This window comes from Papio anubis, chromosome 2, assembly GCF_008728515.1.
Source record: "Papio anubis isolate 15944 chromosome 2, Panubis1.0, whole genome shotgun sequence".
NCBI lineage: Eukaryota > Metazoa > Chordata > Mammalia > Primates > Cercopithecidae > Papio > Papio anubis.
In genome coordinates, this window is record NC_044977.1 from 192532492 (window position 1) to 192600825 (window position 68334).

General features: G+C 43.8%; 2 protein-coding genes across 2 annotated transcripts; both read left to right on the forward strand.

Moving 5' to 3' along the window:
* Positions 1 to 13510: 13510 nt before the first annotated feature.
* On the forward strand, positions 13511 to 20135 carry SMCO1 (single-pass membrane protein with coiled-coil domains 1). The gene is made up of 3 exons (XM_003895331.5): positions 13511 to 13876; positions 17658 to 17807; positions 18679 to 20135. Exons 1-3 carry the CDS (start codon positions 13827 to 13829, stop codon positions 19121 to 19123), a joined length of 645 nt encoding a protein of 214 aa, XP_003895380.2. The 5' UTR covers positions 13511 to 13826; the 3' UTR covers positions 19124 to 20135.
* Positions 20136 to 25135: 5000 nt separating this feature from the next.
* Positions 25136 to 58520, forward strand: RNF168 (ring finger protein 168). The gene is made up of 6 exons (XM_003895335.5): positions 25136 to 25462; positions 41223 to 41299; positions 42017 to 42196; positions 46001 to 46122; positions 54608 to 54689; positions 57441 to 58520. Exons 1-6 carry the CDS (start codon positions 25162 to 25164, stop codon positions 58377 to 58379), a joined length of 1701 nt encoding a protein of 566 aa, XP_003895384.2. The 5' UTR covers positions 25136 to 25161; the 3' UTR covers positions 58380 to 58520.
* The last annotated feature ends 9814 nt before the right edge of the window (positions 58521 to 68334 follow it).

Consider the following 68334-nt stretch of genomic DNA (forward strand, 5'->3'; position numbering starts at 1 on the left):
TGAGGCGGAGTCTCGCTCCAGCCGCCCAGGCTGGAGTGCAGTGGCGGATCTGCGGCTCACTGCAAGCTCCGCCTCGAGGTTCATAGCCATTCTCCTGCCTCAGCCTCCCGGAGTAGCTGGGACTACGGCCCGCCACCGCCCGGCGCTAGTTTTTCAATATCTTTTAGTAGAGGCGGGTTTCATCGTGTTAGCCAGGATGGTCTCGATCTCTGACCTGTGATCCGCCCGTCTGCGGCCTCCCAAAAGTGGGATTACAGGCTTGAGCCACGCGCCCGGCCTTTTTTTTTTTTTTTTTGAGATGGAGTCTCACTGTGTCACCTAGGCTGGAGTGCAGTGGCATGATCTTGGCTCACTGCAACCTCTGCCTCCTGGGTTCAAGCGATTCTCCTGCCTTAGCCTCCTGAGTAGCTGGGATTACAGGTGCCTGCCAACACACCTGGCTAATTCTTTGAATTTTAGTAGAGACTGGGATTTACACCGTGACCCAGCCGGGATGGTATCGATCTCCTGACCTCGTGATCTGCCCACCTCATCCTCCCAAAGTGCTGGGATTATAGGCATGAGCCACTGCACCCAGCCTATAATATACTCTTAGCTTTTTGTCATCTGTTTACATGTATAATAATGTCCCCTTCTTCAATCCTGTTATTGGTTATCTGTGATTTCTCTTAATTATTAATCTTGTCAAGAGTTTTTCAGTATCAATAACCTCTTCAAAGAACCATCTAAAAATTATTTATTTATTTACTTATTTAGAGAGATGGTCTCACCCAGTTGCCAAGGCTGAAGTGCAGTGGCACAATCATAGCTCGCTGCAGCCTCAAACTCCTGGGTTCAGGTGATCCTCCTACTTCAGCCTCTTGGGTAGCTGGGACTACAGGTGCACACTGCCTCATCTGGCTAATTTTTAATTTTTTGTAGAGATGGGATCTCCCTATGTTGCCCAGACTGGTCTCAAACTCTTGGCCTCAGGTGATCCTCCAACCTTAACCTCCCAAAGCTATGGGATTACAGGCTTGACCCACCAAGCCCCGCCTAAATTTATTTTTTAATGACAAAAATATATATTTATGGTACATAACATGATGTTTTGAAATATGTTTACATTGTGGAGTCTCAAGCTTGCTAACATATACGTTATCTCACCAAAAAAATCTGCTTTTTAAAAAAATTCAACCCTCAAGTGGAACCAGAAAAGACGTTTTATTTCTTCAGATATGTGGTCTTGGCATGTTGCCCATGCCAAGCTCAAGTGATCCTCCTGCCTCAGCCTCCCAAGTAGTTGATACCACAGGCACACGCTACCATGCCCAGCTTCTTACCTTTTTTTTTTTTTTTTTTTTTTGATGAACTGTTGCGGGAAATCAGGGACCCTGAATGGAAGGACCGACTGAAGCCACGGCAGAAGAACATAAATTGTGAAGATTTCATGGACATTTATTAGTTCCCCAAATGAATACTTTTATAATTTCTTATGCCTGTCTTTACTGCAATCTCTGAACATAAATTGTGAAGATTTTATAGACATTTATCACTTCCCCAATCAACACTGTTACAATTTCCTATGCCTGTTTTTACTTTAATATCTTAATCCCGTCATCTTCGTAAGCTGAGGATGTATGTTGCCTCAGGACCCTGTGATGATTGTGTTAACTGCACAAATTGTTTGTAAAACATGTATGTTTCAACAATATGAAATCTGGGCACCCTGAAAAAGAACAGAATAACAGCGATTTTCAGGGAACAAGGGAGATAACCATAAGGTCTGACTGCCTGCGGGGCTGGGCAGAACAGAGTCATATTTTTCTTATTGCAGAAAACAAGTAGGTGAAATATCAGTGAATTATTTTCCCAGTAAGGAATAACACTGGGAAGGGAATGCATTCCCAGGGGGAGCCATGGACGGCCGCTCTGGGGGTGTCTGCCTTATGCGGTTGAAGGTAAGGGATGAAATAATGCCCGAGTCTCCTGTGGTGTCCCCAGGCTTGCTAGGATTAGGAAATTCCAGCCTGGTGAATTCTAGTCAGACTGGTTCTCTGCTCTTGAACCCTGTTTCCTGTTAAGATGTTTATCAATGACAATGCGTGCCCAGCGGGACATGAAACCTCATCAGTAATTCTAATTTCACCCTGGCCTTGTGACCTTGCTCTGCCCTTCTGCCCTTGTGATATTTTATTGCCATTTGAAGCATGTGATCTCTGTGACCCACTCCCGATTCGTACTCCCCTCCCCTTTTGAAATCCCTAATAAAAACTTGCTGGTTTTAGCCGGGCACGGTGGCTCAAGCCTGTAATCCCAGCACTTTGGGAGGCGAGGATGGGAAGTGAGATCCGAGGTCAGGAGATCGAGACCATCCTGGCTAGCTGCAGGTGAAACCCGTCTCTACAAAAATGTAAAAACTAGCCGGTGAGGTGGTGAGCCTGTAGTCCCAGCTACTGGGAGGCTGAGGCAAGAATATAAGCGTGAACCGGGCGGGCTTGCAGTGAGCTGAGATCCGGCCACTGCACTCCAGCCTGGGCAACAGAGCGAGACTCCGTCTCAAAACAAAACAAAACAAAAAAACCTGCTGGTTTTGCAGCTCAGGTGGGTATTATGGAAACTGCCGACATGTGATGTCACCCCTGGAGGCCCAGCTGTAAAATTTCTCTCTCTTGTACTCTGTTTATTTCTCAGACCAGCCAACACTTAGGGAAAATAGAAAAGAACCTATGTTGAAATATTGGGAGCTGGTTCCCCCAATAATGAACACACTTAAGAACTATTCTCTTAGCAAATTTCAAGTATACAATACAATACAATTAACTATAATCACTGTGCTGTGTATTAGATCTCCAGAACTTATTCATGTTATATTGAAAGTTTGTACCCTTTGGCCAACATCTCCCATCTCCCTGGCCCCCTAACCAGCCCTGGCAACTAACATTCTACTCTGTCTCTGCTTCTGTAAGTTTCACTTTTTTCAATTCCTCATATAAGTGAGATCATGCAGCACTTGTCTTTCTATGCCTGACTTATTTCTCATAACATAATGTCCTCCAGGATCTTCCATCTTGTTGCAAATGACAGAATTTCCTTCTTTTTAAAGGCTGAATAGCACTCCACTGTGTAGATATACCACATTGCTTATTTACTTATTTTTTAATGTCATCCATGATGAGCATGTAGCACATTTTTTTGGCATATTGTTTTTCAAATTAATTTTTTTTTAATTTTGTAGAGATGAGGTCTCACTATGTTGCCTCGCTTGGTTTCAAACTCCTGGACACAAGTGATCCTCCTGCCTCAGCCTTCCAAAATGCTAGGATCATAGGCATGAGCCACCATGCCTAGCATACCACATTTTAAAACTTCATTTGCTGGTGGCTCCTTCAGTTGATTCCTTATCTTGGCTATTATGAATAATGCTGCGATGAGTGTGGGAGTGCAGGTGTCCCTTCGACACACTGAGTTCATTTCCTCCAGATATGCACCTAGTATATATCATTGCTGGATCATATGGCAGTCCTGTTTTTAATTTTTTCAGAAACCTCCATACTGTTTTTCATAATGGCCATCCTAATTTACATTCCCATCAATAGTCCACAGGGGTCAAAGAACCAATATTTGCCTTTGATAATTCTATTATTTCTTTCTATTTCATTAATTCCTGCTCTCATCTTTATTATTTCCTTCATTCTAATATCTTTAGGTTTAATTTGCTCTTTTTCTAACACCGTGAGATGAACACTTATCTCACTGATATGTTCAGCTTTTATTTTGCATGTATGCATTTGAAACTAAAATTTCTTCTAAGTACAGTTTTAGCTACTTCCTTATTGTTTTATATGTCACATTTTCATTGTTTTTCAATGAAACATTTAAAATTTTCATTGTATTTTCTTTTCTTTTTTGAGACATGAATAATTTAGAAACATGGTAAAACACTTAAACTTTTTTCATGATGTTGGCAACAAGAGAATAAAATGAAGCCTGTAATCCCAGCACTTTGGGAGGCTGAGGCAGGCAGATTACCTGAGGTCAGGAGTTCAAGAATAGGATGAAATTCCCATTATTAATTCTATTCAACATTCTGTTGAAGGTGTAGACATTACAAGACAAGAAAAAGAAATGAAAGACATAAGAATTGGAAAGGAAGAACTAAAACTCTCATTCGCAGACAACATGATCGTGTTTGCAAACATGAAAAGCATCTACAGGGCGGATGTGGTGGCTCATGCCTGTAATTCCAGCACTTTGGGAGGAAAAGGTGGGTGAATCACCTGAGGTCAGGAGTTCGAGACCAGCCTGGCCAACATGGTGAAACCCCGTCTCTACTAAAAATACAAAAATTAGTTGGGTGTGGTGGCGGGCGCCTGTAGTACCAGCTACTCAGGAGGCTGAGGCAGGAGAATCGCTTGAATCCAGGAGGTGGAGGTTGCAGTGAGCTGAGATCCGGCCACTGCACTCCAGCCTGGGTGACAGAGCTAGACTCCATCAAAAAAAAAAAAAAAAAAGAAAAGAAAAAAGAAAAAGAAAAAGAAAGAAAAGAAAAGCATCTATAGATGAACTACTAAAGTGAAAAATACATTTAGTAAGGTTGCTGAATAAAAAGGTAAATGTAGAAAAAATGGTGGTATTTCTTTATAACAGCAATAAGAAAAAATTAAATACTACATACAACAGCATCAAGAAACATCAAATACCTAGTAATAAATCTAATGGAAAATATGCAAAAACTCTACAGAGGAAATTACAAAACATGACCAAGAAAAATTAAAGAGACCCTAAATAGAGATATATATCATATTCATGAATTAGAAGGCTAAATATTATGAAGATGTCAATGTAATTCTACTCAATATCCCAGCTTGTAGTGTTCTAAAAATTAGCAAGCTTATTGAAAATTTTATATGAAAATGCAAATGGCTCAGAATACCGCAGATAATCTTGAAGAGCTTAGCTGGAGGACTCACACTGTATATTATTAAGACTTTTTAATGAAGCCAAAATAATTAAGATTGAGTGTGGTTTGGGCACAAGAATTAATAAGCAGACCAATGGAACAGAGTAGAGGATAGAAATAGATGCTTACATGTATGGAAACTTGATTAATGACAAAAGTCCACTGCAGAGCAGTGAGGAAAGTCTTTATAATAAATGGGATTAGGCCGGGTGCGGTGGCTCAAGCCTGTAATCCCAGCACTTTGGGAGGCCGAGACGGGCGGATCACAGGGTCAGGAGATCGAGATCATCCTGGCCAACACGGTGAAACCCTGTCTCTACTAAAAATACAAAAAACTAGCCGGGCGAGGTGGCGGCGCCTGTAGTCCCAGCTACTTGGGAGGCTGAGGCAGGAGAATGGCGGGAACCCGGGAGGCAGAGCTTGCAGTGAGCTGAGATCCGGCCACTGCACTCCAGCCTGGGCGACAGAGCGAGACTCCGTCTCAAAAAAATATAATAATAAATAAATAAATAAATGGGATTGAATCAGTTGTATATCCATATGGAGAAGAAAAGAATCTTGACCCTTTCTTCACATTAATCCAAAAATCTAAATTTTAGGCGTATTACAGATATAAATGTAATAGGTAAAGTAGTGAAGCTTCTAAAAGGAAAAAAATATTTTCATGAAGTTGGGGTAGGAAAAATTTCATATATAGGACATCAAAATGAAAACATGATAAATTGGACTACATTAAAATTAAGAACATTAGTTCATGAAAACACACCATCAAGATGATGAAAAGAAAACCACAGAGTGGGCTGGGCGCAGTGGCTAAAGTGTGTAATCCCAGCACTTTGGGAGGCCAAGGTGGGCGAATCACAAGGTCAAGAGATTGAGACCATCCTGGCCAACATGATGAAACCCCATCTCTACTAGAAATACAAAAATTAGCTGGGCTTGGTGGTGTGTGCCTATAGTCCCAGCTACTCAAGAGGCTGAGGTAGGAGAATTGCTTGAACCTGGGAGGCGGAGGTTGCAGTGAACCAAGATTGCACCACTGCACTCCAGCCTGGGGCAGAGTGAAAAAACACCAAAAAAAAAAAAAAAAAAAAAGAAAAGAAAAGAAAGCCACAGAGTGGATGAAAATATGTGCAGTAAGTATAACTGACAAAGGACTCTAATTCGGAACAATAACTCAATCAACTGATCAATAAATTAGTAAAATAGGCAGTCCAATAGAAAAATAAGCAGAAGATAGGAACAGGCCAGGGGATATCCAAAAGAACAATAAACATATGAAAATGTGATTGACTTCATTGGAAACCAGAGAGTGAAAATTAAAACACAGTCACCAGAATGGCTATTTTAAACACTGACAATACCAGTGTTGCTGAAACTGGGAAGCAACTGGAACTCTCATACGCTGCACATGGAAATGAAAACAGTACAATCATCTTGCAAAACTAATTGGCAATATGTATAAACCTGACTATAAGTACATCCTATGGCTCAGCAATTTTATTTCTAAAGATACCCAACAGGTCCTGGCTAACACAGTGAAACCCCGTCTCTACTAAAAATACAAAAAATTAGCCGGGCATGGTGGCAGGCACCTGTAATCCCAGCTACTCGGGAGGCTGAGGCAGGAGAATGGCGTGAACCCAGGAGGCGGAGCTTGCAGTGAGTGGAGATCGTGCCACTGCACTCCAGCCTGGGTGACAAAGCGAGACTCCGTCTCAAAAAAAAAAAAAGTCGGATTAGAGTCTTTCCTGAGACGCTCCTTACAGTCGTGCTGTGGGAAGAGGGGAGGCCTACATTAGAGAGGCGAAGAGAGAGTCTGGCTCCAGTATCCAGAAGGAGATCTACCTTCCTTCCTTCAATTTCCAGAATCACCTGGAGCTCCTGTGCTGTAATGGCAGTTTGAGCTATTGGAGCCGGGTGTTGAGCCGTGGGACTCATCAGTCTTGCTGGACCATCAGTGAGACTGGTTCTGAATGCAGTGACCTCCATCTCTGGGAGCAGTTCGATCTCCAGTGGTTTCCATCACAGACGACAGGGTTGAGCTGGCTTCTTGTTGTTTGGGCATTCCTTCTTAAAATGCCCCAACTTGCCACATCAATAACAGCTAGTGGATGCACCTTAGCGATCCTGGACTTTGCAAGCTTGCAATGCTGCCACTAGGGCCTCTGTCCTTGTCTTGTGCTTCCTCTCTTTTTCTTGGGTCTCCTCCTGATCCCTATTATCAAAGACCAAAGTGGCTATTCTCAGGAGGTTTTCACGAGTGCTGTTTGGTCCTATAGATTGCTTCTGTAGTTTCCTTCAAATATCTGCAGATGCTTGTGTGATAAACTTGTCCTTCGGGATGAGCTGTCCCTGAGCTAAATCAGGGGATAAAGAGGTGTGTTTTGTTAGTGTCTCTCTCAGCCTTTCCATAAAGGCTGTGGGATTCTCATCTGGTTTTTGGTCTATCATGGATAGTTTAGAGTAATTAAGAAGTTTGGCTCTGGTTTTTTGTAGGTCTCTAATATGCACAGTCAAAGTGCTTCCTTTTCCATTCATCTACTGAGTTATTGTGGTTCCCATGAGGGTTGTCTACCGGAAGTGCTTCTCTTCCTAGTGGGAATGGAGTTTCCATTTTTTTCTTCACCTTCCCTATTTCCTTTTTATCTCTTTGGTCTGCTGTAGGAGACATGTTGCTCATCTCTGTAGGGTCCAACCCTACGGAGCTTAGTGAGTGTTCTCCCTGTGTGCGGAGATGAGAGATTGTAAGAAATAAAGACACAAGACAAAGAGATAAAGAGAAAACAGCTGGGCCGGGGGGACCACTACCACCAAGACGTGGAGACCAGTAGTGGCCCCAAATAGCTGAGCACGCTGATATTTACTGTATACAAGACAAGGGGGCAGGGTAAGGAGGGTGAGTTGTCCAAGTGATTGATAAGGTCAAGCAAGTCATGTGATCATGGGACAGGGGGCCCTTCCCTTTTAGGTAGCTGAAGCAGAGAGGGAAGGCAGCATACATCAGCATTTTCTTCTATGCACCTATAAGAAAGATCAAAGGTTTTACGTCTTTCACTATTTCTTCTACTGCTATCTACTACTAACTTCAAAGGGGAACCAGGAGTACGGGAGGAACATGAAAGTGGACAAGGAGTGTGACCACTGAAGCACAGCACCACAGGGAGGGGTCAAGGCCTCCGGATGACTGGTGGGCAGGCCTGAATAATATCCAGCCTCCCACAAGAAGGTGGTGGAGCAGAGTGTTCCCTGACTTCTCCAAGGAAAGGGAGACTCCCTTTCGCAGTCTGCTAAGTAACGGGTGTCTTCCCAGGCATTGGTGTTACCGCTTGACCAAGGAGCCCTCAAATGGCCCTTATGCGGATGTGACAGAGGGCTCACCTCTTGCCTTCTAGGTCACTTCTCACAATGTCCTTTTAGCACCTGACCCTATACCCGCCGGTTATTCCTTGGTTATATTAGTAATGCAACAAAGAGTAATATTAAAAGCTAATGATTAATAATGTTTATACTAATGATTGATAATGTCCATGATCATCTCTATATCTAATTTGTATTATAAGTATTCTTATTCTAACTATTTTCTTTATTATACTGAAACAGTTTGTGCCTTCAGTCTCTTGCCTCAGCACATAGGTAATCCTTCACCTATACATCTCCATATTTTTCTGCTGCCTGAAGAACTGCCTGCTTTTCAGCTGCAGTGAGAATCTGACTTAGGAGCAACACGTGAGGTCAAACATCTGATTTAAATTTTGGAAAGTTTCTATATACCTATGGGGGTCATCAGAAAATCAGCCTCTCTCCCTTTATTTGCTTAAGATCCTGTAATGAGAAGGGAACATGAACCTTCATAGCACCATTTCCATCAGGCATTTCCTACAGAGCTAAGAGTGAAGTGGGTAAAGTGGGTGATACTGAAGATGGTGGAGCTGGAGGAGCGGATGGCATGATTGGAGGGAGTTCTGGATGAGGGAGATTAGAAGAGTTGGGACATTCAGTAGCTGTCTCAGATTGCTCCTCTAGAATCTGCTTTAGCTCTGGGGAATTATTCCCTATGGGTTTGCCTGCCATGGCTGCTAAAAGAACTGGGTCCATTGTACAAAGCTTGTAAAGATCTGGGTTGTCTTGCAGGGCAAGGAAAGCCTATACATAGGGGACCTCAGACCATTTGCCCTTCTGTCTACAGAAAAGATATAATTGTTGGATAATATTAAAAGCAAGGCCCCCTCCAGTTGGTTTGTCTGTCCCCAGGATGGTAAGAAGACCATGCCTTTGTGCAATAGAATATGAGATGCTTTTTCTTCAAAGTCTCAGGGTTGAAGGAGCCCTAGCTCTTTAGAATGCACTCCAGAGGAGTGCAGGTTATAGATGGTCTGTTTCCTATCTAGAAAAAGAAGTGAGAAAAAGTCATCCTTTTAGTCTCCTTCCTTTCAGTGTGTGACCCAGCATGGAGAAGGAAGACAGTGGGAGCGTCCCCCTGACTGTTTTCCCTCCTTGGTTCCTGGGTCCCGACACCTTGTTAAATGTGCCGCCCACGGTTGGAGGCGTGACCTTCCAAGCCATGGAACCAGAGAAACTAGAATATGGGATTAGTCATGCATACCCACTCTGTCCTAGTTCTCTGTGTGTTGTTCCCCTTTTGTTTCCTAGACGTGTGTGATCTGTGTGCCTCCCTGGAAAATGGATCTTGGGAAAAAAACATGTAAAAGGCAAGGCTCCTTTAACAGAGAGAATGTGCTAGACTGGCTGCTATTATGGCCCGTGCTAAAGCATTTACCCTTAGAAAATGGTTTGGGTTAACTTCTGGACTTAAAAATCCCCTTACTAATTAAGTACTGTTTTAATTGGAGCCAGAATAGGTGCCTTAAAGGGACTAAAGGACCTAATGGTGATTTTCCTGCTGATGGGACAGTATCAGGACTAAAATTTGGCTGCAGAGGACATTTTACTCCTAATTGTTGGGATAGAATTTTCCCATTCACAGAAGCAGCATAAAGAAAGCTGCAAAATGGAAAAATTGGGAAGCTACAGTGGACCAACAATGTGTCCTATGGACGGGATTTCTATTCCCACAAGGTGGCCCTATTGGCTTAGAAATACCATGCGCTCGCGAGAGGAGCAATAGTGAGTGACCTCACTGTGGGGGAAAGAGGAGGCCCTCTGTTCCTAGAAGATGGCAAGATCCTGAGCTACATCCATGGTTACTACAGCGTTTCCTGATCTTCCCTAACAGGATTACTTCCCTGGGCTGCAAAAATTCCATCACATTTGACATACAGAGAAAATAAGAGACATAGTGACCACAGACAGAAAAAGAAGGGAAATTTTCCAACAGGCTAGCTGGGGATCCTTTACCAACACGTGGGCAGGCTATTGGAGGTTGAGTCCAGTCCAGAAGCATTTGAATAATACAAGGGCGTGCACTGGCCAGAAATTCTCAATTGCTTCAGAACTTTTCCTGGCCTCATGGGATGGTTAGGTTTCCTCATGAAAGGAAGCTGGTTGGAAGCATGACCAACATGCCCAATGACTCATGGGTATTGTGGGGGAGTCTCCATGTTCTCCCCAGTAAGCCTGACATCCAAGTCTCTAAGAATGGCAGCCACACTAAACGTGTCTTTAACTGGCTGATAGATGCTTGTTATTGATTTGATTTGATTTTTAAATGGAGACCAAGAGCCTCAGAATGAAAGGACAGATTTTGAGTCCACTCCTCTACTCACCGCTCCATTGAATGTTGTACCTTGGGATTCCGGATGAGCCCCCAAAAATGATATGGCTCCATTATCTAGGGAAACACCCAGGGTATTTTGTCTTGTGCCAGGCTCCTTTGTCTCCAGCACTTTGGGAGGCTGAGGCAGGTGGATCACTTGAGGTCAGGAGTTAGAGACCAGCCTGATCAACATGGCAAAACCCCATCTCTACTAAAAATACAAAAACTAGCTGAGTGTGGTGATATGGCTGCATTGTCTGGAGAAACACCCAGGGTCCTTTGTCACATGCCAAAAAAATTAGCAACAAAGACACACATAGAGTGGATTAAGGAGTGGAAAGTTTAATAGGCAAGAAGGAAGAGAACAGCTCCCCCAAACAGAGGGAGGAGGGCTCCAAATGGAATACCCTCCTTTAGCAGAAATAGTTGGTTATGTCAGGAGGGCTCGAGGAGGTGGTGTCTGATTTGCATAGAGCCCAGGGGATTGGTTTGACTAGGTGTGGCTATCTGAATGCCACACAGATGAACAGGCAGTTTTAGAGATGCATAGGGGAAGGGATGGGGGGGTGCTGTTAGATATGTATAGGTGAAGATATAGGGGGTGCTGTTAGAGATGCATAGAGGAAGGTATGGGGGAGGGTGCTGTAGAGCTTCCACACCCTCTCTGTGACACCACAGGAGCTCATCAAACCTCATTGTCCAAGAGTTTCTATGGAACTTAATCTCCAGCTCACTCATTCCAATTCCTAGAGGTTGGTGAGTGGCTCTGAAAGTTCCAACCTATAATCACTTGGTCTTTCTAGTGACCAGTCCCATCTGGAGGCTAATCTAGTTGCACCACCCTAAATCACCTCATTAGCATAAACTCACATGTGATCAAAAGGGGCTCATTATGAATAACAAAGGACACTGCTATCACTCAGGAAATTCCCAGGGTTTTAGGAGCTTTGTGACTGAAATGGGGACAAAGACCAAATATATTTCATATTATACTACAATATCACTGCTAGATTCATCTTTTCTTTTTTTTTTTTTTTTGAGAAGGAGTCTCACTTCGTCTCCCAGGCTGGAGTGCGGTGGCGCGATCTTGGCTCACTGCAAGCTCACGCCTCCGGGTTCCGCGCCATTCTCCTGCCTCAGCCTCCCAGTAGCTGGGACTACAGGCGCCACGCCACCACGCCCAGCTAATTTTTGTATTTTTTAGTAGAGGCGGGGTTTCACCCGTGAGCCAGGATGGTCTCGATCTCTGACCTATTAATCCACCGCTTCGGCCTCCCAAAGTGCTGGGATTACAGGCATTGACCACCCAGCCCGGGCTCATCTTTTCTTTTTTTTTTCTTTTTCTTTTGAGATGGAGTCTTGCCGTGTCACCCAGGCTGGAGTGCAGTGGCACAATCGCTGTCTCCACTCACTGCAACCCCTACCTCCTGGGTTCAAGTGATTCTCCTATCTCAGACTCCCAAGTAGCTGGGACTACAGGTGTGTGCCACCATGCCCAGCTAAATTTTGTATTTTTAGTAGAGATGGGGTTGTGCCATGTTGGCCAGGCTGTTCTTGAATTCCTGACCTCAAGTGATCTGCCCACCTTGGCCTCCCAAAGTGTTGGGATTACAGGTGTGAGCCACTGCGCCCGGCCCTGGATTAATCTTCTAGAACCAATGGCTCACATCTGTCCAAACTACTTACCAGGCTAGCTAGAAGCATCCCCTCTCTTGTAATCCTTATGTGCTGTCTCCCTGTGAGCATGCCCCTTGAGGACAAGGATTTCGCCTTACTTATCACTATATTACCAGTGCCTGGAATAATGCTGCTCATCCATTCATACGTTTTATCCATTCGGTTAATATCTGTGATGTTCAGTAAATATTGAATAAGTGAATAAAGTATTCAGTGAAAGAACAAATACGTGACATCGCTCTTACCAGTTTAAATGGTGTGGTTATTTTCTTTTTCTTATATGAATCTTTTGCTCAAAACATACCTACTCATTGTTTCCTGAACACATGATTTACCTTGCCACCTCTGTGATTTTGCTCACCAATGTCTCCAGTTTGTAACACCCTTAACGCTCTTCTCTGATAATCAAAGACCTTGACCTTTAAGGCCAAGGCAAGTACTAATTTCAGTGTGAGCATTTCCCCAACGACCCATGATTTCAGTGACTTAGTCTCCCATCTTCTATTATTTTTATGGTCTCTATGTACTTAGCACACATCCCATATACATTTTCTATTTAAGGATATATTCTATCTTCCCAATTAGATTTTAAATCTCATGAAAACAGGAGTCCTATTTTATTTCCGTATTTATATTCAATTCCTAATCTAATACTAGAAGCTCTCTCTCTCTGTGTCTCTCTCTCTTTCTCTCTCTCTCTCTCTCTAATGTATATATATATTCTCTTGCCCAGGCTGGAGTGCAGTGGCATGATCATAGCTCACTGCAGCTTCAAACTCCTGGGCTCAAGCAGTCCTGCCACTTCAGCCTCTGGAGTAGCTGGGACTACAGGTGTGCACCACCACTCCTGGCTAATTTTGTATTTTTTGTGGAGACAGTGTCGCTCTGTGGCCCAGGCTGGTCTTGAACTCCTGGGCTCAAGCAATCCTTCCACCTTGGCTTCCCAAAGGGCTGGGATTACAGGAGTGAGCCGCCATGCCCAGCCATAACAAGCATTTAGTAATTTCTAATGATAGTTAGGTTTTTTGCTTTGATACCATCATCATAAAAGATCTGGGGCACTCTTTAAACCTAATTTAGGTTGTAATTGAATAATGAAGCTGTTAAAATATGACAGTAACATTTCCATGTAACTTAATCCTGTATGTTACATTAATGTATCCGTATATATAGTACAGTCATGTACACAGAGTCATAATTATACATGGTTGTTGCTCTATGTTGATGTACTATGGTTCAGTTTTCAAACGCAAATGTGATAGTGCATTCCAGGACACCTGTGTTCACAGGATCAGTTCTTTGAAACTATATTTGGATGTGCAAGCTATTAAAAGCTTCTTGTACTGAGTGACCTTTCAGGCAGAATGTAGATTGAGTGCTCATGCTACTGCTGCCTGTTGCTGAGAGGAAGACAGCAGAAAATTCTGGATTCAAACACATTGGTTTTTTGTTTTGCTTTGTTTTTGTTTTCTTTCCTTTTGCCTTAAGAAGATGAACAATGAAACCACGACCCTGATATCCTTGAAGGAGGCAATGAAAAGGTTGCTGAGGGCTATAGGGAGGGAGCAAGCATGGGTCTGCTATTCTGGGAAGATGGGTAAGAGAAGAATGAAGAATAGAAATAAACAAAGAACTACAGACGTGCTCATTAGAATTCCGTCTCTATGGCTGGCGCGGTGGCTCACGCCTATAATCCCAGCACACTGGGAGGCTGAGGTGGGCAGATCACAAGGTCAAGAGATCAAGACCATACTGGCCAACATGGTGAAACTCTGCCTCTACTAAAAATACAAAAATTAGGCGGGCATGGTGGTGGGTGCCTGTAGTCCCAGCTACTTGGGAGGCTAAGGCAGGAGAATCACTTGAACCCAGGATGCAGAGGTTGCAGTGAGCTGAGATCGCGCCACTGCACTCCAGCCTGGCAACAGAGCGAGACTCCGTCCAAAAAAAGAATTCCATCTCTATGACAGGGGTTTAAGTCTTCCAGGCCCAAACCTATGTAAATTAACAATAAAGAAAAGTCTGCTCCCAGGTGCAGTAATGCCATTGAATGTATGCATGTGCTAAATTCTAGATTTACAAAAAAAGGTAAAAGGAGCTCACAACCTGTAGGAAAGAGAAAAGTTTGAAAAATATTTACAATTTAATGTGACTGACCTTTCAACGGTGATGTTCCTAAAGATCTGTGCAAATATGAACGGAGGATCAACCAATTTGCCTTTGACACTAGAGAAAGGAACTCTTCATATAGGGTCATTTAAGCTGGATCTTAAAGTGTAAGTAGGAGCTTATGAGGGAGAAAAATATGGGAAGGAATTCTAGGCTGAGGAAACAGTGGGTATATGCCATATGTAAGCCTGGAACCACACGATGTATCCAAGCAGATGACAAGAGATGTCTCATGTATTGGTGACTAGGATGGGTGAGGGGACTGGCGGAAGACAGAAGCAAAGGGTGAAGGCCCTTGACTTTCCTGCCGAAGAGATCCAATTTGGCTCTGAGTAGATCACTGGGCAAGCCAGGATAACGTCAACCATTTGTAATCAGCTGAGGTAGAATCGGAATTGTGTTTTAGAAGAATGTGTGTGGAGGATGGATGGGAAATGGAAAACAGGGGTCCAGTTAGGCTACTGTAATCTTGAGTCCTAGTGAAAGATGATGAGAAACTCATTTAGTGGAGATGGAGAGGCAGGAATGGGTTAGAGAGACATAAATTGGGGGAAGAAGAAAAGTTGAGAATTATTCTGAGATTTCTAGTTCAAGGAATTGGTTGGATGGTGAGGTCATTAACGGGACTAGGGAACTCTAGTCAAACAAAACAGAACAAAACAGCCTGCGCTCAGATTTGCATGCTGGTTTAGATTTTTGTGGAACGGCCTGGGACTGTCCTTTGGTGAGAGGATTCCAAAGAACTGCAACTGTACATTTTTATACTGATTGACAAGCTAGAATTCCTCTCTAAGATTCAAACTACAGATGACCTATAAGCAATATAGTCTTAAAGGTCTAGAAGTTAATACAAATAGTATATGCCAAATGACTTTTTTTTTTGACACAGGGTCTCGCTGTGTTGCCCAAGCTGAGTGCAGTAGCATCATCACAGCTCACTGCAGCCTTGGCCTCCTGGGCTCAAGCAATTCTCATACCTCAGCCCCCCCAGTAGCTGGGACCATAAGTGCATACACCACCACACTAGGCTAATTTTTTATTTTTTGTAGAGATGAGGACTCACTATGTTGCCCAAGCTGGTCTCAAACTCCTGGACTAAAGCGATCCTCCCACCTTGACCTCCCAAAGTGCTGGGATTACAGGTGTGAGCCACTGCACCCGGCTCAAATCACATGGTTTTGCCTTGTAGACAGAAATTGCAGGCATATTAGGTCACACAGGCTTCTATTCCTACAAAGTGAACATTTTATACTGAGTTTTATTTATGTGTAAAGCAGTTGACATTTCTTCACAGTAATTTCTGAAGATGGGGGAGGTGTTAGTAGGTTAAGCTTAGGAGAGTTGAGTTTGACATCTCCATCTTTGTGGAGATGCACAAAACATATTGAAAATACAGGTCTAGGCCGGGCATGGTGGCTCACGCCTGTAATCCCAGCACTTTGGGAGGCTGAGGTGGGTGGATCACCTGAGGTCAGGAGTTTGAGACCAGCCTGGCCAACATGGCAAAACCCCATCTCTACTAAAAATACAAAAATTAGCCAGGTGTGGTGGCACCTGTAGTCCCAGCTACTTGGGAGACTAAGGCAGGAGAATCGCTTGAATCCGGGAGACAGAGGTTGCAGCGAGCCAAGACTGTGCCACTGCACTCTAGCCTGGGTGATAGAGCGAGACTCCATCTCAAAAAAAAAAAAAAGAAAGAAAAGAAAATACAGGTTTAAAGCTTAGGAGAGATGTAGTACCTGAAGGAGAATTGGCCTTGAGAGAAATTCAGAACGAAGAATAAAAGATGATCAAGCATAGAATGCTGGGCAGTCACAAAGGTATTCGGGTCACTGGGGACACAGAGGCTCAGAGAAGTAGCGTGTGTGCTGACTCATCACTTCCCTCATAACGACAATCTAGGTGGCTCAGGCAAGTGAGGTGTGTCCTGCAGTCTCTGTGATTAATTAGACATAATGCTGGTGCCACAGCACCCTCTGATGGTCACGGCTGTTCAGAGCTACTCAAATCCTCATTTTGGGTTACAAAACTCAGCATTTCATTCACATCAAAGATGTCAATCATATGGGAAAACTTTTATTACAGTGTAAGACCTTTGCTGGGTATTGGGAGACAGGCATAAAGGTATCTAAGAAATAGTCTCTGATTCCTTCCCTCCAAGAACTTACAGTTTAGTTCATGAAAGGCTAACCCTAATAGTAAAGCAGGAGGTGGGGAGATAGGTTCACAGAGGCAGTGCTTGTAAGCGAGAAGTAGGCAGGCAAGGAGATCACCAGGCAGAAGGGGAATTTAACAAGGCAGTGGATTTGAGCTGATTCTGGAAGAAAGGGTAAGAGTTGGACAACCAGAATAGGGTAGAAAAAGTCACCTTATTATATACTGGTCTCAGCACTAGCTAACTTTATGACATTAGGTCTCAATCCTCTTGAGACTCAATTTCTTTAATAGCAAAATAGTAAAAATGACTGCTTTACTTTTTGTGGTTGCTGTGAACACCAAAGTAATGCTTACATAAAATAGTCTTTAATGCATAAGATATAGCCCGGGCATGGTGGCTCATGCCTGTAATCCCAGTACTTTGGGAGGCCAAGACAGGTGGATCACTGGAGCCCAGGTGTTCAAGACCAGCCAAACATAGCAATTCCTGGTCTCTACAAAAAAAATATTTTTTAACAATTAGCCAGGTATGGTGGCACACAACTATAGTCCTAGCTACTCGGGAGGCTGAGGTGGGAAGATCACTTGAGCCTGGGAGGTAGTGATTGTGCTATGGCACTCCAGTTTGGGTGACAGAGTGAGACTCTATATTAGAAAATAAATAAATACATACATAAACAAATATAGCATAAAGTATAATACAAAAACAAGACATGATAGGCAATTCAAGTAATTAGATAGTTCAAAGGTTTGCAATATGTGGGATGAAAGGACAAGGATGGTGGCTAGAGGGAACGGCAAATGGAACCATTTTTGTTGAAACTTTCAAATTCAAATAGCTACCCATTTTCCCTTCAGAGTTTAAAGTAAAAGTTAAAAAAAAAAGTTATCCAAATTTGGTAGGGGTTGTAAATAATGTACTAGAGCCTCAGCTTAAAGCAAAACCTTAGTTTTGTCCTGTAACCTAAACTAACCCTTGATTCTGTTATCCTATAGAGTAGACCACAAACTCCAAGTGTTAGAAGCACAGTTCAGAGAACTAGACTTCACCAAGGATAACCTGATGCAGAAATTCGAGCGTCATAGTAAGACTCTGGCAAACCAAGCAGCCCAAGATGAGATGTGGACAGCAGTTCGGGCACTCGAGTGAGTATCAGTTGAGAAATCAGTGGGATTCTGTGGCTTTGAGAGCTTCCAGTGGTCATTCCAAAATTGAATTATTTAGTATCTTTCCCACAATGGATTGTAAAGCAATTACATTTTCTTAGGTTATGTTTTTTAAAAAAGATTAATTTGCGCATCTCTTTATATGCCAGGAACTATGGTACATATTTCATCACAGGGTCTCTTGCTTGCCAAAGCCTTATTTGCATTAATTTCTTTTTCTTTTTCTGTCTTTTTTTTTTTTTTTTGAGATGGAGTCTTGCTCTGTCACCCAGGTTGGAGTACAGTGGGGCAATCTCAGCTCACTGGAACCTCCACCTCCCGGGTTCAAGCCATTCTCCTACCTCAGCCTCCTGATTAGCTACCATTACAAGCATGCATCACAACACTCAGCTAAGTTTTGTATTTTCAGTAGAGACAGGGTTTCACTATGTTGGCCAGGCTAGTCTCAAACTCTTGACCTCAGATGATCCACCCACCTCGGCCTCCCAAAGTGCTGGGATTATAGGAGTGAGCCACTGTGCCCAGCCTATCTGCATTAATTCTAAAGTAAGTATTGGCAGGGCATGATGGTTCATGCCTTTAATCCCAGCACTCTGGGAAGCCGAGGCAACAGGATCACTTGAGCTCAGGAGTTCGAGAACAGCCTGGGCAACGAAGTGAGACCCCATCTCTTTAAAACAAAAAAAAAAAGGTAAGTATTTGAATTTGAATTTAAATTCTAAAGTAAATATTTTCTAAATTACAACAGCTGGTTTTCCTAGTGGGTTCATATTGAGTTAATCCTAAAAGAATTCATTTTCTGTTTCTATATATTTTCGACTGCTTAAGAAGCTCTCCATATTTTTTGTAGGTTCACTTCAATGGAATTGAATATTTTATACAGCTACGTTATTGAAGTACTTATCTGCTTGCATACTCGTGTGCTTGAGAAGCTGCCAGACCTGGTGAGAGGTCTTCCAACCTTAGCCTCTGTACTCAGACGGAAAGTTAAGAACGAGCGCATTAGAGTTGTATGGGATTCCATTCTGGAGGAGTGTGGGCTGCAAGAAGGAGACATCACAGCACTTTGTACCTTCTTTATTGCACACGGTAACAAGGCAGAACACTATACTGATAAAGCGAGGCAGACGTACATCAGGGACATCACGTTCCTGATTACTAACATGGTAAAGAACCAGGCTCTGCAGGACAGTTTGCTGAGGGCTGTGCAGGTAATTGAGAAGGGGAAAGCAGTCAGGACCCCTGAAGAGCAAAAGTCGCCCCTCAAAGAGTCGATACCACCCGTCAAAAACTAACCTGCTACCCTATGACCCGGTGATTCCACCTCCAGTAATTCATCTTGGAAATGGCCAAAAGTATGCACAATGTATTACAGCCTTATTTTTATAGCAAAGAGTGAGGGGATGTGAAATAAATTATGACAAATGGATACAATAGATACTTTCTGTGTAGCCATACAAAAGAATGAAGAAGCTCTTTGTGTAATGATATGAAGTTATCACCAAATGTATTGTTCTTTTCAAATGTTTATTTCCAATATATATTGCTAAGTGGAAAAAAGGTACAAAATCAAATATATGTATATGCATATATATAATGCATATTAGTTTATATATCCATAAACTTCTGCAGAGATACACAAGAAAGTGATAACATTATTTGTCAGGAAAGAAAGTTAAGAGGCTAGGGGTCAAAGATAAGAGGAGGTCTTTTCACTGTTAATCCATTTTGTACATTTTCAATTTTGAACCATGTGAATGTGTATTACCTATTTAAAAAATAAATAAGGCTGGACATGGTGGCTCATGCCTCTAATCCAAGCATCTTAGGAGGTCAAGGTAGGAGGATCACTTGAGCTCAGGGGTTTGAAACCAGCTTGGGAAACATAGTGATAGCAATAGGAGGCAGGTAAATTCCTAGGCAGACAGGGATGGGTCCCTGGTGAAACTCAACCTTCAAGCCAAGGACAGTTTAAAGCCTGAAAACCAAGCTATGAGTTCCGGATAGATCCATGAACCAGACTGAGAGCTCCCATTCTCATCTGGTACCCTCTCTTCTGATTGGTCCTTATCCTTCACCTATTTTACACATACCTACCCTTCCCCAATTGGTCCTCTATACTATCGTGCCTATTTCTGAATGGTGCTTTTTCAAGCATAGCCACAGACCAATCAGCATGCACTTGTCCATTTCTAACCCACAAAAACCCATAGACTCAGGCTCGTGGCCAGCAACCCACCATTGGGTACCCTCTCACTGTCAAGAGGCTTTCTGTCACTCAATAAATTCTACTCTGCCTTACTCACTCTCCAGTGTCTGTGTACCTCATTCTTCTCAGTCATGGGACAAGAACTCAGAACTCATCAAATTCAGGAGTCAAAGAGCTGTAACAATAGTGAGACCTCATCTCTATTTTCATAAATTAAAACACAAAACACCTAAAATATACGTCATGAGATACTATAAATTGTATCTTAATGTGTATTTGTTCTCTAATGAAGTACCATAGTTATTTATACCAGAAAGGGGATTCTTACATCTTGACCATTTATTTATAATATTTATTGAATACCAAATGCCATGTACTAGGTGCTGTGGATAACAGAAACATTAAAAATGTGGATCCTGCCCTTGAGGTAAAGATTAAGTGCCAGTGCTTTATTTGGGAGGTACAAATTCAGGACAGCCAGAGTGAATAAAGCTGGAAGGAAGTTAGGTAGAGGAGGATGTGAAGTAATACATGGTGATGTGTTACCTTGCTGGCCCCGCCTTGAAAATGAGCCAGAAGAGACACAGCAGCTTTGTCAGCAGGTACACTCACTCAGTCTTGCCTGTCTCCAGACACACTGGAGAAACCATCCTCGCATCCTCGGAAGGAAGGAGAAAAGGGAATTTAAGTATTGTGCTTACTCAGTCCATTGGTTTCAGCTGGCAAAAGTTACTCCATGGGGAGTGACCCCCCCATACTCCCAGCATGCATTACCCAGGCCCTAGCAGCCACTGAGAAGTCAGCTCCTGCATTGTTCAGAAGTGGCAGGAGAAGCCAGAGATTCCAGAAATGCAACTGGGGAGCCACGAGCAGAGCAAATGATTATAGGTACAGAAAACAAACAAGGCAAAGGAAATCTGAGGAAGTACATGAAATATATCCATTACACAAGACAGAAGCACCTGAAGATAGAAATCAATATCTAGGAGTTCAATAGTAAAACTGCAATAAAAATCAGTATCACTGGGTAATATATGATTGGGTGAATTTAGAAAAGGGGCATCACTGGTGGTGGGAAGTGCATTAAATTGTACATAAAAGTGCACTCTGGAAGAAGTGAATTTTTTTTTTTTTTGAGATGGAGTCGTGCTCTGTCAACCCAGGCTGGAGTGCAGTGGTGTGATCTGGGCTCACTGCAACCTCTGCCTCCCGGGTTCAAGCAATTCTCCTGCTTCAGCCTCCCGAGTAGCTGGGATTACAGGCAACTGCCACCACGCCCAGCTCATTTTTGTATTTTTAGTAGAGATGGAGCTTCACCATATTGGCCAGGCTGGTCTGAAACTCCTGACCTCGTGTTCTGCCTGCCTTTGCCTCCCAAAGTGCTGGGATTATAGGTGTGAGCCACCAAATTGATGTTTGAAGTAGGCACAGCCACAAAGTAACCCATTTAGGATGAACCGAGAAAGCAATGTCATGAAAGCAAAACATATGGATGACAGAGAATAAATCACAGTTGCATGTTTAAAAGAATAATGGGAGATTCCATGGGAAAAGCACGTTGTGGACATATTAGGAAGCCTGAAGGCTGGGTGCAGTGGCTCACTCCTGTAATCCCAGCACTTTGGAAGGCCAAAGTGGGTGGATCACCTGAGGTCAGGAGTTTGAGACCAGCATGGCCAACATGGTGAAACCCCATCTCTACTAAGAATACAAAAATTTGCCAGGCATGGTATTACAACGCACGTGGTATTACAAGGCACGCGCCTGTAATTGCAGCTACTTGGGAGGCTGAGGCATGAGAATCACTTGAACCCAGGAGGTGGAGGTTGCAGTGAGCTGAGATTACACCACCACAATCCAACCTGGGCGACAAAATGAGGAGCTGTCTCAAAAAAAACAAACAAACGAACAGAAAACGAGCCTGAAATTCCAAGCTAAGGGACTGATACTGTAGACAACTGGATGACAGTCCCAGGTTTCTTTTTTTTTTCTTTTTTTTGAGACAGGGTCTTGCTCTGTCACCCAGGCTGGAGTGCAGTGGTATGATCACCGCTCACTGCAGCCTTGACCCCCTGGGCTCAAGTGATCCTCCCACCTCCACCACCAGAGTAGCTGAAAATACAAGCGTGAGCCAGCACATCCAGTGATTTTTTTTTATCTTTTTGTAGAGACAGGTCTTACTATGTTGCCCAGGCTGGACCTGAACTCCTGGGCTCCAGTGATCTTCCCACCTTGGTCTTCCAAAGTGCTGAGATTACAGGTGTGAGCTATCACAGACAGTAACAGGCTTCTGAACCCACATTGAAATAAAAGCTCCCAAAGACTTCTACCAAGGACCCATGTCTCCTTGTTTTTCTCAACCTGAAAACCATTCCTCTACCCAGCCTGAATGCTCTCAGCAGTCTCAGAACAACTTAAAGTCTGCTTTCATGCACAGTGATTTTCTTTTCTCTTCCTTCACACCGATTGAATATTCCCTCAAAAAATACAGGTCTGGAGCTGGATATGGCGTTGCAAGCTCTAGACCCAGCTACTCCAGAGGCTGAGGCAAAAGAATCCCTGGAACTCTGGAGTTGTAATCCAGCCTGGACAAAACAGTGAGTCCCCAATTCTTTTATTTATTTATTTATTTGTATTTTTTGAGGTGGAATTTTGCTCTGTCCCCCAGGCTGGAGTGCAGTGGCACAATCTCGGCTCACTGCAGCCTCTGCCTCCCAGGTTTAGCGATTCTCCTGTCTCAATCTCCTGAGTAACTGGAATTGCAGGCGCTTGCCACAATGCCCAACTAATTTTTGTAGTTTTGGTAAGGACGGGGGTTTCACTATGTTGGCCAGGCTGGTCTTGAACTCCTGGTCTCAAGTGATCCGCCTGCCTCAGCCTCCCAAAGTGCTGGGAGTACAGGCATGAGCCACCGTGTCTGGCTTTTTTTTTTTTTTTTCAAAACGAGTCTCCCCTTTTTTTTTTTTTTTTTTGAGACTTGTCTCATTCTGTCCCCCAGGCTGGAGTGCATTGGGGTGATCTTGGCTCGGGGTGATCTTGGCTCATTGCAACCTCCGCCTCCTGGGTTCAAACGATGTAAAAGCCTAATTCTAAAACAAAACAGAAAAAACCTCGGGGCCCAGCACACCAACTCTAAAACAAATCATAAAAGCCTCAGGCCGGCCCAGCGTGGTTACTTACTTCAACATGCATAAAATGTGAAATTATATTCTTGTTAATCTCCTTTGTAGAATTTTGATTGTTGAAACTTAAAAAACTATATATTATCTAAATGATGGCCATGAACAACATCTAAGCTCTGGGACTGAGACAGCCTTGAGGTTTGTTGCCCAAGCCAAAGGGCCTCAGGCCCTTTCAGAAGGGAAGGCAATTCTAAAGCAACCTACTCCGGCTGCAGACTTTAAGTGTCTGGGCCATACAGAAGGAAGCGTAAGTGGGTGTTAAATTGTCCCAGGTTTCTGGATTCTCTGACCACAATATTTCTTGGAGATGCTTTTTAAAGAATTTTGGAAAGCGACCTAAGCGGCTTCGTTACAAATCAATGGAAACAAAAACGTACTCACAAGGGTACTGAGGTAAGTATTACTGTTCGGCTTTTTAAAATTTTTTTAAAAGTTTTTTGAGAGGAAGTCTCGCTCTGTCACCCAGGCTGGAGTGAGTGGCGCGATCTCGGCTCACTGCAAGCTCCGCCTCCCGGGTTCCCGCCATTCTCCTGCCTCAGCCTCCCGAGTAGCTGGGACTACAGGCGCCCGCCACCTCGCCCGGCTATTTTATTTTGTGTGTGTGTGTGTGTATATATATGTGTGTGTGTGTGTATTTTATTTTGTGTGTGTGTATATATTTTTTTTAAGTAGAGACGGTGTTTCACCCTGTGAGCCAGGATGGTCTCGATCTCCTCACCTTGTGATCCGCCCGCCTCAGCCTCCCAAAGTGCTGGGATTACAGGCGTGACCCACCGCGCCCAGCCTTTTTTTTTTAAGCCAGAGTCTCGCTGTCGCCCAGGCTGGAGTGCAGTGGCGCGATCTCGGCTCAGTGCAACCTCCGCCTCCTGGGTTTAAGCGATTCTTCTGCCTCAGCCTCCCAGGTAACCTGGACTACAGGCGCGCACCACCAGGCCCGGCTGATTTTGTATTTTTAGTAGAGACGGGGTTTGGCCATGTTGGCCAGGCTGGTCTCAAACTCCCGACCTCAGGTGATCCGCCCGCCTCGGCCTCCCAAAGTGCTGGGATTACAGGCGTGAGCCACCGCGCCCGGCCGTGTTTGGCTGTTGAATTTGTTTTGCAGTTTCCCTTTTTCTACCCAGAAACCAAGAAACCCGGGGTGTCTGAGGCCTGGCAGAAATCTCCGGGGAAAGTCAGGCTCCACCCAGGCTGCACCAGCAGGAGCGGCGGCGCCGGGGATGGGCCTCTCCGGCTGGGAGCGCGGGCGGGGCGCAGACGCCGGAAGTCCCGCCCCGGGAGCGTCCGCCCTTGGGCGGGTTTCTGGGTGGGAAGCGCGGTTTTGGCGGGCGGTTGTGACGTTGCTGGCGCTTGCCCGGTGGCTGCTGCGCCGCCGCAACGAATAGGGCTTCTGGCTGCGCAAGAGGGACCCGGGCGCGGAGCTCTGGGAAACTGCGCCGGGCGCCGGGAAGCTGAACCCTGGAGTCGCGCGCCGCCCCCGCAGCAGCGCCAAAGCGGAAGTTCTGCAGCAGCCGGAGCTCGGGGTTCTTCCCGGAGCCGCGTCCCGGGGCCGGGCTGCCCAGAGCTGAGCGGAGCATCGTCTCCGGATGAGGGGAGGAGGGGACTTGGCACGCTCCCCTCGCTGCACCGGGAGCCGCAGCCGCAGGGTTCACGCCGCGGAGCAGCCCGGCTCCTCCGACGAAAGCCTGCAGTCGTTTGCTTGCTGGACGTTTGCCTTAAAAATGGACAAAGACGCCGCCCTCCGGGGCGTTCCTGTTTGCCTGACCCTGAGAGCGCCTTTTTGCTTCGAGACGGGTTGGATGCCCCTGTTCTCCGAATTCTGATACGCTTCTGGGCACAATATTGAAACACAAAACTGTGCTTTTGCTCTCTCTGTGGTTGGCCGAAAATAGGATTGTTTTTCGCGCAGGTGTCGTCGTTTAGTCGACTTTATTAACGTGTAAAAATGGCTCTACCCAAAGGCGCCGTCCCCTCGCGGTCCGAGTGCCAGTGCGGGATCTGCATGGACATCCTCGTGGAGCCCGTGACCCTGCCGTGCAGCCACACGCTGTGCAGACCGTGCTTCCAGGCGACCGTGGAGAAGGCGAGTCTGTGCTGCCCCTTCTGTCGCCGCCGCGTGTCTTCGTGGGCTCGGTACCACACCCGAAGGAATTCTCTCGTCAACGTGGACCTGTGGAAGGTCATTCAGAAACACTATCCCCGGGAGTGCAAGCTCAGAGCGTCGGGGCAGGAGTCCGAGGAAGTGGGTGAGTAAACCCCGGCCTGATTATTGGCCGAAAGCCGCAAATCTTTGAAAAGGTGAATCATCGCTTCTCCAGTTAAAAAGTACAAACAAACCAAAAAGCCCCACTGGTGTTTGTCTAAATAGTTCTCAGAGGTTTGGGGGTTTATGGGTCCCCAAATGTCGATGGATTGTAAAGTCAAGGACAAGATTTTGTCCCTTGTCACGATGCCCGCGCTGTGTTCGATGGGTGTTTGTTGTTTTAAAAATTAAAGAATTGCCCGTCTAGAGCCTTCTTTTTTTTTTTTTTTTTTTTTTTTTGAGACAGGGTCTCGCTCTCGCCCAGGCTGCAGGGCAGTGGCGCGATCTCGGCTCACTGCAGCCTCCGCCTCCCGGGCTCAAGCGACTCTCCTGCCCCAGCCTGCCGAGTAGCTGGGACTACAGGCGCGCACCATCGCGCCCGGAATTTTTGTATTTTCGCGGAGACGGGTTTTCACCATGTTGGTCAGGCTGGTCTCGAACTCCTGACCTCCGGTGATCCGCCCGCCTCAGCCTCCCAAAGCGCTGGGATTACAGGAGTGAGCCACCGCGCCCGGCCTCTGATTTACTTATCTGTACATCTCCATTCACGTAATTCTTTATTCTCCTAGTCATGCAACGAGCCGATCGTGACCAGCCTGGCCAACACGGAGAAACCCCGTCTCTACTAAAAATACAAAAATTAGCCGGGCGTGGTGGCGGCGCCTGTAGTCCCAGCTTCTCGGGAGGCTGAGGCAGGAGAATGGCGTGAACCCGGGAGGCAGAGGTTGCAGTGAGCCGAGATCGCGCCACTCACTCCAGCCTGGGCGTCAGAGCGAGACTTCGTCTCCAAAAAAAAAAATCATGCAACAAGTCTAAAATCGCTTTTTTATCACTAACCCCTACACCTGGTGGACTCAGGAGCCCCAGACTGAACCCTTGACTCTTTCCTCCGCTAGTGTGAGCAATAAGCCGTGCAGTGGTTCCTGTCTGTGCGCTCTCGTCTACGGGTCTTTTTTTTTTTTTTTTTAATTTTTTTGGTCACAGTTATATGTGTACCTGCCTTTTAAACGTTTATGTATTTTATTGTGGTAAAAAACCAAAATGCCATTTTAACCATTTTTAAACAATAGTTTAAGAAAAACAGCTTTATTGAAATACTCACATACCGAACAGTTCACCTACTAAACGTGTGCGGTTTGGCCGGGTGCACTGGCTCACAGCTGTAATCCTAGCGCTTTGGGAGGCGGAGGTGGGAGGATCGCTTGAACCGAGGAGTTGAGACCAGTCTGGGTAACATAAATTCAATAAAATTTTTAAAAGTGCAATTTAATGGTTTTTGATATGTTGCATTATTAATTTTTAAAATACTGTCCAAAATATATATAACAAACTGACATTTTAACCATTTTTAAGTACAATTCAATAGAATTAATTACATTCACAATGTAATCATCACCACTGTTTCCAAAACTTTTTCATCACCCCAGATAAACTCTAATCGTGAAGCACTGACTACCCATTTCACCTTTCCCCCTAGCCCCTGGCACCTTCTATTCCACTTTCTGTCTCTGAATCTGGCAATTCTAGGTATTTCATATAAGAGACTTATACAATATAGGATCTTGTGTGTCTAGCTTATTTCTCTTAGCGTGTTTCTGAGGTTCATGCACAGTGTGGCATGGATCAGTACTTCATTTTTCGGGCTGAATAATAATTTGTTTTATGGATATACTTGTTACATTTTGTTTATCCATTGGATGGACGTTGGTTTTTTTCACCTTTTCGTTATTTGAATACTGGCAATACGGACATCTGTGTACAAATATTTGTTTGAATACCTATTTTCAGTTCTTTTGTCTACATATCTAAGAGCGGAATTGCTGGATCCTATGGTAATTCTATGTTTAGCTTTTTGAGGAACTGCCACATTTGTTTTCTACAGTGGCTGTACCATTTTACATTTCCATTAGCAGAGTATGAAGTTTCCAATTTCTTCACTCCCTCACCAACACTTGTTATTTTCCGTGCCATCCTAGTACATGTGAACTGGTATCTTAACTCTGTGTTTTAAAAAATGGTGGTAAAATATAACCAGACTACCATTTTAACCACTTAAAAATGCTTTTATTTTTGACTGGAAAGAAAGGAGGAAAATTTTAACCATTTGTAATGGTATGGTTCAGTGGCATCAACTCCATTCACACTGCTGTGCATCCGTCACCACCGTCCCATCACCAGAACTTTTTTTTTTTTTTTTTTTTTTTTGAGACGGAGTCTTGCTGTGTCGCCCAGGCTGGAGTGCAGTGGCCGGATCTCAGCTCACTGCAAGCTCCGCCTCCCGGGTTTACGCCATTCTCCTGCCTCAGCCTCCCGAGTAGCTGGGACTACAGGCGCCTGCCACCTCGCGCGGCTAGTTTTTTGTATTTTTTAGTAGAGACGGGGTTTCACCGTGTTAGCCAGGATGGTCTCGATCTCCTGACCTCATGATCCGCCCGTCTCGGCCTCCCAGAGTGCTGGGATTACAGGCTTGAGCCACCGCTCCCGGCCTCCAGAACTTTTTAATCCTCCCAAACTGAATTTCCATACCCATTAAGCTCACTGTTCCTCCCTCCCCCTATCCCTGGCAACCACCGTTCTCCTTTCCATTTCTGTGAACCCACCTGCTCTAGGTACCTCCTATAAGTGGAATTTTCATAGGTATTTGTCCTTTTGTGTCTGGCCTGTTTTACCTAGCATAATGTTTTCTAGGTTCATCCATATCGCATGTGACAGGATTCCCTTCCTTTTGAGGCTGAATAGTATTCCAGTGTATGTATAAGCTACGTTAAAAGAAACCTATTCGGGCCGGGCGCGGTGGCTCAAGCCTGTAATCCCAGCACTTTGGGAGGCCGAGACGGGCGGATCACGAGGTCAGGAGATCGAGACCATCCTGGCTAACACGGTGAAACCCCGTCTCTACTGAAAAATACAAAAAAAACTTAGCCGGGCGAGGTGGCGGGCGCCTGTAGTCCCAGCGACTCGGGAGGCGAAGCGCCTCCCTATCAAAAAAAAAAAAAAAAGAAATAATGCTGGTGTGAACTTGGGTGTACAAATGTCTGTTCAGGGGCCTGTTTTCTATTCTTTTGGGTGTATACCTCGAAGTGGAATTTCTAGATCATATTGTAATTCTATGTGTAATTGGTTTTGGAAACCACCATACTGTTTTCCACAGTGACTGTGCCGTTTTACATTCCCACCAACAGTGCATGGGTGTCCAGTTTCTCTGCACCCTTGCCAACACTTGCTATTTTCTGGGTTTTGATAGTAGCCATCCTAATGGGTATGAGACACTATCCCATTGTAGTTTTTATTTGCATGTCCCCAATGACTAAGGATGGCGAGCATCTTTGCATGCATTTATTGGCCATTTGTATATCATCTTTGGAGAAATATGAAATATCTATTCAAATCCTTTGCTCATTCATTCTTTTTGTTTCTGTTTTTCTCCCAAAACCTAGAAAAAGCCACAACTTCGCCTGTCATTTAATCAGGTTGTTTTTTTGAGTTGTGGGCGTTCTCCTGCCTCAGCCTTCCGAGTAGCTGGAATTACAGGCATGTGCCACCATGGCCAGCTAATTTTTGTATTGTTAGTAGAGACGGGGTTTTACTGTGTTGGTCAGGATGGTCTCAGTCTCTTGACCTCGTGAGCCGCCTGCCTCGGCCTCCAAAAGTGCTGGGATTACAAGTGTGAGCCACCGCGTCCGGCCTGTTTTAGTTTTTATCCACCATAGATGAGTGTTTTCTGTTCTGGAACTTCGTATAAATGGAATTCTTTTTATTTCCTAGGGCTCCTGTAACAAAGTACCACAAACTTAGCAGTTTATTCTCTTTCAGTTCTGAAGACTAGAACTCCAAACCCAAGATGCCAGCAGGGAGCAGGGACGTGTACATTGAAGGCTCTGGGAGAGAATCTGTTCCGTGCCTTTCTCCTTAGCTTCCAGTGTGGCTGCAATCCATGGTGTTCCTGGTTTGCAGCTGAGTCACTCCGGTCTCTGCCTCCACTAGCACATGGAGCTTCCCAGTGTGTCTGTCTTTACATGGCCATCTCCTCTGTGTGTCTCTGTTTTCTTACTGGGATACTAGTTATATTGGATTAAAGGCCCTCTACTCTTTGTATGAACTCCCATTATATCTGCAACAACCTGTTTCCAATAAGAGCACATTCTTAGTTACTGGGAGTTAGGACTTCTTTTTGGGAGTTATTCATCATAAGGTTCAATTTTTTTTTTTTTTTCTTAGACATACTCTCGCTTCAATCACCCAGTCTGGAATGCAGTGATAGGATCTTGGCTCACTGCAACTTCCGTCTCCTGGGTTCAGGTGATTCTCCTGCCTCAGCCTCCTGAGTAGCTGGGATTACAGGCACGCACCACCATGCCCAGCTAATTTTTGTATTTTTAGTAGAGATGAGATTTCATCATGTTGCCCAGGCTGGGTTCAAACTCCTGACCTCAGGTGATCCGCCCTCTTCGGCCTCCCAAAGTGCTGGGATTACAGGTGTGAGCCACCGCACCCGGCCTAGGTAGTCGTTTTTTAAGTATTATTCCGCTGTTGACGATGCTGTGTATTATTGGCCATTCTCCACTGATAGTGCCTCAGTTGCTTGCAGTTTTGGATATTATGAATAAAGTTGCTGAGAAGATTCTTGTACAAGTTTTTTTGTGAGTATGTGTGGCCTGATGTTTTCAGGGTTTTTTTCGGTAAATACTGAGGAGCTGGAATTACGCAGCGTAGAGCAGGTACACATTTGGTTTTCTACCAACTACCAGCCAGGCACAGTGGCTCACGCCTGTAATCCCAGCACTTTGGGAGGCCAAGGCAGGTGGATCACAAGGTCAGGAGTTCAAGACCAGCCTGGCCAAGATGCTGAAACCCCATCTCTACTCAAAATACAAAAATTAGTTGGGCATGGTGGTAGGCACCTGTAATACCAGCTACTCAGGAGGCTGAGGCAGAGAATTGCTTGAACCCAGGAGGTGGAGGTTGCAGTGAGCCGAGATCGCGCCACTGCACTCCAGCCTTGGTGACAGAACGAGACTCCATCTCAAAAAAAAAAAAAAGAAGAAGAAACTACCAGATCGTTTTTGAAAGTGGTTGTGTCATTTTGTAATCCCACCAAGAGCATACAAGTTCTGGTTTCTGTACATCTTACCAACTTTTTATGTTATCTGTCTTTTAAAATTTAACCATTCCAGTTGTTTTTTATTATTGATAGTAGTATCCTGTTTTAATTTCAATTTCCAGGTGACTAATGATAGTGTTCTTTTTCATGTGCTTATTGGCAGTTTTGCTCTCTTCTATTGTAAAGTGTCTGTTTAATTCTTTTGCCCCTAAATTGTTTATATTATTCAGTCGCAGACATTCTTTATATATTTTGAATACTGGTACTTTGCCAGGTATTCTTAATTGTTTTGATGAGCTGAAATTCTTTTTTTTTTTTTTTTTTTTTTGAGATGGAGTCTTGCTCTGTCACCCAGGCTGGAGAGCAGTGGCCGGATCTCAGCTCACTGCAAGCTCCGCCTCCCGGGTTTACGCCATTCTCCTGCCTCAGCCTCCCGAGTAGCCGGGACTACAGGTGCCCGCCGCCTCGCCCGGCTAGTTTTTTGTATTTTTTAGTAGAGACGGGGTTTCACCATGTTAGCCAGGATGGTCTCGATCTCCTGACCTCGTGATCCACCCGTCTCGGCCTCCCAAAGTGCTGGGATTACAGGCTTGAGCCACCGCGCCCGGCCATATGATGAGCTGAAATTCTTAATTTTCATGAAGTCTCCTAAACTTTTCCTTTTATAGTTTACTGCATTTTATGGCCTAAGAAACCTTTTGCTACCCTCAGGCTAAGATATTGCTATGGTTTTTTCCTAAAAGATTTATAGTTTTACCTTTTTTATTTTTTATTTTTTTGAGACAGAATTTTGTTGTGTCGCCCAGGCTGGAGCACAGTGGTGCTATCTTGGCTCACTGCAACCTCCACCTCCCGGGTTTAAGCGATTCTCTTCCCTCAGCCTCCCGAGTAGCTGGGACTACAGGCATGCATCACCATGCCAGGCCAATTTTTGTATTTTTAGTAGAGATGGGGTTTCGCCATGTTGACCAGGGTGGTCTTGAAGTCCTGACCTCATGATCCGCCCGCCTCAGCCTCCCAAAGTGCTGGGATTACAGGTGTGAGCCACTACGCCCGGCCAGTTTTAGCTTTTATGTTTAGGTCTTTGATCCATTTCATATTAACTTTGAATATTGTGTAAGAGGAGGTTGAGGTTAACTTTTTCCCATATGGGTATCAGTTATTCCTGTACCTTTTGTTGAAAAGACTTTTTAAAAAAAATAATGTGGGTCTATTCTGTTTCATTGATCTGTTGATTGTAATATTAGTGTCACACTGTCTTGATTACTGTGAATTTAGAGTAAATCTTTTTTTTTTCTTTTTGAGACAGAACCTTGCTCTGTCACCTAGGCTGGAGTGCAGTGGCGTGATCTCAGCTCACTGCATCCTCTGCCTCCCAGGTTCAAGTAGTTCTCCTTCCTCAGCCTCCTGAGTAGCTGCGAATATAGGCATGTACCACCATGCCCGGCTGATTTTTGTATTTTTGATAGAGACAGGAGTTTCACCACATTGGCCAGGCTGGTCTCGAACTCTTGACCTCAGATGATCTGCCCACCTCGACCTCCCATTACAGGCGTGAGCCATTGTGCCCTTCCTCTGTATATTTATTCTTTGTAGAGATGGGGTTTTGCTATGGTGCCCAGGCTGGTCTTGAACAGCTCGCCTTAAGCAGTCCTCCCGTCTCAGCCTCCTAAAGTGCTGGAATTACAGGCCTGAGCCACCTATTTAAATTTTTAAATCAACTTACCAGTTTCTACTAACAGCCTGTTAGGAGTTTGCTTAGGGTTGCACTGAACTTAATAGAACAATTTGGGGAGAATTGACATCCAAACAATAGAGTCCTTGTATCCATGAAAATAGTGTATTTCTCCGTTTGTGTAGGTCACCTTCAATTTTTTTCAGTAATGAAGTTACAATAAGGTCATTAGAATGGGCCCTAATCCATTATGACTGGTTTCCTTATAAAAAGGAGAAATTTGGACACAGAGACAGACACGCACAGAGGGAAGATGATGTAAAGACACAGAGCACCACGCGAGGCTGGAGGACTGGAGTGATGTGTTTACAAGCCAAGGAACGTCTGAGGTTATCAGCACACCGTCAGAAGCGAGGAAGAGGCAAGGAAGGATCCCCTACAAGTTTCAAAAGTGTCTTGGCCCTGCTGACACCTTTATTTTGGACTTCTAGCCAGAACTGTGAGACAATAAATTTCTGTATTTTCAAGTCACTCAATTTGTGGTACTTTTCTATGGCAGCCCTAAGAAACTAATGTTTATCCCTGATTATATTACGACTTTTGTAACTGTTTTAAGTAAAATTTTTTAAATGTTCAGTATTGTTCATTGATAATTTATAAAATTAACTTTGTTAACACATAACACGTAAAGTGAATCTACTCATTTACTTTATGTATTCTTAATTTATAGAAGGAAGGTTGTAAGAAAGCACATATATGGAATAGCTTTGAAAAATGAAGTATTTGAAAGTGAATTAGTGTGATGGAGACAGGTGTGTTTTACATTTGGATTTCTCAAAAAAGAATCCTATAGTAGGGAAGAATCAGCCTTAGAATGTCTAAATTTCCTTTCTGTTTGCGACTATCATTGTAAAAACTGCAGGCAAGAATCACAAATGGATGCCAAAACCCCTCCTTGAAAGTTTGATGGAGAACTGAAGACTCATATAGTCTGAAAATATCACCTTACAGATTGCTTATTAATTACAAAGGGTAAAGGATACAGTTGAGAAGCCTGTTATCACGGTAATGGAGTGATCACGGTTAACATTATCCATGGTACAGACAAACATTGCGGCCTCTTGATAGGATGAGCGCAAGGCATAGCCTGAATCTCATTGTGAGAAAACAAAAATCCAAGTTGCAATTCTACAAAACGTAGTTGTTAGTACCTCAAAAATGTCTATCATGGAGGCAAAGCCTTAGGAATCATTCTAGTTTAAAGGGAGGTTAAAAGACAATGACAGCTAAATGCAGTGCATGACCCTGGATTAGAACATGGATTAAGACAAAGGTTGCTATTAAAGACATTATGGGGATAGTAGGTGAAATGTTTATCATTGATATGATAGGTAATATATCATTGTTAATTTTGTTGAACTTGATCATTGTATATCAAGATCAGGAGATAAGGACAGCATCTCTTATAAGGACAGCATCTCTTATGAGGTGTACACTTAAGGATTTGGTGAAGTGATCATGCAACTTTCAGATGGTTCAGAAAATACACACACACGAAAGACAATGTGGCAATTTAAAAACTTCATGAATCTAAATGCAGGTTAAATGGGGGTTTATCATACTATTTTTGCAATTTCTGTAGATTTGAAAATTTTCAAAATAAATACTGAGGCAGAAAGTGCAAATTTGTGTTATTTTATTTTCGAGACAGGGTCTCACTCAGTTGCCTAGGCTGGAATGCTGAGGAGCGAACTCGGCTCACTGTACCCTCCACCTCCTGGGCTCAAGCAATCCTCTCACCTCAGCCTCCTGAGTAGCAGGGACCACAGGCACACACCACTATGCCAGGCTAATTTTATTTATTTTTTTGTAGAGATAGGGTCTCACTATGTTACCCAGGCTGGTCTTGAACTCTTGAGCTCAGGAGTTCATCCTCCTGCAGGAGTTTCACCGCGTTGGCCAGGCTGGTCTCAAACTCTTGACCTCAGATGATCCACCTGCCTCGACCTCCCAAAGTGCTGGGATTACAGGCGTGAGCCATCGTACCCGTCCTTCATATATTTATTCTGTGTAGAGACGGGGCGTAGAGGCGGGCGGATCATCTGAGGTCAAGAGTTCAAGACCAGCCTGGCCAATGTGGTGAAACTCCTGCAGAAGTTCACACTCCTGCCTCATCCTCGCAGAATGCTGGGATCACAGGCGTGAGTCAGCACTTTGCCCCGATTGCCATTTATAGCCACACTACTTGGTGATGATCCAGCCACACTGATGTACATACTGCTTCACAAATCATATGCTTATTTTCCAGAGCAGTTTTGGGCTTTTTATTTTTTAACTATCTCTTTATGTTTTGCACCCTGTGCCCAGCCCAGGAATGCAGATTTAATTGGGAGAAGGGAACTGCCATTTACGTGGTGCTGCAAGCAGTCTAGTTCAGTGATGGGAGGACAGTTTTATGAACAGCTCAACTGTTCAAGTTAAGGTTTATTATTTATTTATTTTTATTTTTCATCCAGTATTATACATTCGGGTCTTTAACTAACTTGGATTTTTCCTTCAAAATAAAATAAAAAGCATGGGGACATATTTCCTTAAATGGGTCCCGGCTGCCTCGGAAGAACACTTGCTGTGAAGAAGCAAAAGATCGAGTGTAGTAGGAACGTTTAACTGAAGTGGGTTTCAACAGAAATTTTAGAGTTAACCAGAACTGAAGAGTGTCGAGAGTTGTCTCCAACAGATGGCAGAAATTGTCTAGTCACTTTGTATAAAACTGAGATATTCAAATTCCTCATAAAATAAGAATTGTTTAAGAAATAGCAAGCAGGCCAGTTGCAGGGGCTCACACCTGTAATCTCAGTACTTTGGGAGTTCAAAGCAGGCAAATTGCTTGAGCCTGGGAGTTTGAGACCAGCCTGGCCAATATGGCAAAACCCCTCTCTACAAAAAGTACAAGAATTAGCCGGGTGTGGTGGCGGCGCCTGCAGTCTCAGCTACATGGGAGGCTCAGGCAGTAGCATTGTTCGAGTCTGGGAGGTGGATGCTGCAAAGAGCTGAGATTGCGCCACTGCACTCCAGCCTGGGTGACAGAGTGAGACTCTTGTCTCAAAAAAAAAAAAAAAAAAAAAAAAGGGCCAGGCACAGTGGCTCACGCCTGTAATCCCAGCACTTTGGGAGGCCGTAGACGGGCAGATCACGAGGTCAGGAGATCGAGGCCATCCTGGCTAACACGGTGAAACCCCGTCTCTACTAAAAAATACAAAAAACTAGCCGGGCGTGGTGGCGGGCCCTGTAGTCCCAGCTACTCGGGAGGCTGAGGCAGGAGAATGGCGTAAACCCGGGAGGCAGAGCTTGCAGGGAGCCGAGATTGCCTCACTGCACTCCAGCCTGGGCGACAGAGCGAGATTCCATCTCAAAAAAAAAACAAATAGCAAATGCAAGACCGGGCGTGGTGGCTCAGGCCTGTAATCCCAGCACTTTGGAAGGCAGGTGGATCACATGAGGTCAGGAGTTCGAGACCAGCCTGGCCAATGTGGTAAAACCCCATCTCTACCAAAAATACAAAAAAATTAGCCAGGTGTGGTAGGACAGGCCTGTAATCCCAGCTACTCGGGAGGCTGAGGCAGGAGAATCGCTTGAACCTGGGAGGTGGAGGTTGCAGTTACCTGAGATCACGCCGTTGCACTCCAGCCTGGGCAACAAGAGCAAAACTCCGTCGACAAAGAAATAGTAAATGGACTGGGTGCAGTGGCTCACACCTGTTATGCCAGCACTTCAGGAGGCCAGGGCAGAAGAATTGCTTCAGCCCAGGAGTTGGAGGCTGCAGTGAGCTGTGATTGTGCCACTGAACTCCAGCCTGGGCAAGAGTGAGATCTTGTTTCCAAAAAAAAAGAAAAAGGTGAATGAAGACAATTTTAACTTGTGTCTGCAGTTGAGTGACTTACTGATTAATTTAGATTCAGTTTGTGTAGAAATAAATAAACTTTAAATATCTGTCACTCATAGTTTAACAAAAGTGCAGTTCTCCGCTTGCTGTAATTGGGCATCTTCTGTAAACTGCATGTGCCTTTCCTTTGCCTGTTGTGGTTTTTAATTGATCTGTGGAAGTTCTGGTTATATTCTGGACACTGATTCTCTGGTGATTTATGTATTTGCAAGTAACTTCTAGTTTGTTTTTAACTTCATGATGTCTTTCATCACATGGAAGTTTTAATTGTTTTGGAATTTACCTCATATGTTCTTCTTAGTCATTTATAGTTTGTTTTTTCCGTTAAAAACTTTTTAATCCACCTTGAATTTGAGTATTGTATGAGGTAGGCATCTTAACTCCCCCTGCCCTTGATTGCCACTTATAGCCACACTACTTGGTAATAATCCAGTAACACTGATGTATGTACTGTTTCACTAATCGTATGCTTATTTTCCAGAGCAATTTGGGGCTATGTATTTAATTTTTTTTTTTTTTTTTTTTTTTTTTGAGATTCAGTCTCACTCTGTCACCTAGGCTGGAGTGCAGTGGCATGATCTCGGCTCACTGCAACCTCCGCCTCTCGGGTTTAAGCTATTCTCCTGTCTCAGCCTCGTGAGTAGCTGGGATTACCAGCTACACAGCACATGGACTGGGCGCAGTGGCTCACACCTGTTACGTCAGTGCTTCAGGAGGCCAGGGCAGGACAACTGCTTCAGCCCAGGAGTTGGAGGCTGCAGTGGGCTATGTACCACCACGCCCAGCTAATTTTTGTATTTTTAGTAGAGATAGGTTTATTTGCCTTGTTGACCAGGCTGCTTTTGAACTCCTGACATCAAGTGATCCGCCTGCCTCCACTTCCCAAAGTGTTGAGATTAGAGGCGTAAGCCACGGCACCTGGCCCAGGCTTTTTGTTTTTTAACTCTTTATCAATAGCTGTGTCAGTACCACACATGCTTAGTTTAATTCTGCTTAATGATATGCTTTGCTTTTTAATATAATACATCTGCCTCCATTATTGTTTTCCTAAATTAGCTACTTAAAAAAAATTTTTTTTTTGGAACAAAGATAGGGTCTTGCTGTGTTGACCAGGCTGGTCTTGATATCCTGAGCTCAAGTGTTCCTCCTGCCTCAGCCTTCCAAAGTGCTGGGATTACAGGCATGAGCCACTGTGCCCAGCCTCTTAGCTACTATTTTATTGTATCTAATGTGTAAAGTGATTTACTTTTTTTCCGGTTTTATTGTAAAAGATATGTAACATAAAATCTGCCGTGTTAACCATTTTAAATGTACAGATGCGTGACATGAAGTACATTCACGTTTTTGTGCAGCTGTCACCACCATTCATCTCTGAACTTTCTCATCTTCCACACTGGAAACTGCCCATTAAACAATAATTCCCCATTCGCCCCTCCCCTAGCCGCTGGCAGCCTCCATTCTTTCTGCCTCTGCGGGTTTCATTACTCCTGGTATCTCGTACGAGGGGAACCGTACAGTATCTGGCCTGTGGTGTCTGGCTGTTTGGCACAGCATCGTGTCTCGAGGGTCCATCGAGTTCTAGCATGTGTCGATCCCGTTTCCTTTTTTGGCCGAATACTGCATTGTGTGTGTATCTATATTAATGGATGACTGTTATAAAAACCAAGTGTTGGCCGTCCTATGAAGCGGGATCTCTGTAGTTAGGATTCGTATTTCTCTAATGACTGTCGATGTTGAACATCTTTTCATGTGCTTATTGGTCATTTGTATATAATCTTTGGAGAAATGTCTGTGTAAGTCCTTTGCCCCCCGTCTTTTTTTTTTTTTTTTTTGTAAAGACCGGGTCTTACTACGTTGCCCAGGCTGAAGTGTACGGGCACAATCACAGCCCACTGCAGCCTCAAACTCCTGGGCTCAAGTGACTCTCCCACCTTGGCTTTGCAAGGTGCTGGGCTGATAGGCATAAGCCACCACACCTGGCCTTTTGCCCCCACAGCACCCCCGCCTTTTATTTATTTATTAAATTTTTGAGACCGGGTCTTGCTCTGTTGCCCAGGCTGGAGTGCCGTGGCACAGTCACAACTCACTGCAACCTCCGCCTCCCAGGTTCAAGCAATTCTTCTGTCTCAGCCTCCCGAGTAGTTGGGATTACAAGCGCCCGCCACCACTCCCGGCTAATTTTGTACTTTTTGGTAGAGACGGGGTTTCACCATGTTGGTCAGGCTGGTCTCTAACTCCTGACCTCAAGTGATCCACTTGACTTGGCCTCCCAAAGTGCCGTGATTACAGACATGAGCCACTGTGCCCGGTCTACCGTCAGTTGTTTTATTTGGGTGTTTTTTTTTTTTTGGAGATGGAATCTGCCTCTGTCACCCAGGCTGGAGTGCAGTGGCACAGTCTCAGCTCACTGCAACCTCCACCTCCCAGGTTCAAGCGATTCTTCTGCCTCAGCCTCCTGAGTAGCTGAGACTACAGGTGCGTGCCACCACACCTGGCTAATTTTTGTGTTCTTAGTAGAGACGGGGTTTTACCATATTGGCCAAGCAGGTCTCGAACCCCTGACCTCGTGATCCACCTGTCTCAACCTTCAGCCTCCCAAAGTGCTGGGATTACAGGCGTGAGGCACCGCTCCCAGCTTACCTTAATTTTTTAAATGAAAATAGTGTGACTCTGCAGTTTCCCTGAAAAAAGTCCAGAGTTTCATAGATTCTACTTTGAGGATTGCTGATCTAGGTCTCAGTTTAAGCCAGCTGAGTATCCGGCTTTTTAAGGAGCCTTATATATGTCTCCCCTGTATATACCATTGTATTGTCTTGAATAGATCCTCCTTAGTGACCAAAATAAATGAGAATTCAGCATACTGCATCCCTAATTGTTTTGGAGTCACATCACTGTTTTTTTAGTTTCTCTATTGCAGATTTTTCAAACTGCTGGCCTGCAGGCCATAAGAATCCTGTGTGTATGTTTTTTTGTGGTCCATCCAATGCCAATATTTAAGTTGGAGGATTTCTTATTAACATCTGGATTGCTGGATTTTCCTTTTTTTTTTTTTTTCTTTTTACTTGGATACATTTATGGGGTGCAAGGGTAATTTTGTTACATGTATAGATTGCATAGTGGCGAGGTCAGGGCTTTTTAGGGTATCTACTACACAGATAATGTACATTGTACCCATTAAGTCATCTCTCAACGTCCACCCCTGCCGTCTCTGGATTTTCTTGAGAAAGTGAAAGTATGGCATGGACAGGCCTGAGTTTCCCGCCTGAGTTTCCTGCTAGTCGTAGTCAGCTGGAGCTGAGTAGCAGCTGCCCCTTGCAACAGGCAGATGGGTTCTCTTTTTTGGGTGTTCCCGTTTTACACTTTACAAAACAGTGTCTTGTTTTATAGAATAACATTCTTGTCAGATTTGCTGAGGACACATACACGCACTTAGGTTATTTTCTGACCCGGAATTATCTTTCAACTCCAGGGCGATGATTTTTTCTCTTTGTATAGCTTACTGTTTCTGTGGTCCTGCAGATGTATTTCACATGTCTGATGATCCTTGGGTTAGCTTTTAGGCTTGAGAATGAGGCCCAGGACAAAAGCTCTGTGTACATAGAAGGGTACTGGTGATGGGCAGATGTTGAGTTCCAGCCGATGGAAACCTGGCCTTTGTGCTTTGCCATCCCTAACTGCCCGATTGCAGACGACTTTGCTCTGGGTCACCACCTCTTACGTTAGCTGCTCTGGCTCTCTCTAGATCTGTTCCTTTAAAGAAATATGCGTGTGTGCACCTGCACCCATATTCAGGGAGAAATGCCAGTAAGTCAAGGATTCTGATTCAACGGTTTATAAACCCCGAGTTCTGTTTTTGGTCCCACTCTTCCTCACTCTGGATTCTATTGAGCCTCTCTCTAGGCAGATAGGAGGCGGATTCCCTTCTAGTTCTACCTCAGCTGTAGTCTTCCCTTCCAAGGATTTCTTTTCCTTCATTTCTGCTGTATCAATTATCTCTATTTCGTTGCCTTTCCATTTTCTAGACATTTGTTATTTTAAGTAGGGCCGGGCACAGTGGCTCACGCCTGTGGTCCCAGCACTTTGGGAGGCTGAGGTGAGCAGATTGCCTGAGGTTAGGAATTTGAAACCAGCCTGGCCAACATGGCGAAAACCGGTCTGTATTAAAAATACAAAAATTAGCTGGGCATGGTGGGGCATGCCTGTAATCCCAGCTGCTCAGGAGGCTGAGGCACCAGAATTGTTTGAACCCGGGAGACGGAGGTTGCAGTGAGCTGACATTGCACCACTGCACAGCCTGGGCAACACAGCAAGGCTCTTGTCTCCAAAAAAAAAAGGATTTTTTTTAATTGGTTAACTTCCTCTGCTAATCTCTGCTGTTGTAGGATTACAGTTTTTAAAAATTCTTTTACTGTCATTTTAATGGAGTTTAGAGGAAGGGTTAAGTATATGCATTCATGTGCCATTTCAAACCCAAAACCCTAAACCTCTGGCCTTATAAAATGGAATTCCAGGCCAGGCGCAGTGACTCACGCCCGTAGTCACAACACTTTGGGAGGCCGAGGCGGGTGGATCACTTGAGGTCAGGAGTTCTGAGACCAGCCTGGCCAACATGGTGAAACTCCGTCTCTACCAAAAATATAAAAAATTAGCCAGGTGTGGTGGCGCATGCCTATAATCCCAGCTACTCAGGAGGAGGCTGAGGCAGGAGAATTGCTTGAACCTGGGAGATGGAGATTGCAGTGAGCCGAGATTGTGCCACTGCACTCCAGCCTGGGCGACAGAGCAAGGCTCTGTCTCAAAAAAAATAAATAAATCTAGAAAAAATAAATAAATTTTAAAAATGGAATTCCAAAAGGAGATATTGCTGTAGTTGTTAATAGTTGTATATTTTAATTTTTCATTTTAGTATTAGTTTTAATGGAAGACCAAAGTTACCATAAAATTGTGTTGCTTATAATGTTATTTTATTTTTTGATATGAAATAGCTGATGACTGTCAGCCAGTTCGTCTGTTAAGTAAACCTGGGGAATTGAGAAGAGAATATGAAGAGGAAATAAGTAAGGTAGGTGCTAAATATTCTTTTTTTTTTTTGAATATTTCTCTGCTGTGTTTTTAGTTTCAGATTTTAATTTAGTTTTGTGTGCTTATATAACTAGTGTATCTTGAAATATGGATAATTTTAATATATTTTATAAGGGCTTTGTTTTTTGCCATAATTTACTTCTACATGATTAATGCTCTTATGTGATAGTGTTCCCTAAGCATTTACATATGAAGGAAATTTTTTAATTCTTTTTTTTCCTAATTTAATCCATACCAGGACATTTTTTTACTTCTCTAAAGTTTTGAGCTTAAAGAAAAAGGCTGGTAGATTATGGGTTTAGGTGAGGAAAGGTTAAAGGGCTAACTGTGAAGTTCCTAAATAGGAAAAGTACCTAAAAAGCAGTGTTTACAGTGAAGCATTATGTTTTAATTACATGTAAAGTTTTACATAAATAGAGCTTTTTCTCTTTTTTTGTTAGTCTTCAAAATTTTGTGTGTAATTCTCACTTGTAATACATCTCAGGCTGGGTGTGGAGGCGCACACCTGTAATTTCAGTGCTTTGGGAGGCTGAGATGGGACAGCTATCTTGCAGGAATCTACTCCAGATTTGTACTTCATTTGAGATCATTTAAATCTCTGCCAATTTGTTCTTTTTCTACTTTATTCTTATTATGAAATATTGCAAGTATACCAAAGCGTTCAGAAAAGGATTGCTCTTTATTAATCACTTTTAAGGTGGAGGCAGAGCGACGGGCCAGCGAGGAAGAAGAGAACAAAGCCAGTGAAGAATACATACAGAGATTGTTGGCAGAGGAGGAAGAGGAGGAAAAAAGACAGGCGGAAAAAAGGCGAAGAGCGATGGAAGAACAACTGAGAAGTGATGAAGAACTGGCAAGAAAGCTGAGCATTGATATTGTAAGTTGTAGGAGAGAACGTTGAGGTACTGTCATCCCTTGGCACCCACTGCAGAACCCACTCAGAGGAAGAATCAGCTCCTTGTGTTCCCAGGTCTGCATCCCACAAAGACTGTCTTTTCCACCCCAGGCTGGTTGAATTTGAGTGTTCGGAGCCTGCTGATATGGAAAGCTAACTATTAGCATTCCTATTGCTTTGACTGTGGTTTTCTTTTTATTTTTGAGACGGAGTCTCGCTCTGTCGCCCAGGCTGGAGTGCAGTGGCCGGATCTCAGCTCACTGCAAGCTCCGCCTCCCGGGTTTACGCCATTCCCCTGCCTCAGCCTCCCGAGTAGCTGGGACTACAGGCGCCGCCACTACGCCCGGCTAGTTTTTTGTATTTTTTAGTAGAGACGGGGTTTCACCGTGTTAGCCAGGATGGTCTCGATCTCCTGACCTCGTGATCCGCCCGTCTCGGTCTCCCAAAGTGCTGGGATTACAGGCTTGAGCCACCACGCCCGACCTGACTGTGGTTTTCAAAGAACAGAAGAGATGGCGTTGCCATAATTAGAAGCTATTGATGACATTTTTGCTTTACCTAAAGTAAAATTGTTTTGCATATTGTTACATGTTTGCTCTAATCCAGGTTTTGGGGTTTCTGGTTTTCTGAGACAGGTCTTACTCTGTCACGCAGGTTGGAGTGCAGTGGCATAATCACGACTCACTGCAGCCTCAACCACCGGCCTCTGGTGACCCTTCCAGCCTCCCGAGTAGCTGGGACTACAGGCTTGCACCACCATGCCTAGCTGATCTTTTATGGAGACACGGTTTTGCCATGTTTCCCAAACTGATGTCAAGCTCCTGGGCTCAAGCCATTCACCTGCCTCAGTCTCCCAAAATGCTGGGTTTATGGCGTGAGTCACTGCAGATTGTTTAAAAACTTTTTTATATGTAGGAAAGCTATTCAGCGAAGAATGAAAACTTCCTTTTAAACCTTCTTTCACCTCTCCACTCCCGTTCCTTTTCCATTTATATCAGTCTCTTTCCCCAAAGGTAACCACTATTAACAGTTTCTTACAACTTTTTTCTTGCCAGGGTGCAATGGCTCAGGCCTGTAATCCCAGTACTTTGGGAAGCTGAGGCAAGAGGATTGCTCGAGCCCAGGAGTTTGAGACCAGCCTGGGCAACAAAGTGAGACTCTGTTTCTACAGAAAAATAAAATAATTAGCCGAGTGTGGTGGTACGTGCCTGTGGCTCCACCTCCTGGGAGGGGCTGAGGCAGGAGGATCCGTTGAGCCCAGGAGTTTGAGGTTACAGTGAGCTGATCTCGCCACTGCACTTCAACCTGGAAGAACGTCTCAAAAAAAAAGCTTTTTTTCTTTGTTCACCTAAAAAGGATTATATAAAAGCAATCACATTGTTTTGCTGCTTGCATTTTTTCCACTTGATACATCATAGAGATTTTTCATATTACTACATGTAATCAATCTAATTCTTTTAAAGAGTAGAACAATATTCCATTTTATGGATGTAAATCACATTTTGAAAGTAAAGCACATTAAATTTTTAGATAATGTATTAAACTTGGATGTTATGCTTCCTGTAGTTAAATTGCTGCATATAAAACAATGAATTAAAGGGCATGTGATAAAACACATACTTTAAGATCAGAGGGTACAGTGGAGCCTAGTGGTTTGAACGAGCCTGGGAGAGTAACCTGGGAGTGCTGTTGACATACGAACTCTCCTATTTACTCCAAATCTATTAAATCAGAGTCTCTAGGGATGGGACCTAGGGAATTCTATCTTCAGAGGCATCTAGGGAAGTGTGAAACGTTCAGGTTTGAGAGCCTCTGAAAACAATTCCTCAGCTTTCAAATAACAGATATCTTAACATACACTTACCATCAAATCATGGGAAATACAATAGGACTATTGTCTGTTGTATTTATTCTATTGTATTGTTTTTGGAGACAGGTCTTACTCTGGGAAATACAGTACAATAGAATAAAATATATATGTGTTTTTTATATATACATATATGTTTATATATGCACATGTATGTGCATATATACGTATATTTATATATACACATATTTATATGTGTATCTATTTATATATGTGTATATGTACATATATATTTTTATATATACATACACACACACACACACACACTTACCAAAATGAGTATACTCAGAATTGGGAATTTTTTTCTTTTTTGAGAGGCATACCATTCATAATAATATACCCAAATTTTGGGTTATATGCACCTTTTTATGTGTCTTTTGAGTAGAATCACTTTAGAAAGATACATAATCAGGAAACTAAATAAAAGTCATTGACCAATGGAATAATAATTGGAATAGGGAAGAAATAGATCTAGTTTTCCCGTGGTATTATTAGATTCATTGATACTGTAGAATAATTTTTTAACTTATTTTTTATGAGTAGATTCATTGATACTGTAGAATAATTTTTTAACTTATTTTTTATGAGTAGATTCATTGATATTGTAGAATAATTTCTTTTTAACTAATTTTTTTGGAGACAGCCTCTCACTCTGTCACCCAGGCTGGAGTGCAGTGGTGCAGCCTCAGCTCCCAGTTCAAGCAATTCTCCTGCCTCAGCCTCCCGAGTATCTGGGATTACAGGCACCACCACACCCTGTTAATTTTTGTATTTTTAGTGGAGATGGGGTTTCGCCATGTTGGCCAGGCTGGTCTTGAACTCCTGGCCTCATGTGATCCACCCACTTCGGCCTCCCAAAGTGTTGGGATTACAGGCATGAACTACCATGCCCAGCCTAGAATAATTTTCTATTTATTTATGAAAGTTTGGTGGTTTAAGGCCAAATATTCATCATCACCATATATGAACTTTTCCATTAGGGTAGTAAGAAACTTATGAGACTGGTACAGCAAGTAAATGTTTATGATTTTTATTGATATGCCCTTAAAGTCCAGAACTAAAATATTATTACATAGAACTCTTCTTTCGGGTATATCCACAGCTCTTTGAATATGTCCATATAGATAAAAGTAATTATGTAAAATTATTTATTAGAAAAACCAACAGGCTGGGCGCAGTGGCTCAGACCTACAATCCCAACACTTTGGAAGGCTGAGGTGGGGGAATCACTTGCTTCTAATAGTTGGAGACCAGCCTGGGTAACATAGTGAGACTTCATCTCTACAAAACATTTTTTAAAAAGTAGCTGGGCATGGTGGCACATGCCTGTGTCCTAGCTACTCGAGAAGCTAGGATGGGAGGATTGTCTGAGCCCAGGAGGTTGAGGCTGCAGTGAGCTATGATCACTCCACTGCACTCCAGCCTGGATGACACAGTAAGACTGTCTCAAAACAAAACAAAAAAACCCACCTAGCCAAGCATGGTGGCTCATGCCTGTAGTCCTAGCTACATGGGAGGTGAAGGCAGGAGGATCACTTGAACATGGGAGGTCAAGGTTGCAGGGAGCCGAGATCGTGCCACTGCACTCCAGCCTGGGCGGCAGAGCGAGACTCTGTCTCAAAAAAGAAAAGAAAGGAAAGAAAAATCAACAGGAATTATCAGCTGATGAGATTAGTATTATGCCTTATTTTGTGCTTGATGATGTACAGTAAAAATGTAATTAATTTAGACCAACTTGGATGAACATAGTTTATTCTGATTTTTGCATGGCCAGTATTCTTCAAGGGATGTATAGAATTTAAATGTAACTGTAATTTCTGAAAAATGCTGTTTGGATTTCTGAATTAGTCAAATTAATAGCTTATTTGATCATAAAGTTCTCTCTCATAATGTCTGTTACGCTTTTTCTATTGTTGAAGAACAATTTCTGTGAGGGAAGTATCTCGGCTTCTCCGTTGAATTCCAGAAAATCTGATCCAGTTACACCCAAGTCTGAAAAGAAAAGTAAGAACAAACAAAGAAACCCTGGAAATATTCAGAAGTAAGTGAGCGTGGCTATGAATTATTTATTGACCTCCTACTATATGCCAGCGTTTTCTGTTCATATAGACTACTGATTCTCAAAGTTTGGTCCATGAACTTTGTATGAAAATAGTCTGAGGTTGAGGTAAAGTGAAAAGGAGAGAGCTACTCACACAGCTTCCCCTTGGCTAGCATGAAGAGAGAGGTGAAATGTGGCAGGCTTTTCACTCAGCCAGTTATTGCGCAGATTTATACTTTATCTTACTGGCTCAGGATTTCCACTTTTCTCAAAGTGAACCATTGGATTCCTCTTCCTCTTGGTTTAAATTCAGATGAATAAAACTGGTCCCAGATAGGCTTATCTTCACTGAAGGAGTTTACAATTTGTCTTCGTATTTCTTCTCTGTTACACCGAATGCATGAGCCAGTAGTCCCAGGTGGCGAAACTGAGCTTCACCACAGCACCCTCCAGGGTCAGGCATGAGCCAGTAGTCCCAGGTGGCGAAACTGAGCTTCACCACAGCACCCTCCAGGGTCAGGTACTCGGTGCGGTTGGCAGCTTTGTGCGAACATCAGCTTTCCCGTGTAATTCATAGTTGGAAAAGTTTAAAAACCACCATGTAGACTTGAAAAGCACGTAAGGACTTCTGGTTTAACTGAGGAAATAAGTGCAGGTAACTCACCTCCTTCCAAGATTTGTTGGAATTTTGGATTTGGGGTGGGAGGAAGCTTAGGAGAAGGGAATGTTAAATGAGGGAAGTACTATTGATAAAAAAAAAAAAAGATGTGACAATATCAGGGTTGCCAGTTCTCATGATGTGCAAAGTGAAAATGAAGAGAAAACCACTAAAATGCAGAGGTACTTCATATGGATACAATATTCTGCTTAAGGCTGTATAACTCATGAATCTTTATGTATCTAAATATATACTTTGAAATACTTAAAAATAAAAAATTACCAGAAATACAAGAAAAAACTAAGGATTTAAAAGCAAAAATTGAGAAACTGACGGATTAAAGTTGTAACAATATTAAAAACAGATAAAGTCTGTTTCCTAGAATATATGAAAACTCTTCTAACTCAACAACAGAAGACAAATAATTAAAAACTGGACAAAGGGACTTGAGTAGACATTTTTTGCATGATGTACAAATGGCCAATAAGTACATGAAAATATGTTTAACATCATTAGTTATTAGGGAAATGCATATCAAAACCATGGTGAGATAGCATTTCATACCCATTAGAATGTCTATAATCCACAAAAAGGGAAAAGAGTAAGTGTGGACAAAGATGTGGAGAAACTGGAATCCTTGCGCATTGCTTGGTAGGAATGTAAAATGGTGTCGTGGCTGCAGAAAACAGTTGGTGATTCCTCAAAAAGTTAAACAGAATTAGCACATGACCCAGCAATTCCACTCCTAGGTATGTACCCAAAAGAACTGAAAGCAGGTATTCAAACAAATGCTAGTACATGAGTATTTGTGTCAACATTATTCAGATAACCAAAAGGTAGAACAACCCGAATGTCCATTAACAAATGCATGGGTAAACAAAATGTGGTGTTCCATTTTATGTGAATTCCACTGCAGTTCAAAAGTTTAAAAATGAATAACAGGGCCAGGCGCGGTGGCTCACGTCTGTAATCCCAGCACTTTGGGAGGCTGAGGCGGGCGGATCACGAGGTCAGGAGATTGAGACCATTCTGGCTAACACGGTAAAACCCCATCCCTACTAAAAATACAAAAAAAAAAATTAGCCGGGTGTGGTGGTGGGCGCCTATAGTCCCAGCTACTTGGGAGGCTGAGGCAGGAGAATGGCGTGAACCCAGGAGGCGGAGGTTTCAGTGAGCCGAGATCACGCCACTGCACTCCAGCCTGGGAGACAGAGCGAGACTCCGTCTCAAAAAAAAAAAAAAAAAAAAGAATAACAGGATTATGTAGTTTTAAAACTAAGAAAAATTTCTAAACAACTTGTTGAGTGAAGAGTAAATTTTGTTGGAAATACAGAACTGAAAATATGTGTGAAAACTGGTATGTGGCTAAAGTGGTATTTAGAAGGCTTTACATGCCATATCAGAAAAGAAGAAAGAAAGGGCAGCCAGGTGTTGTGGCACATACCTGTAGTCCCAGCTACTTGGGAGGCTGAGGCAGGAGGATTGCTTAAGCCCAGGGATTTTGACTTTGGGACCAGCTTGGACAACATAGCAAGATCCTGTCTCTTTAAAAAAAAAAAAAAAGAAAAAAAGAAAGAAGCCGGGCACAGTGCCTCATGCCTATAATCCCAGCACTTTGGGAGGCTGAGGTCTGAGGATTGCTTGATGCCAGGAGTTCAAGACCAGACTGGGCAACATAGTAAGACACCGTCTCTACACAAAATAAAAACATTAGCCAAACGCAGTGGCACACGCCTATAACCCCAGCCACTTGGGAGGCTGAGGTGGGAGAATTGCTTGAGCCCAGGGGGTCGAAGCTGCAGTGAGCTAGGATCATGTCTCAAAAAAGAAAACAGCAGCTGAAAATGTATTTAAAAAGACAATTCCAGGAATACATTGCTGGTTTAATGGTAGAAAATGAATCAATGCAAGTTATTCCATTAGCTGTATGAATATGAAATACATGAGATGATAATTCTTAACGAAGTGGTAACGGAAACTTTTTTAACCTGTTGAAGGATATCCACCAAAATCTTCCATCACATATCATACTTAATAGTGGAACATGGAAATTATTTCCTTCTTTTTTTTTTTTTTTTTGAGACAGAGTCTTGCGTGCTCTATCACCCAGGCTGGAGCGCAGTGGTGTGATCATGGCCCACTGCAACCTCAAACTCCTGGGTACAAGCGATCCTCCTGCCTGGGCCTCCCAAAGTGCCTGGATTACAGGAGTGAGCCACCACGCCCAGCCATTCCCCTTTTAAGGTCAGGAAAACACAAAGGTGGCCTGCTACTCTCCACCTGTTTTCAGACTCATGTTGGAGATTTTAGTCTACACAGTAACACAATAAAAGGAGATAAAACATGTGAGTCTGGAAAGGAGGGGAAAAGCAGCTATCATTCTTCAGAGGCAGTATAACTATCTATGTAGAAAACCCAAAAAGTCAGAGGTGCATTTTTAGAAGGAAGAGTTTAGCAAGGTTGCCAGATATAAAATCTATACAAAAAGTCAGTTGTAAAATGTAACTTTAAAAATACTCTGTCGATAGTAGTATCAGAAAATAAAAGTACTTAGAGATAAATGTATTAAAATCTGATCCAAGCGTGATGGCTCATGCCTGTAATCCCAGCACTTCGGGAGACTGGGCGAGAGGATTGCTTGGGCCCAGGAGTTCAAGACGAACCTGGGCACCAGAGGGAGACTCCATCTCTTAAAAAATTTTTAAAAATTAACCAGACATGATGACGCACCTGTCGTCCCAGCTACTCAGATGGCTGAGGCAGGAGATCACTTGAGCCTGAGGTTGTGGCTGTAGGGAGCTATGATTTTACCACTGCACTCCAGCCTGGGCAACAGACAAGACCATGTCTCAAAAAACTAAAAATCTGTAAGACCCATGGAGAACATTGTACTATATTAAATATACAATATTCATGGGTTAGAAGATGATGCCTAATACTACAAAATGGTCAGATCTCCTCAAACTGATCAATAGAGTTAGTGCAATTCGAGTCAGAATTCCAACTTTTCAAATTTTCTTTTTTTTTTTTTTTTGAGACAGAGTCTCGCTCAGAATCATACAGTGCTAATCAGTAAAGTGTTTAGAGATGCAAAAGTGTGGTAAATCTGTTTTAAAAAGTAAGATATAAGAAACTCAGGATAGTGTGAGGTGGGAGATGAGGAGGCCCCATAGGAGCCTTTAGAACCAATGATTTATTTTCCCTTCAACCATGTAATAAGCATATAGGCTTTCATGGTAATCGAAATGTTTAAATTTTTTAGAAGAACATGTTCTTTGTTTTGTTTTGTTTTGTTTTTAATGGACCACAGAGCAGCAAACACATATTTTAAAGTGCACCAGTCTTCAGCACCATAAGACAGGGTACAAAAGAAAAAGTAAGATAGTTTAAATTTAAAAAGACGGGGCACCAATCCTAAGTATACTTTCTGGTGAATTTTTGTGTATGTATAAGCCACCCTCCAGATGAAGACAGGGAATATTTACAAAGCTGTGCTCGTGCCCTTTCCCTTTCCAGTCAGTGTCCCCCTCCCCATCCGTGCTGTACTGTGATTCTTACATACGTTATATGACTGTTCTCTCATAAACTGTTTGTTTTCATAAGGCAGACTTGGAAAGATCTTAAGACATTAGTGAAAAAAAGCAAATCACGGGCCGGGTGCAGTAGCTCACGCACGTAATCCTAGCACTTTGGGAGGCTGAGGCAGGCGGATCGCTTGAGGTCAGGAGTTCAAAACCAGCCTGGCCAACATGGTGAAACCCCGTCTCTACTAAAAATACAAAAAAATTAGCCAGGCATGGTGGCGGGCACCTGTAATCCCAGCTACTGGGGAGGCCGAGCCAGGAGAATTGCTTGAGCCCAGGAGGCAGAGGTTGCATGAGCCAAGGTCACACCACTGCATTCCATCCTGGGCAACAGAGCGAGCCTCCATCTCAAAAAAAAAAAGAGTGTGAGGCTGGGTGTGCTGGCTCATACCTGCAATCCCAGCACTTCGGGAGGCCAAGGCAGGTGGATCACTTGAGCCCAGGAGTTTGAGACCAGCCTGGGCAACATGCGGAAACCCTGTCTCTACAAAAAATAACAAGAATTAGCCGGGCGTGGCATGCCTGTGGTCTCAACTGTTTGGCAGGTGGCAGGATCACTTAAACATGTGAGGTCAAGGCTGCAGTGGACTGTGATGGTGCTACTGTACTTCAGCCTTGGTGACAGAGCGAGACCCTGCCTTACAGGTGTGGTGGCTCATGCCTGTAATCTCAGCTCTTTGGGAGGTCGAGGCGGGTGGATCACCTGAGGTCAGGAGTTCAAGACCAGCCTGACCAACATGGTGAAATCCCGTCTCTACTAAAGATACAAAAATTAGCCAGGCATGGTGGCGAGTGCCTGTAATCCCAGCTACGCAGGAGGCTGAGGCAGAGAGAATTGCTTAAAACCCAGTGAGCTGAGATTGCGCCACTGCACTCCAGCCTGGGCAATAGAGTGAGACTCCGTCTCAAAAAAATAAATAAATAAAACAATGGCCAGGTGCTTATGCCTGTAATCCCAACACTTTGGGAAGCCTAGGTGGGCGGATCACCTGAGGTCAGGAGTTCGAGACCAGCCTGTCTCTACTAAAAATACAAAAATTCGCTGGTGGTGCATGCCTATAATCCCAGCTACTTGGGAGACTGAGGCAGGAGAGTTGCTTAAACCCAGGAGGCGCGTGCCATTGTACTTCAGCCTGGGCGACAGAGCGAGGCTGTGTCCCCCAAAAAATAAAATAAATAAAAAAGATAGTGTGTATTTCGTAGAAGTCACATTTTTTAAAAAATTGATTACATATGTTGAAAGGAAAACCTTAGACAAATTAACCGTTTAATTGAGCAAATGACAATTCACAAATTGGGCAGTCTCTCGAGCCACAGTGAGCTGAGAGAGACTCCAGTGGAGCCGCATGTTGGAAGAAGATTTACGGACAGAAAAAGGAAGGTGATACACGGAGGCAGAAGTGGGGTGCGCAGACAGCCGGAGCGGCTACAGCTTGGCATTTGCCTAATTTTAACAGTTGGCCCGCTTTGGCCAAAACTTGGTGACTGGCACAAGAGTATGTTACAGGCTGTTTACACCTCCATTTAGGCTGTAGTTCACTATGTACAGAGAAACCTTTGGGCTGAACCTAAAATATGTAAGGAGGCAGCTTTAGGCGAAACTTAATATAAAACGTTAAAGGAAGCAGATGGAAATGGATCCCAAAAATTCAGATTCAAAGTAAAAAGAAAAAAAAAGTTCTTAAAACATGGGAAGGGAAAGGGCTGATGACATATATTTCCCATATTTCTGTTTTAAGAGACAGGGTCTCCCTGTCACCCAGGCCGTAGTGGCAAGAAAATAGCTCACTGGAGCCTCAAACTCTTGGGCTCAAGCAATCGTCCCACCTCGGCTTCCGGAGTAGCTGTACTATAGGCACACACCATTATGCCCAGCTAATTTTTCTTTTTAATTTTTTGTAGAGATGGGTCTTGCTGTGTTGTCCAGTTTTCGGACTCCTGGCCTCAAACGAGCCTCCCACCTCAGCCACCCAAAGTGTTAGAATTACAGGCATGCACCACCACGGCCATGTCCGCTAATTTTTTAGGATGAGCATGTATTCATACATTACTTGGTTATTATAAATAAGGAATATCCAAGAGAGTTAATGAATATTCAGTGATTCTGTTGGATAAGTAACAACATTTTGTTCTTTGCTTATGAACTTCAAAACAACAATTAGAACAGTGATGCTTTGGTACTAGTATACTCGGTAACTAGTGGTCCAGCATCACCATTGGCAGAAAGAATCGATTCTTCTGCCTTGAGAAACTAAATGAGACTAAGCTTCTTTTCAACTGAAAATTTGGTTCTTGTTCTTCAAAGTTTACAGAGTAAATATATAGATTGATGTAACTAAATACATGGGTTAGGTACTCTTGTTTGCCCGCAAGGAATATTCATTTATATGAATAATTGAATTGAATAAATGAATGTTCTTTATATGAGATCTTTGTTTAGGTTTTATTGTTCCATATGCTACTTGTTGGTGCTTTTGACACCGTGTAACTTATGGATTTGTGTATTATTTATAGTCACTTTTTTTTTCTTTAATTCTAAAAGTAATAGCTAGCTGCTCTTTGAAAATCACCCAAAGTTACCACCAGTTGGAGACAACCAACATTTTGGGAAATTTCTGCCATTTTTAAACATAGTTATGTGAGTGTTTTGATATTTTACAGTTCTTAAACTATACCTACCATCTTGTAGCCTGCCTTTTCTATTCCCCTATTCCCCCTTCTTTTATAACATTTTCCATTATATTAAAAACTTAATGTTTTCAGTGGCAAACAGCCTGTTATATTGAAGATTCCTAGAAATGTAAAGATATGACCAGGCGTGGTGGCTCACACCTGTAATCCCAGCACTTTGGGAGGCCAAGGTGGGTGGATCACCTGAGGTCAAGAGATCGAGACCATCCTGGCCTACATGGTGAAACCCTGTCTCTACTAGAAATACAAAAATTAGCTGAGTGTGGTGGCGCATGCCCGTAGTCCCAGCTATTCAGGAGGCTGAGGCAGGAGAATCGCTTGAACCCGGAAGGCGGAGGTTGCAGTGAGCTGAGATCACACGACTGCACTCCAGCCTAGCGATAGAGCGAGACTCCTTCTCAAAAAAAAAAAAAAAAAGAAAAAAGAACATAAAGATACGTGTTTCTAAGAAGAGAGTTGAGGGCCAGGCACAGTGGCTCAAGCATGTTATCCCAGCACTTTGGGAGGCCGAAGCCGGCGGATCACCTGAGGTCAGGACTCCGAGACCAGCCTGGCCAACGTGGTGAAACCCAGTCTCTACTAAAAATTATAAAAATTAGCTGGGCGTGCTGGCACACGCCTGTAATCCCAGCTACCTGGGAGGCTGAGGCAGGAGAATCACTTGAACCTGGGAGGCGGAGGTTGCAGTGAGCCGAGATTGCACCACTGCACTCCAGCCTGGGTGGCAGAGCGAGACTCCATCTCAGAAAAAAAAAGAGAATTGATATAAAAGTATATATGATAACATCTCTATACCAGAATAGTAAGGAATTTAACTGTGGGCTTTTTCCCAATAGTAGAGATTTAAAGTGTAGTGAACAGCCAACGTTTCTGGCATAAAGAAGCAGCTGTCATATCCTTTCTCCTGGCTTAAAGCATCATTTTCATTACTTTTTTGAAGACTACAGAGTCTTGCATTGTTTTGATGCTATCTGCCTTTTTCAGTTTTTTTCAAGAATTAAGAAATATTTACGCCAGACGCAGTGGCTCACGGCTGTAATCCCAGCACTTTGGGAGGCCAAGGTGGACGGATCACCTGAGGGTCAGGAGTTCGAGACCAGCTTGACTAATGTGGTGAAACCCCGTCTCTACTAAAAATACAAAAATTAGCCAGCGGTGGTGACATGTGCCTCTAATTCCTGCTACTCAGGAGGCTGAGGCAGGAAAATCACTTAAACCCGGGAGGTGGAGGTTGCAGTGTGCTGATATCATGCCACTGCACTCCAGCCTGGGTGACAAAGGGAGACTCCATCTCAAAAAAAAAAGAGAGAGAAAAGAAATATTTAGATTTGACTTTTACTTCCTCTTCTGTTTTTCACTAAAATATCAATACTGAACCATTAAATTTTGTCCTGGCATTAGACCAAAATACCTGAAGCGTGGAAATGAAATACACTGTGATAAATCAGTCAAGCAGCAAACCAGACAACCTTCAGTATAAATAGCTTTATTATGTTGGGTACACACCATCTGCCTTTCAAAGCATCCAAACTTTGGTAAACTTTTCTTTCAGGTATTTGACACCTAAATCTCCGTTTGGGTCGGCCTCACACTCTGAAGCTGTACAAGAAGTCAGGAGAAACTCCGTATCTAAGGTGTGTTGACACTGAAGATGTTCTGAGTTTTGCTAGTTTATTAATGCTATAAATTATGATATCCATAGTTTTCTACCTTTTAACAAAAGCCACTATAGTTAATCAGACACCCTTTCTGAGTCCTCTTAGGTTCACCTAGAGAAAAAGCACTTTTTCTCTAAAGGAAACTACAATTTTTAAAATAAACATACTATAAAAAGCAAATCTGCCTTAAAAAGCAAAGTTTTTCTCTAATGGGCTAGAGAGTAAATAATTTCGCCTTTGCAGTTAGTATGGTCTGTGTCATAGCGTCTCAGCTATGCTGGTATAGTGTGAAAGCATCTACAAATAATACGTAAACACATTAGCTTGAATGCATTCCAGTAAAACTGTTTACAAAAACAGGAGGCTGGATTTGGTCCATGAGCCGTAGACTACTGATCCTTGACCTACGTGATCCAGACTCACAAAACTGAATAACTTATACCTGGCACCAGCTTCACTTAGAATATTACAAGATGGAGCCAGAATGCAGTGGCTCGCGCCCGTAATCCCAGCATTTTAGGAGACTCAGGCAGGTGGATCACCTGAGGTCGGGAGTTCAAGACCAGCCTGACCAATATGGAGAAACTCCGTCTCTACTAAAAATACAAAATTAGCCAGGCATGGTGGTGCATGCCTGTAATCCCAGCTACTCAGAAGGCTGAGGCAGGAGAATTGCTTGAACCCAGGAAGTAGAGGTTGCAGTGAGCCGAGATAGTGCCATTGCACTCCAGCCTGGGCAACAAGAGCGAAACTCCGTTTCAAAAAAAAAAGAATATTACAAGATGAGAGGCCAAGCACAGTGGCTCATGCCTGTAATCCCAGCACTTTGGGAGGCTGAGGTGGGTGGAAAGTTGGGAGTTCGAGACCAGCCTGGCCCATGTGGTGAAATCCCATCTCTACTAAAAATACAAAAAAAAAAAAAAAATTAGCCAGGTATGGCACACGCCTGTAGTCCCTGCTACTCAGGAGGCTGAGGTAGGAGTATTGCTTGAACCCAGGAGGCGGAGGCTGCAGTGAGCCGAGATCATGCCATTGCACGCCAGCCTGGCTGACAGAGCGAGACTCCACCTCAAAAAAAAAAAAAGAATATTACAAGATGAGGAAGAGTGTGCTAGTAAGGCAGCATCAGGCACATGTGTCCAGCAGGAGGCCTCAGCAGCACAGCTCCAAGGTGACAGCCTGGAAGAAGGCCACACAAGTGAGTGTATGAACTACTTGGAGGCCGCGTGCCCTGTGAGGGTCAGTTATTCCTTCTAACAGTGGGTGTAGCTTCTGGGGTCTTGGTAAGAAACACACCCAGTCAAGTTACTTACAGAAGTAACTTATAGAAGTCCCAAGCTTTGTCTTCCAAACACTAGGTGTTTTTTTTTTTGTTTTTTTGTTTTTTGCTTGTTTGTTTTGTTTTGTTTTTTTTTTTTTGAGAGAATCTCTCGCCCAGGCTGGAGTGCGGTGCATGCTCAGTGCATCCTCAGCTTCCCCAGCAGCCGGGACTACAGGCGCCTACCCCCATGCCCGGCTCATTTCTGTATTTTTAGTAGAGACGGGGTTTCATCATGTTGGCCAGGCTGGTCTCAAACTCCTGACCTCAGGTGAGCTGCCCGCCTCAGCCTCCCGAAGTGGTGGGATTACAGGCGTGAGCCACCGTGCCCGGCCATGTTACAGATATCTTTAAATATCATTTATACATATCTCTACGTTGATATTAGACTGCAGTTACGCCTTGTGGCAAAACAGAGAGTGGGTGTACTACCTCAGGGATGACACAGATAATTAGATATTATGAGTTACTAGACTGGCTGGTAGATCTTATTATTTAGTGGATTAATGCACATTATTACATCACATTTTTTTAAACCTTTTAATGATTGTGTTACAATATAAATTGTTCCTTTTGTAAAGCTACTATATATCTTACTTTTTTAGTTAAAAACATTATTCTCAGAAGTGGTCTGTGAGCTTCACCTAAATGCCAAAAGGAGGGTCCACAGTACAGAAAAGGGTTAAAAACCCCTGTGCTGGCGGACCTTTGTGAGGTGAAAGGAGGTCAGGTCCTGATACCAGCTATTGGCCATATTTGGAATCTAGTCTATGCGGCCGGGTGCAGTGGCTCAAGCCTGTAATCCCAGCACTTTGGGAGGCCGAGACGGGCGGATCACGAGGTCAGGAGATCGATACCATCCTGGCTAACACGGTGAAGCCCTGTCTCTACTAAAATACAAAAAAAAATAGCTGGGCGAGGTGGCGGCGCCCGTACTCCCAGCTACTCGGGAGGCTGAGGCAGGAGAATGGCGTGAACCTGGGAGGCGGGGCTTGCAGTGAGCTGAGATCTGGCCACTGCACTCCAGCCTGGGCAACAGAGCCAGACTCCGTCTCAAAAAAAAAAAAGGAATCTAGTCTATGGGTTTTAATCTGTAGGTTTTCATGGGAGTGAAAATGAAGTAATAGCTTAATTGAAATTTGCCCATGAAATAAAAATTCTATGAAGAATAAATATACACCTACTTGGGAGACTGAGGCAGGAGAATCACTTGAACCTGGGAGGTGGAGGTTGCAGTGAGCTGAGATCGCGCCACTGCACTCCAGCCTGGGCAACAGAGCAAGACTCTGTCTGGAAAAAAAAGAAAAGAAAGAAATATACCTTATTAGTAATAATAGTGCATAGGGACAGTTCCGCTATAGTATCAGTGTGATTGGACTCACATCTTACGATTTGACATTTTTCCCTAGGCCACTAAAAGCCCAACAGGGCGAGACACAGAAATGGAAGGTATGCCGACACTTTCTCCACAGATACCCCTTGGAACTGGAGAACAAGGTGCAGATTCTTCAGCAGAGCCCCCTATGCCATGGTTATGTGCCTGTGGTGCCGAATGGTACCACGAAGGAAATGTCAAAACAAAAGCAGGCAATCATGATAAAGAGTTCTGTGTCTTAAGTCACGAGGGACCTAAAACCAGAGTTCCCGACCCTAAAGAAGCTGCAGTCACGCCTTGTGGCAGAACGGAGAGTGGGTGTGCCCCCACATCAGGGGTGACCCAGACAAATGGAGACAACACAGGTGAGGCAGAAAACGAAGAGCTGGGCCTACTGATCAGGAAGGATATTTCCAAAAGAAAAAACCAAGAATCTTCCTTTGAAGCAGTCGAGGATCCATGCTTTCCTGCAAAAAGAAGAAAAACGTCCTCCGAATGTTCCCCAGATCAAGAGGAAACAGAAATAAACTTTACCCAGAAACTGATAGATCTGGAGCATCTGCTGTTTGAGAGACATAAACAAGAAGAACAGGACAGGTTACTGGCGTTACAACTTCAGAAGGAGGTGGATAAAGAGCAGATGGTGCCAAACCGACAGAAAGGATCCCCAGATGGGTATCACCTCCGCGCTCCGTCCTCCCCTCCAGACAGAGTGCCAGATGGACAGAGGAAGAATCCCAAAGACAGGAACTCCAAAAGGCAAACTCATACAGAGCATCCAAAACCGCAGAGAGGCTCCAGGGACGAAAATAGGCACCTGTCTTTAAAGATGCAGTTGAAGCATTCAGTGAATGGAAGAAAGATGCCAAATTCTTCTAGAGATCAGTGTAATGTATCCAAAAGTGCCCATTCCCTACAGCCTAGCATTTCACAGAAAAGTATTTTTCAGATGTTTCAGAGGTGCACAAAGTAATGCCTGGTAAAGGGAGTGCTTTGTGATCTAGTAAAGCTGGACTGTGAAGCTCTTTTCTATCATGGAATCTTTATCCACATGTTACTCATGCTGCTCTCGGGGCACACTCGTTGTCCTTAATAAAGGTCTGTGTGGTGGTGAGGGCTGCATAGACACATGTGCTTCTGCACAGCTCAGCGGTAAGCGGGGGTCCCCTGTCATTTCCTTAATAATGGATATGTATTAAGTTTTACAATTCTTATAGATAGCTTAAGCTTTGGCCAACTCCAGGAAGTCTCCAAGTGCCACTGTCTTTCCAAAAAATGCATGTTTTATGGCCTTTGCTCACCTTTTCGTCATGACTGGTAATCAAAGCAATATTGTACTATTATTCTAAGTAATTAAGGAACCCATTCAGGGTTTAAAATGTATTTTCTTGCTGTTGTCACATGTTTTACAGAGTACTCAAAAGGTATTTTCCTAAAGTAATCTGATTTCCATCTCCAGTTTAATTCAGTTTTCGGCATTGTAGCATTTCCTTTGTGTTTTTTTTTTGTTTTGTTTTGTTTGACGGAGTTTCAAAATTTGGATTCATATTCATATGTGGGAAATCCCAGATATTTCTTTTTTTTTTCCTTTTTTTTTTCTTTTTTTTCTTTTTTCTTTTGAGATAGAGTCTTGCTCTGTGGCCCAGGCTGGAGTGCAATGGCGTGATCTCAGCTTACTGCAACCTCTGCCTCCCGGGTGCAAGTGATTCGCCTATCTCAGCCTCCCGAGTAGCTGGGATCACAGGCATGTGCCACCTTGCCCAGCTTTTTTTTTTTTTTTTCTTTTTTTTTGTATTTTTGTATTTTTAGTAGAGATGGGATTTCGCCATGTTTGCCAGGCTGGTCTTGAACTCCTGACCTCAGGTGATCCGCCTGCTTCGGCCTCCCAGAGTGCTGGGATTATAGGCATGAGCCACCACGCCTGGCCTGTTTCCTTTGGTTTAAAGTGGATTCGAATCAGTGTTAAATCAGAAAATCACGGTTTTTGGGAATTAGTTGCCAGAAATTGGGAATTAGTTGCCAGAAAGGAAACTGGACTACGCAGAAGGAGTTAAGAGCTAGGATGAGGCTGGAAGGGGTGACCGACAGTCCAGATCATTGAAACTGGGTGGTCAGAATCTGGTCCGGATGAGGATGAGGCTGGATGGGGTGACTGACAGTCCGGATCATTGAAACTGATTGGGTGGTCAGAGTCTGATCCGGATGAGGATGAGGCTGGAAGGGGTGACTGACAGTCCGGATCATTGAAACGGGTCCAGAATGACGCAGCAGGGGCCGTTTGGCAGAGCATCCTCTTCCCCGTCCTTTGTGAAAGAACACAGGAAACATTTGGGTTTTGTAGCTTTTCACCCCCTACTATCAGGCATCAAAATCAAAATTAGTTACTAAATTGTGTGAATTTTTGGAAACCTGCTTTTCTATTCATCTGCTATTCCAGAGAAAAATGGGAGTGTATTACAGGAGAGTTACCTCACAGTATCTTATGTTGTGGAGCCTGAAACAACCATGTGTTTTCTTATATGTTCATTTGTGTTGATACTCCCTTTATTTGAGTTTATGAACAGAAATAGAAAGTATGGTGCTTGGGTTTTGCCCTTTCTTAACTCGTGACAGTTAAATCAGAAGACACTAATTTCATTTTGTGAAATTTAGCTCAGAGATGATTGATCTTTTGTTTCATTAACGTGAACAACGATTAGTAAAAAAACAGCTTTAACAGCATTTCTGCTGATACCTCATAATCTATTCTTTAATGTGAAAATACGATAAAATGTCCTAGAGCTAATTCTAGCTTAAATTTGCTGATATTTTTGTATGTCATTAGGGTTTTTTCCCCCTAAGTTTGGTAATAGAAATTTTGTTAATCTTTGCATACTTGATGGCATCTATATCAATGTTGATTGGGTAATTATAAATTCTGTGCTAATTTAAAACTTCATTTGCCTCTTAAGGTGATTGCCCTCTGAGTAATGATTGTAGTTAAATGAAGTGTAGTTTGCAACTATTACTATCACATTGGTTGTTAAGTAAAAATAAATAAACCCAATTTGGCTAAGACAGACCAAGATCAATCTTCTCATCAAATCAATATTTCTCTAAGAGCAATTTCACTTTAAGTTTTTGGGTGGACATTCTTGGAATGCCTCAAATTAAAAGTTATCTATTTAATAATCTTTCTGGAATAGTCTGTGACCAAAAAGGAGGGTGTGGTATATTTAGGTGTAAATGTATCACATACATGGTATGATATATTTAGTATTTATATATTCAGCTAATTCTCTGTGAAGAAGTCTTCCTGACTAAAATTGGTTTCAAGATAAACTAATTTCTCTGTTAGTATTTCTACTGTGCCTACCATGTATGACTTTTTGTTAGAAACTAATAAATGTATCAGTCACTAGCATGTACTGGTTCTTTTTCCTCTCATTTTTGTGGAAAGGATATGCAAACGTTGAATTTCTCAGGGAGTACTAAGGCTGTGCAGAGGCTGAGAATCTGAAAAATAAAATATTAAAAATAAAAATGGATTATTATGTGTATTTTACCACAACTTAAAAATATATAAAAATCAGCTACATAAAAATTAAAAGTTCTGCATAACAAAAACTACCATCAAGGGAAATTGGAAGCTGTGGCAAACTTGGGAAGAAATAGTTGCAATTCATCACAAAGAGCTAATTTCCTTTATGTAAAGTATCTGCCAGTTCATTAAGAAAAGACCAATAACTCGGCCAGGTGCGGTGGCTCACACCTGTAATCCCAGCATTTTGGGAGGCCGAGGTGGGGAGATCACCTGAGGTCAGGAGTTTGAAACCAGCCTGGCCAACATGGTGAAACCCTGTCTCTACTAAAAATACAAAAATTAGCTGGGCATGGTGGCGCATGCCTGTAATCCCAGCTACTCAGGAGGCTGAGGCACGAGAATTGCTTGAACCTGGGAGGCGGAGGTTGCAGTGAGCCGAGATCGTGCCACTGCATTCCAGCCTAGGCCACAGAGTGAGACTCCGTCTCAAAAAGAAAAAAAAAAGAAAAAGTCCTCAATAGGAAAACTAGAAATGCTTATGTTCCCAAGAAACATCATTCACAAGAAAGTAACTATAACTGGTTCTTAAATATTAGGTGAAAAGATGCATAATATTACACTAATACTCTTAAGTTTGTTCATCCTTCAGATTAGCGAAGATAAGCCAGTTTTTTGTTTTTAATCTTGGCAAGAGTGCGAGGAACCTAGGCATTCTTATACATTGCTTGGTATGAATAGATCATTGAAAATCCCTGTGGAAGTAAGTTTGACAATTCTAGGAATTTCTTAAGGCTGTCTTCACATGTATGCCAAATGACATGTACAAGAAATTTTTGGCTGGGCATGGTTGCTCATGCCTGTCTCAAAAAAAATAAAAATAAGCCAGGCATGGTGACATGTGCCTCAAAAAAAAAAGGTCAGGGTGCCGGGCACAGTGGCTCATGCCTTGTAATCCCAACAACTTTGGGAGGCTGAGGTGGGCGGATCAACTGAGGTCAGGAGTTCAAGACCAGCCTGGCCAACATGGAGAAATCCCATCTCTACTAAAAATACAAAAATTAGGTGGGTGTGGTGGTGGGTGCCTGTAGTCCCAGCTACTTGGGAGGCTGAGGCACGAAAATCACTTGAACCCAGGAGGTGGAGGTTGCAGTGAGCCGAGAGATATGCCACTGCACTCCAGCCTGGGCAACAGAGCAAGAATCCATCTCAAAAAAAAAAAAGAAAAAAAAGTCTTTATAGGAAGTCTGTGACGTTGTTTTACATAACTCCAACCCACCCCCAAAGTCAGGGTAAATACCCAGAAAACACCTTAAGAAAGCAGTAAGCGGCTGGACTTGGTGGCTCACACCTGTAATCCTAACACTTTGGGAGGCTGAGGTGGGCAGGTCACTTGAGGTCAGGAATTCAAGACCAGGCTGGCCAACATGGTGAAACCCCGTCTCTCCTGAAAAAAAAAAAAAAAAAGGCAAGTGTGTTACCAGGGCCTGTAGTCCCAGCTGCTGGGAAGGCTGAGGCCGGAGAATCGCTTGAACCCGGGAGGTGGAAGTTGCAGTGAGCCAAAATCGCTCCACTGCACTCCAGCCTGGGCTACAGGGCAAGACTGCGTCTCAAAAAAAAGAAAAACTAAGTGTTCTTAAGATATTGCAAGATAAAGGAAGCTTATAAATCTCAATCTGCACCACTGTAAATGGCCCTTTTTGGCCTTTTAAGTTTTAAAAATTATAATTCAGGAAAGCTTTTTCAGCATTAAGAGAAAATAGGGGCTGGGCATGGTGGCTCAGGACTGTAATCCCAGCACTTTGGGAGACTGAGGCAGGCGGATTGCTTGAGCCCAGGAGTTCGAGATCAGCCTGGGCAACATGGTGAAACCCCCATCTCTACAAAAAGCAGAAAAATTAACCAGTTGTGGTGGTGCCTGCGGTCCCAGCTGCTCAAGAGGCTGAGGTGGGAGGGTCACTTGAGTCCCGGAGGTCAAGGCTTCAGTGAACCAAGATTGCACCACTGCACTCCAGCCTGGGTCATAGAGCGAAACCCTGTCTCGAAAAAGATTTTATTGTTTTTATTGTTTTATTGTTAGAGTTGTTTTTTTTTTCTTTTTCTTTTTTTTTTTCTTTCTTTCTTTTTTTTTTTTTTTTCTTTTTTTGAGACAGTGTGTCGTTCTGTCTCTCTAGCCCCCCCAAAATTTTAAAAGCAAAAATGTAGGGCTGGGCGCGGTGGCTCACGCCTGTAATCTCAGCACTTTGGGAGGCCGAGGCAGATGGATCACCTGAGGTCAGGAGCTTGAGACCAGCCTGGCCAACATGGTGAAATTCCATCTCTACTAAAAATTCAAAAAAATTAGCTGGGCGTGGTGGCGGGCGCCTGTAATCCCAGCTGCTCAGGAGGCTGAGGCAGGAGAATCACTTGAACCCAGGAGGTGGAGGTTGCAGTGAGCCCAGATCGCGACACTGCACTCCAGACTGGGCAACAGAGCAAGACGCTGTCAAAAAAAAAAAAAAGGTAAAAGAAGCCAGGTGCAGTGGCTTATGCCTGTAATCCCAGCACTTTGAGAGACTGCTGTGGGCAAACTGCTAGAGCTCAGGAGTTCGAGACCAGCCTGAGCAACATAGTGAAACCCCCTTCTCTACAAAAAACACCAAGTGTGGAGGCGCCTGTGGTCCCAGCTACACGGGAGGCTGAGGTGGAGGATCACTTGAGCCTGGGAGGCGGAGATTACAGTGAGCTGAGATTCAAAGATTGTGCCACTGCACACCAGCCTGGGTGACAGTGAGACCCTGTCTCAAAAACAAAAAAAAAAAAAAACGGAAGGAAGGGAGGGAGGGAGCATAGGAGGGAGGGAGGGAAAGAAGGAAGGAAAGAAGAAAGAAAAGAAGGATGGAAGGAAGGAAGAAAAGGAAAAGGAAGGAAAGAAAAAGGATGGAAGGAAGGAGAAGGAAGGAAGGAAAGAAAAAAGGAAAGAGAAGAAAAGGGAAGAAAGGAAAATAGCATTGTGAGGAATTTTTGACTTATTTAGCTTTAGTGAACTATTTTAAAAATATTTGAAAAGCAAAACTTACGCTTTTCAGATTGGATGGCAGCACACTTAGAATCCTGTGAACAATGGGAGAAGCCAGATAAAAATATAAAATTATCTACTTAAAAGCATTAGTGAGCTACTGAAACAATCTTAGCCAAAGGGGCTAAGATTCTGGAGAGGGGAAACCCAACAGGCAAACTGATGTTTGCAGCCACTTTTTTCCCTGCTAGTATGAGCTACTTTGTATGATAAGGCTGGGCGACGTGGCTCATGCCTTTACTCCCAGCACTTAGGGAGGCTGAGGCAGGAGGATCACTTGAGCCCAGGAGTTAAAGACCAACCTGAGCAACACAATGAGAATCCAACTCTACAAAAAATGTAAAAATTAGCCCGGTGTAGTGGTGCGCGCCTGGAGTTCCAGCTGCTTGGAAGGCTGAGGTGGGAGGATTGCTCAAGCCCAGGGGTTTGAAACCAGCTTGGGCAGCATAGTGAGACCTTGTCTCTACAGAAAGAAAAGGAAAAAAGACCAGCCGGGCATGGTGGCTTCAGCCTGTAGTTCCAGCCACGTGGGAGGCTGAAGCAGGAAGCTGAGCCTGGGAGGTCAAGGCTGCACTTCAGCCTGGGCAACAGAGTGAGAGTATCTTAAAAAAAAAAAAAAAAAAAAAAAAAAGGGAAATTGAACTACAGGATCAGTTAACTTTTTTTTTTTTTTTTTTTTGAGAGACAGAGTCTTACTCTGCTCCCCAGGCTGGAGTGCAGTGGTGCGATCATAGCTCACTGCGACCTCCAATTCCTGGACTCTAGCAGTCCTTCTGCCTCAGCCTCCCAAGTGGAAGGGTCGCTGGGACTACAGGAACATCCCACAACACCCTGCTAATTCAAACAATTTGTTCTGGTAGAGATGGGGGTCTCACTGTGTTGCCCAGGCTGGTCTTGAACTCCTGGCTGCAAGCAATCCTCCCACCTCGGCCTCCCAAAGCATTGGGATGACAGGTGTGAGCCACCATGCCTGGCAGGCCCAGTAACTTTGACGTGAGTTTGAGAATCAAACCAGAGTCATGTCATGCAGGAGGGAAAAAATAAAATAATTTTCTTTTTAACTTGGTCTGTACTTGTGTGACCTTGCGGGAGCTAATTAGCTTTCATTACATCACTTTTAAATTTGTGATGAGGCCGGGCGCGGTGGCTCACACCTGTAATCCCAGAACACTGGGAGGCCGAGGCAGGCGGATGCTCACCTGAGGTCAGGAGTTCGAGACCAGCCTGACCAACATGCTGAAACCCCGTCTCTACTAAAAATACAAATACTAGCTGGGCGTGGTGGTGCATACCTGTAATCCCAGCTACTCAGGAGGCTGAGGCAGGAGAATCATTTGAACCTGGGAGGCAGAAGTTGCAGCAAGCAGAGATGGCACCACTGCACTCCAGCCTGGGTGACACAGTGAGAGTCTGTCTTAAAAAAAGAAGAAGAAGAAGAAGAAGAAGATTGTAATGGACATCATAATGTAACCACCAGAGTGGCTAAGTAACGTGTAAAGCAGCTGGCACGGCCCTGAGAAAAAGAGTCCTTAATAAGTGACAGTTCCTTCCTTCCGGCTCTTCTCCACCCCCACTGCTCTGCCAGTCCCACTTTTTTCTTGGAAGTCTTGCTTCTTGGAGTCATCCGTGACTTTGTGCCGCCTTAAGTCCCCAGATATGGCATCCAATAAATTGCAGTGATCTGTCTTCTGATGAAGGCTCCACTTACCTCTTCCCTGCCAGATGTATCCTGGGTCACAAGACACCTTGGCTGCAGAAGAAACTGATTCTCAGAAATGCCTCTTGACTTACTCAAGTTCTCCTACTAGCTCTGCATATGTGGTGTGGATCAAAGTTTGGGAAACAGACACCAAAAACTTGGAGGTATTAAAAAGGCAGGATCATGCAGGTGCAGAGTAATCCCACCTGTAATCACAACACTTTGGGAGGCCGAGCTGGGAGGATTAACGAAGCCCAGGAATTCCAGACCAGCTTGGGCAAAATGTTGAAACCCCATCTCGATTATATATATATATATATATTTTTTTTTGAGACAGAGTCTGCAGCTTAGTTATACCCAGGCTGGAGTGCAGTGGGTCTGACTCCTGCAGCTCCATGCCTCAGGTTCCGCGCCATTCTCCTGCCTCCAGCCTCCCGAGTAGCTGGGACCACGAAGCCAGCCGCCCTCGCCTGGCTAATTTTGTGCATTTTTAGTAGAGGCGGAGTTTCACCGTGTTAGCCAGGATGGTCTCGATCTCCTGACCTCGGGATCCGCCGCCTCGGCCTCCCAAAGTGCTGGGATTACAGGCATTGAGCCACAGCGCCGGCCTCCGATTATATTTTTAAAATTTTATTTATTTTTTTAAAGACAGGATCCATTCGGAAGGACATACAAGAAAAATAAAAAGACTGGAGAGTTGAGTGTGTATTGTGGGAGGGTTGAGTGTGTGGGAGAAAGGTTGGTCCTGTGTGTGGGAGGGAGTTGGGAGTGTGTATTGTGGGGGAGTTGGAGTCTGAATTGTGGGGGAGTTGGGTGTGTGTGGGAGGGTTGAGGTGTGTATTGTAGGAGAGTTGAGTGTGTGTGCTTAGGGGAGTTGGGGAGTGTGGGTGTGGGAGGGGAGTTGAAATTGTATTGTGGGAGAGTTGAGTGTGTAGTGTGGGAGGGAGTTGAGTGTGTATTGTGGGGGAGTTGAGTCTGAATTGTGGGAGAGTTGAGTGTGTATTGTGGGATAGTTGAGTCTGTATTGTAGAGGAAGTTAGTCCTATGTGTAGGGGAGTTGAAGGTGTGGTGTGGGAGAGTTGGAGAGTGTGTATTGTGGGAGGGTTGAGTGTGTATTGTAGAGAGTTGGTGTGTATTGTGGGAGAGGTGAGTGTGTGTGGCTGGGAGAGTTGGAGTGTGTGTGTGCAGGGGGGAGTTGAGTGTGTGTGTGGGAGAGTTGAAGGTGTGTATTGTGGGAGAGTTGGGGGTGTGTGCCATTGTAGGGTGAGAGTGTGTATTGTGGGAGAGTGAGTCTGTGTGTGGGTTAGCTGAGTCTGTATTGTAGGGGAGGGTGAGTCTGTATACGTGGGTTGGTGAGTCTGTATGAGTAGGTTGGATTGGAGAGTCTGTATCGTGGGTTGGTTGAGTCTGTATTGTGGGAGAGTTGAGTGTGTATTGTGGGAGAGTTGAGCCTGCATTGTATTTTTACCCATTTCTTTTTCCTATGTAAAGATCATCATAAACAATCATAACTTTAAATTTTCAGTCTGATTTTTTTCCAGAATATTTTGCCTGGTTTTGGCAGGATTTGTAACATGGACCCTGAGTTCAACGTGAGTTTGGGGCAACCTTGACTTTCGTGGTGTCAGGCTGCTACAATCAGGCTTCCTCCTACAGCTTGAATTCTGAACTCTCTCTCGGGGAGGATCATAAATTGAGTCTGCCTGTCCATCCTTTCTTTTTTCTTTTGTTTTCTTTCTTTCTTTCTTTTTTTTTTGAGACAGACTCTTGCTCTGTCTCCCAGGCTGGAGTGCAGTGGTGCCATCTCGGCTCACTGCAACCTCCACCTCTTGGGTTCAAGTAATTCTCCTGCCTCAACCTCCCAAGTAGCTGGGACTACAGGTGCCTGCCACCACCAGGCCCGGCTAATTTTTGTATTTTTAGTAGAGATGGGATTTCACTCTCTTCGCCAGGCTGGTCTTGAACACCTGACCTCAGGTGAGCCACCTGCCTCGGCCTCCCAAAGTGCTGGGATTACAGGCGTGAGCCACCGCACCTGGCCCCTGTCCATGCTTTTCATCATTGCTTTCCATGTCTTAAGGCTCAGGAAATGTTCAGTTGTCTCTTTTTACTTCAGGTCAGACTGACTCACCATGGACTTCCTGAGTTGTAGGATGAGGAGGAGAGCTCTGTTCATGCTGGTTATAACTGGGCATATTGTTCAGGGTCTGGTTGAGAAAACAGAAAGAACGATAAGGATTTCAGCAGAGGGTATTCGGTAGAGGGAATTGGTTACACAGGTTTTGGAGGAAAAGGGAACACTGAGATCACCTAAGGACGGTAAGCGGAGGAAGTGGCTCCCCACTTCAAAGGTGAGAAACAAAAGGGAAGGGTTTCGATGCCTGGAAGGTAGGAGTTGAGGCCTGGGGTAACTGACCCTGCAGACCCTGAAGAAGTGTGCAGACCTCTGAGGAGGCACCTCCCAGCTGCTGCTGCTACCTCTGAAATGTCCCAGTGAGTCTACTTCTAGAAGGGCTGGAAGAATTTGGAGGCTGGAGTCAACTGGCACTGCCGGGCACCATGGACAAGAGGAACAAAGAAGAATCCTTGGCCGGGCGCGGTGGCTCACGCTGTCATCCCAGCGCGCTGGGAGGCCGAGGCCGGCAGATCAC

Excerpts from the sequence above, each read along its gene's own strand:
- RNF168 (XM_003895335.5), top strand. The coding sequence starts at position 25,162 with ATGGCTCTACCCAAAGGCGCCGTCCCCTCGCGGTCCGAGTGCCAGTGC. Across the intron at positions 41,300-42,016 it reads ATGAAGAGGAAATAAGTAAG|GTGGAGGCAGAGCGACGGGC; the intron begins GTAGGTGCTAAA and ends ATCACTTTTAAG. Across the intron at positions 42,197-46,000 it reads GAAAGCTGAGCATTGATATT|AACAATTTCTGTGAGGGAAG; the intron begins GTAAGTTGTAGG and ends CTATTGTTGAAG.
- SMCO1 (XM_003895331.5), top strand. The coding sequence starts at position 13,827 with ATGAACAATGAAACCACGACCCTGATATCCTTGAAGGAGGCAATGAAA. Across the intron at positions 13,877-17,657 it reads TTGAAGGAGGCAATGAAAAG|AGTAGACCACAAACTCCAAG; the intron begins GTTGCTGAGGGC and ends GTTATCCTATAG. Across the intron at positions 17,808-18,678 it reads ACAGCAGTTCGGGCACTCGA|GTTCACTTCAATGGAATTGA; the intron begins GTGAGTATCAGT and ends TATTTTTTGTAG.